Raw genomic sequence first — 72,089 nt, 5'->3', positions numbered from 1 at the left:
CACAGCAACGCGGCCTGGCAGATGAAACATGTCCTCTCTAGGTACACAATGATAAATAAAGCACTGTGAGCCACAGCATTCTATTGCTGCAGGGTTGAGGAGTCGAAATAAAAAAAAGAGATGGAGCAAAATCAGAAGGGCAAACAAAGGTAGAGGGAGAGAAGTAAACAAAATGCAGATGTTACAGATGCAGCTTTTTCTGCTGGAATATGCGTAGGTGGGAACATAAAGGGCAATATTGAAATAATTCACCCACTCACACATTAAGGTGATAATTCATTATTATGCATAGCAGTGGAGCAGACTCCTTTGTAACATGATGTGTGCTCCGGTGCAGTGTCAAGTCTCATTCCAAGATGTCTTTGATGGTGTGGCACAGAGTGAAGCTGCAATATTTATTGTTTCCATGACAGCCTTGATGTTGTCTGATCCATTTTGTCGGCGTTGTCTTGAAGTGTACTGGGTGGTTTAAAACAAAGAAGAACAAAAGGCTAATTTTCACCTTTGCATGTGGCTACATCTGAAGAGCTAAAACAATGCACAGAAGCTCAATCTCATATTGCCAGATGGCTTGAGTATGCTCTGGCTGCACGAGTTAACATTCTGGTATAGGAGGAAAAAACACTCTTGGCTGTTTGTATTTCTTAAAACAAATCACATCTCGTCTTGGGCGGAGCTAAGCCCCGAATGCAGCGACTGTGCCCTTGCCAAACAGATAGCAGCTGTGTCGCACAGGATGTGAAGTGTTATACCCGCTCTGTACATCCAATAAGCCACACCGTTTTTGTCAGCAGTCTTTTAAAATAATCTTGGTTCAGCTTCACCCTACTTCTAAGTTTGCCAAAATGAATCATGTCAAAATGATCTTCAAACAAAACAAATATTTTCTTGTTTGCTTCCATAGGTTCTACTCTTCGCCATACAGCATCTCCACCAATCGGATGATTGCACAGACGTCAATCACACCCTTCATCGCTGCCTCTCCCGTCTCTACATATCAGGTGTGGACCCTCTCTGAAGTTAACTGTGTGATACCTGTAAGGGATCCCTGGAATTGATAAAGGCATCTTAAAGTTGTGTTAAGATTATAAACTCTGGTTTCGTTGTGTCCAAATTTCAGGGTACTTAAGCTAACTGTTAAGTGTTGTCTTAGCCACTACTACAAAGCACAAGTTCAAGCTTCAGGCATACATTTTGACTTTGCTATAAGCTTTCTGGCCAGCCAACAGATTAAAAAAAGCAACTCATGTTTAAAGTCAGACACGGCTCAACTATGGCATCCCACGGGCATATAATGAATCCTGATAGCAATGGCAAAGTGAAGTTCACAACTCTGTAGAGATAGATGGGAGTGGAGCTTTATTTTTGTAAAGAATAAATTGTTCTAAATGCTTTCCATTGTCAACAAATCCCATGAAAAGACTTTTAATAAATATATCCGACAAGTATTGTCTGTGTAGATAAAGCCTGGTACAGCGTATTTGCTCTGTGCCATGGAGCTCTACTGACAAATCACACATGTCCGCTGTCTTTATGTAGTGGCCACAGTGTCTCCATTTATGCCATTTGCACTGAACATGGACTCATGAGACCCAGTGGTGAAGGACAGCATGGCTTTCTTATCCTTGAAGATTTCCCTGCTGTAGCGCTTCTCTGACGGACAGGCAAACCCCAGTGTGAGCAGCAGGTCGGTTCATGATGCAGGAACAGTGAACCAGTATATGTGGAACGATGATGAGGTCTGCCTCAGTTGAGTTGTTCTTCAGTGTCAAAAAACTATAAAGGAGCCATACTGCATCTTTGCTTCCTTCATTACCATGAACATGCTAACTGTACAGTTTATTTTAAGTCAATCCCACATACACCATCCTGCTGCCATAATCCCTCACTAGCATAGTTATTCTCAAAGAGGGGTCTGTGGCACTCTGCTAGGGGGTCTGTGAAAAGTTTTTCACCCTGTTTCCCCTTTATTTTTTCATGATCTGATGAAAAAAAGTTGTTTTTTACATATAACTTGTCACATTCTGCCATTCCGTCAGGACCCTTTGGCATGTCTTGTCAATGCCCTGGGTAGCCCTGCACGTAACATGCATGACACTAACGTCTGCTGAAGATAATCCCAGCCAAATGCAGTATTTTCTCCTTTTTAAGTGGTGTTTGCAAAAAACTACAGTGCCCAGCTTTAGTTAAGTTAATATCAAGTTAATATTTGTGACCTGTTTAAAGCTTTCTGTCTTCCGTAGGAATGAATGGGGCTTTGTATTGAATGAAAGGAACAAAGGAAGTGTGAAAGTATTGAGAAATGGACACATTGCTGGTTTTGGTCTTTTCATGGAATCTGTTGGCATAAAAATTTTTTTTAGAATAAGAGCTGTCTCATATTCAGTAGAGTTAACAACTAACATGAGACCAGCGGTTTTGCAATATGCGGTGAATTTTGTCAGTTGATCTCGTCCACAGCAATCCTAGTCTCTAGTTTCAAAATGAATTTGTTGACATTTGTTGAAATTTACCAATTTTTTTAGGCCTTGTACTTAAAGTACAGGTCATGCAAGTAGAGCTCACTTTAACACAGAGATTAAGTTATCAGCTCTCTCGATTTAAGAACATTTTTAGTAAAGCAATGATAAAACACAGGCACTCCTCCCATTGATCTTTCATTCTTCAGCACAAATCCCCCTTTTGTCTCTCTCTTCTTTTCCTATGTGTTTGCATCCTCTCTCCTCCACACGTACAAACCATACCAATTCATGTCGAAGCTGGCTGCCGATGTAGCTGCGGTTCTTTGAGAGATTGACTCAGCACTTGAGCCTTAGTTTGTCAAACACGTAGCCTTTAAAACAAACACCAGTCTTTCCCCGCAGGTTTTCTCTATAACAAACACTGCTGTAAACCAAAAAGACAAATGCAAAGACACACCTTTGGCAGTGCAGATTTACACAAAGAGGCACGGTCACATCCTGCTTTATGAAGAAAACACAATAAGGAATTAACCTACCTTGCATTGTGTTTACTCCCCATAGACTATCACAGGTACAGTAAGTGAACATACACATGCTCTCATATAATTACTAAATATATGCATGCCCTATTTTACATGTGACAAAGGGGCCTTCTGGGGCTTGTTCGTCTGCATGTTAGGGTTGGGCAGTGGGAGATGAAAGTGGTGATTTGTGGCCAAGACAGGCTTTGATGATGAAACCGCCACTGTGAAATAGTAATTATTAGACTGTATTGCTCTCTGTGGTCTTCATATCCTCTTATAATTACAACATAACATACTGTATAGTGGACCCTCAGTTACTGCTGTAATATTCTTTAAGACACAGTGCCGCAGGGACTGAGGCTCTGAAATGGGCTTGTAAAGACTTGAGCTAATGATTAATTTTCTCTCTTCTCCTCTTTGGTTTTCTCATTTTCGCCCCACTTCCTGTCATTCTGTCTTCCAATTGTCCTTCTTTATGTTCTCTCCTCCTCAATTCTTTACCCACTTATAACAATCATCTTTTTGATCTTCCCTCTCCTCTCATCTCTTCCTGACCTCCCTTCTGCATCCTCCTACTCGTGCCATCCCCTCCTTCATTAATGACTTTATTTTTACTTTTTTTTCTACTCTCCATCTGTCTTCTTTCTATTTCCTTTGTCACGTCTGATCTTATTTCCGTCACCTCTACCTTTGCTGCACCTTTTGATCTCCTCTCTTCGCCTCTCCTACTTTCTTCTCCATAGGTCCAGAGTACATCTTGGATGCCACATCAACAGTATGTTATGCAACCTACAGTAAGTTTTTGAACCAGTCTCTCCTTTATTTGTATGTATTATAAAATACTCACTATAATTGTTTCTAAAAGTTTTGTAACAGGATTTAATTCCATATTTCAATGCAAATGATGGAGCAGGTCGCTGAAGATGTGCAATAAGTCATATAATACAAAATAAAATAAACACAATTTCCAACAAAAGCAACATGGGAGAGCCAAACCCAGGTCAGACCAGGACAAAAACCTTGTCCCCTGCATGAGTCTTAGGAATCAGCCTGTGCTAACCTCCTAACAGCTGCTCACAGAGCTTAGCAGAGCAGAGTCTGTAATCCTTAATAAAAGGTTGCTCCCTGCTGGTTTGAAATGAAACTGCAGGTAGAAAGCGGCCTTCCACAAGTGTACTGGTAAACATAATACTGATATTTAAGTCAATGTTAACCTGTAACCCCTGATCATATTTGTACTGTGATACACCCCCACATACGGTATATATTTGCATATAGTCACTTATTTTGCCTGTGAGTGGAGGCGTACACTGCAAATCTAATCTCACTTGCAGGTTATCTTTCTTTTTCTCTTAAAAAGCCTCAGCTGTCTGTCTGACATAACAGTAACTACACTCTCACACAGTATGCCATCTCCACACTTTCATCCAGATGCAGAACAGTTCATACACAAACACATTTAATTGTCAGAAGAAGTGAGGTGAAAGACCTCAGCCGTTCAGCCTCACTCACTATTTGATCATTTCTCAGCACAGCAAGTTTACTGGAAAGGAGAATGATAGATTCATGTTGGAACCACACAATAACCTTGAAAGTACTTTAGATGAACAATAAACCTTAATCACCTCTTCAACAGTTATTCATCGGTAGTTCACAGTTCCACTGGTGCTCATCTGCAGTGTACATTGGTAATTTTCTATTAAGTAGATTTTTTTTTTTAAACTGGCCTGTAAAACATGCATTTAATTTTCATAATCATGGGTTTTAATTGCACACTTGTCCTGAAAAAGGGTTCATATAAAGGGGAAAGAAATGAATGTCATGTCATTGAGTAGGTGAAGGAGTCAATCATAAGACAAGTGCACAATCCTCTGAGGATTTCAGTGATCATGGCCGTGATGGCTGGCAAAAGCCTTCAAATGTGGAGAGCCATAACATCCCATGATGACACTGTCTTTTTTCATTAGAGGAATAAGGTTCCTTCCCTATATTCTAGAAAAGAAAGTTGGCTTTTCTATAGACAATAGTCAAGAGCAGCTTTTTAGAGACGATTGTCAAGACAGATTTTTATCTAACCATAAGTGTTAGTAAGTGGTTTTCTTGCAAGCCTTTGCATACTTTTTTATACCTGCAAAATGCAGTTATGTGCCATTGAAATTGTCAGCTGTAGTGGGGTGGAAGATAGAAAGCAGCACAGATATGGTGTATCAACCATGCACTGAGGAATTCCAGCAATACTGTCACAACACAATAGCAAAATTAGTTCCAAATTCTGTACCACTTCTGTATAATTCTTTCTTTTTATCCGTCTTCCTCTTTGTGACGAACTGCCGACTCCTAAAAACATTCTGTTGTCATGTCTGATTAGAATTATATCTGTGAGAGAGGATAATATCCTTCTGTAAATGTGTTTTCAAACAAATGTCTCGTCTAATTATTTGGCAGGCCTCTTGATATAACTGCATATGACTTGGGAGAAGACAGAGGGAGATAGAAGAGAGGAGAGAATAAGGGATAGGAGTAATAAATAGGAAAAATAAATAAGAGGACTGTGCGCATTTGACAGGACAGCAGAGAGAGGCAGGCGCAGGAAAGAAGGGATTACAAAGAACACATTGAGAACAAAGAAAAGAAAACAACTGCTGCAAAAGCATGTCTGGGCTGTGCTTGTTCCCCAGCCTTGTCTCAGCATAGTCAAAATCCTTGTTAGACAACAAAGGCGAAGGCTATTCATTGTATTTCCTGGATACAGAAGAGCTTGGCAAATTAAAGCTGCGTCAGGGAGGGAGACCAAGAGAGACACAGCAGCTTAATTCTGTTCCTATGGCAGCAGAGGCTTCCTCAGTGCTGTGCCTTGGTTAATGACTGGTAACACTGGATTCATGGTGTGCTCTCAGTGACACATGTAGGTTAAGATAAAACTTTATTGTCCACTCATATGGAAATTTTCCTTGCATCACATGTTCCAACAATTGACACAAAACAACATAAACAATGTCTGCTTATCAACCCAACAGTCCATCATACAGTCAGAGATTCTTGGATGGTTAGGATGGTTGGTTGGTCCATCAATGACAAATGCACAATGTTACAAAGATACAAGCTGTAGACACACAGTTGCTAAAGAAATTAATGACTCTAATTAAAAGGTTAGAATGAGAGAAATGAAAAAAAAAGTGCCAGCTCCCCAGGAATAAAGGTTCACAAACATGCGCTCACAAACTATATTTGCACGCACAGACACAAGCATAGGTATGCACGCTCAAATTAATTCATATACACACACATACAAGTACACCTATACACACAGTGAAGTGCCTTAAGGACTGTGTGTTTCAGAGACTTGGTGCAATGCCCAGATTACTTGAACTCCCTGTCTTTACATCTTAATTAGTGAGAGGATGTCTTTGTTCATAATTACTCACAAATCCCCCTACAGGAAATGAATGCATTACTCTAACCATGCATAGCAAGAAAGAGAAGGAAGCGGATTATTGGGGACTGCTGTAATGAGACATCCAAAGAATAGGGATTTCAGATCTTCATGAGTTAAATTGCTATGTTTAACCTGTTTGAGCAGAATGAATGTGTCGGAAGATCAGTATATATCTGGGCCTCTGAATAGTGCACAATAGTTGGTTTGTTTCCTGTTTTAAAGCTTGTATCCTTTGTGTGCATGTGTGCCTAAACCCATGCATGCATGTGGGGGCATGCCTAGAGTATACAACCCAGAAAATCCTGACTTTTTTCTTTACTAAAATCTCGCGTTCTGTACCATGTAAAGAAATACCACACCACTTGAGAGACCAATGAACACCAGATTAAAAATAAACAAATAATGCCGGTTCACATTATTTGCACGCTCGCACACACACATAGAGCTCGCACACATATAGAGCTCCTGTCATACCAGCAGCAGTCCATGGTTTCTCAATTAACATGTCATTATCAATAATACTGAATATTTGATGCCGCACGGTGCCTGCAGCCTTCTGCTAGTAAGCTTCACTTGTCTGCTGGAAAAATGACAGCAAAACAAAGGGAGGAGAGGAAGAGAGGAGGGAGTGAGCGAGGAAGAGCGAGTTCAAAGTTAAAGCAGATCTTGTACTTTTCTCTCCCTTGTCCTCAGGGGGAAAGATAATTGTCTGTCTTGCATACTCATACACACACACTCTACCACACAGAACTACACACTCATCACAGACCAACTAATGCATACTGTCTGCATACAGGCACACACAGAGATAGCGAGTTTAACACTTGTACAGCTGTAAATCAGGCAGACAATTAATCATTGTGGCTTTCCTTTTTGCTTTATGCAGCTTTTTCTCTGCATTTCTGCGTGGAAGCCTGCTGCGAGATTGGATGAAGTGAGAGAAATAGCAAGGGAGGATGAGAAATCATTAAATGAGAGAACGTATTATATAGATGGATGAAAAGCTTGGGTATTAATTAAGTAGATTCTGGCGGCTAAATCTACCTGCCCAAGCCAGGTTTGTGGGTAAATCTGTTGATGCATCTGTGTGTGTGTGTGTGTGTGTATGTGTGTTTGTGTGTGTGTGTGTGTGCGTGTGTGTGTGTGTGTGTGTGTGTGTGTGCGTGCGTGCGTGCGTGCGTGCGTGCGTGCGTGTGTGTGAGTGAGAAGAACAAGTGCCACTCATTCACTTGTTGAGGACAGTGTTGACAGAGCATGTCTGTTAGCCAGGCAGCTGTGTTCTTCAAACAGATCTCTCTATGAAGACAGCAGTCAGGAGGAAGAGTGCTCACTACTGTTAACAGCTCTGACAATCCTTGTCTGTACTATGTGTGAGTGTGTGTGCCTATGAAGCTTGCAGACATTAGGATCTTCACCATTGACTGTGCCTTTGAGTGGAACGATCCACACAGCTTGAACTTTCATTACTGTGTGTGTTTACCTAAGTGCGCTTACGTTGTAGCAAGCCTTCCTATGAAACCCTACAGATACAGAGCTGTTGTTAACTGCCATACAGCTGGGCCAGCCCCAAAATACCTACATTTAATACCTGTGTTCTTCTGATATCCTGTCTTAACATGCAGCTACAGAAGCGCTGACTGCTCTCTGGAGCGATGCTGACACATGTCCACTGATGCCGTCTGTGCTCATGGGAAGTGCAGTTAAACAGCTTTCACAAGTGAACAGTGTTTACCTCTGCAGGGATGTTGCCAGGCATCTCAGCACCCAGTGAGAGAAGTCTCCTATTAAATACAAAGCTGTGGAGTCTGTAGTTGAGCTGGACTGAAAAGTAGAGCTCAGCGCATCAAGGTGTTAGCAGGCATCAAAGCCCTTCACATTGAAGAGATTTACAGTAAAAGCCTTTCTGCTCCATTCAAACGCATGCTCTGTCAAGCCTGCCTGGCAAGATGGCTGACTGCCTCTATTGCCGTCAAACGACTTTCACTCATGAAACCTAACTGGGTTGGAAGTCTTTCTTAAACTAACCTATTTCTAGTACTGCTGCTGCATGTCTTTTAAAGTTCTTATTTAGCTGTACAGCAAAAACAACCTTTTTTTCCTCCATATGTGGTAAACACATCAAGTGACACATTTTGCTGCAATAATTTATGTGCTGTGTTTTTTTGTCTAACTTCTCCATTTGAGTGTTGCTTTTGACCTAATTTAAAGGAATACCTCTTCCTTCTCTGCATACCTGTCCCTGTGTGTACAAAAATATGCATATTAGCTTTTTGCTATTCTTCCATTCATATAACACCTCCTGTGATTGGTTTAAATATTTTAGTTCAGCCAAACATTATGAATAGTGCATTGTTTGTTTTATGTATTGTTTGTCATATCATGCTTGATGACTGGATATATAGCAGTTTATTCACGTTGCACTACCATGTCGGTAACACTGCATTCATGGTAAATTATAATGTATTCATAATGCTTCATGACTGTACTCGCATATAAACACGCATATAGCTTTCTGCTGCATTATATCAACAGTCATAAAACATTAGAGATATGTCTTATAATGATGTATAAGTTCAAGTGTCTTACGGATGCTCTTGACTAGTTATAAACTAGATATAATAATACATTTTGACTACCTATACACACCTCAACAATCAACTGTAGTAAGAACTCTGTCATAAATTGTCATTGTTTCAAGTACAGTGAAGAACATAGTGATGCATTTCTAATGATGCATGCTTCTGCATGATGTTTCATTGTTGGTGGTACATTTTTAATTTAAAAGAATCTATGCTGTATCAAAAGTGATTAAGATGAAAGACATCAAGATGCAGAGAATCACAAGTACAGCATTAATGCATTAAAGCTCTCTATGAGTCCTTACTACGGATGATTGTTGAGGTGTGTATAGGTAGCCATAATGTATTATACGCCTCACTAGTCAGCCTCTATAATACTTGAACTTATAATACTAATTATTATAAGTCACATCTATAATGTTCTATGACTCTTATGATGCATCAGAAAGCATTATGTGTGCAGTCATGAAGCATTATGAATACATTACAATTCACTATGAATGTCATCATAATGTACTTAAGATTTTTTTTACAGAAAGAGATCACTTTAGTCATCACAGAAAGTGTTACCAGAATGTCTATAAACCGTATTTTCATGTGCCCTTCCTTCCTGCCTCAGGGTGCTGTGATCACCCCAGCAACAGCTATAGAGCCCAGTTTGTCTCTTCACCCCTCCAGTGTAATGGCTCCTCTCACCCAGCAGATGAACCACCTGTCTCTGGGCACCACAGGCACCGTGAGTCTCAGCTTGTACCTCATCCAAACCACCTTGCTCTGCATGCATGTGTGTTTGAGTTGTGCCCTCATAAAAAGAATGAGTCAGTAGAGATTTCCATGATCAGCTGTAATTGAAATGATCTCAGTTGAAGTCACAAACATTAAAATTTCCTACTTCTGTTCTGGTGAAATGTGCGATGACCCTGGGATGAAGCCAAACTGTTACATAATGTAAATTTAACAAAAGCACCTGTCCCAGTGGGAATGTCAGAGAGTACTTTTAATCCTGAGATTCCTTGTGGATGTATTGTCTGTTTCCCTCCTTCTCTCTGCAGTACATGCCGGCTGCAGCGGCTGCTCCTATGCAAGGAACCTACATTCCCCAGTACACTGCAGTGCCTGCCTCTGCCATCACTGTTGAAGTAAGGATAAAAAAGTTGTTTATGGACTTTATTGTTGTTACTACTTATATCAACACCATACAACAGCCTATATTGGTGAATACTGAAAATTATATAAACTACTTATTCACAAATGATTTTCTCATTTTCTCCTTGTGCCTCTCAGATAAATTACATGCTAGGAGATGCAGCTGATATTTATAATGGTCATGCTGGCATGAAATAATAATACAAATAAAAAAGGTTTCATATATTCCGAGAGACCTCATTGTCAGTAACTTATTTATTGCCACAGAGGGAACTTGTGCCTGGATAATATCATAATTAGATTGTGGTTCTTTAAGATTCAGGGTGAGACATACATTGCCACTAATTATACTAAATTCTCAAAGGTCAGAGGAACTGTTATCTTATTGTTGAAATGAGCACCATAAATCAAATTGACGCCTTCATTCATGATGTTCTCAGTAAACTTATTTTTCAGTGCTGTGTGGAACAAAGAGTTCTTAGTTCAGCTCCCTTATCTGCCGTTGAAATTAAGTATTGTAACAGTAAGATAACTTTATATTTGACTTGCTTCTGGTTTCAGGGCGTGGGGACAGACCCATCTCCACAGACAGCTGCCCCATCCTCCCAGGATGCCAGCGGGCAGCAGCCTTTATCAGTGGAGAACACAGCAGATCATGCCACAGTCTACTCTTACCAGCAGTCTAAGTGAGTGCTGTCTTTGCAGGTGTTGTGTTTTTCTCTCCAGTGTTTTAAATTGATGAAAACAGTGGTAGCAGTTCTGATGAAAGTGGATGCCAATGTGGGATTCTGATAGAATGCAGCACTTAATGTGATAACTTAATTAAAGTGATGCTTTGCCAATCTGTGTCACGGCAGCATGTGCACGATGCCCTTTGGTAGCAACGAACAGAGCTCTGAGGTCTGCCAACAGTCCGCCAAACGACACAGGTGTCTGATGCTCTGCTCTGATGGGATATCCGCCATGGAGGAAACACCATCATCTGCACACACTGCTGTGACACAGAGCTGGTTTAAAATCGGCAAAGTGTCAGTTTAACTAAGATATGATGTAAATATTTTTACTGGTGGATTTATCAGGACAAACACACAGCCACTTCATTCAAAACACAGCTTCAATTGACATTTTTTAGTTCTAGAAATACGTTATTGTTTTTCCATTATGTAAATTAGCTCTAATAGATTCATTTATACTGTACATGGCTCATGTAGGGCACTGACTTATGCGGAGGGGGGGTTATTCCTACGTGTACACACACACACGTAGGAATAACATTAATAAGCATTTGTCTCCACCACTCATATCTACTTTTATCCTTAGAGACCCACCACAGATGCAACTTTGTTTTTTATTGGGTGGGGCGGGATGCTGGTCAACAGCATAATGCCACAGAGATCTGAAAGGGGGGAAGCTGAAGATTAGATGATGCAGCTCAGCACTGTGCGTCAAGTTTTTCTTGTCATAAATCTGTAATAAACTTTGTGTTTTGGTTACGCCAAGATGCCTATTCAAGTGTTTGTTACAGATTAGGTGCAACATTTAACCTTTATTTTTACCACTCGATAACTGATAAAAATGCTTAAAAATCCTTTCAAAATACCGCATAAGGACACAAAGACCTTGAGAAAAATACCATAGAAAAATCCATGAGGTGATTTGGTATCCAAAAATTTTTTTTAATTTGGAGATTTTTATTGAATGGTGAGGACTTCTGTTTTGGAAACTGCTCAGAGACCCGCTTATTGACAATATACCTAGGGAAGCCATCCATCCTCCGAATACCCTAGGTCATAGTTTGTGGTCGTAAAGTTTCACGAGGTTGAAGAAAGAGTCTTAGCTCTCCAATAAGCCAAAAAAAACCACATTATTACTGCATGCAACAAACTGCGTGACATGGTTAGTACCAACTGATTTCTTAGATCGTCTACTTTCATATGTTCACATGTATGATATGTAGGTTTAACACCGAGCTTGCTACATCCTCTTAAAGACAATAATGTCGGCCAAGATCATTCTGGGTGGTCTCTTACTGCGGTGACACCTGGGTTGGCCAATTAAACTCCAGGGGTCTGGGGGATTGCATTTACATTTATCTGATCATTTTCCACATCTTGGGGTAAAGTTAATTCAGGAATGTCTCAAATTTTCATTTTTCAGATTAAAGCTTTAAGAATCCTATAATCAACATAGCTAAATTTCTGATCTAGAGGCCTAAAGTACCTGTACGGGTAAATCCTTTACTTAGTATCTTAAGGCAATGGAATAATTGGGGACTGGAAGCAGTGGGGAAACAGCACCCATAGGAATACACCTGCACATATACCCCCCATAGAGTCGCAAATTGTTATTTTTAGACTTTGTTTTTGGACAGATTAAACAACAACAGTAAATCATGTTGAACAGTTTGTATAGCTACAGAAGACTACAGTTTATAGACAAAATCTTAAGCCAACGGCTGTGTTGTGTTGGTCACAGAATCATGTCAACCTTTGCTTGTAAAACACATTTTTATCTATCTCCTGCTGGTTATTTGTCTTGTTTTTCCGCCTCCTAGATAACCTGCTGGTGATTTCTTTTACACACAGCGGTTGGACAAAGAATGTTATGCCAAGAAACTGTAACATTGTCCACAGTTTCCTCGGTTACCCTTTTTTCACTGACTTGTTTTTCTGTGTCCTTTTAGATAACAAGATTGGTAGGAGTCATTGCTGCATTGCCTTTAGAAGGACTGCACTGAGGCACTGGAGACACAGAGCGAATCCAAATGAAATGGGGACAAAAAAAAAGGTGACAACACCGAGGGGAGAATGCTTCCACTGTGCACAGGCACCACATAAAAGACAAAATGAAAAAAAAAATCAATTATATTTCTTACCAGGTTGAACCAAGAAAATACAGAGGAAAAAAAGAAATGGTGGTTTACTGAACTTGAGGACAATGAAATCAAATGCAGTCTGCAACTTTGAGTTTATCAGTCCTCACTGTGACACTGGACTTTGCCTCAGAAGGAAAAAGAGAAGACATAGACTGAAACACTAAACTCAACCAACGAGCTGTACAGAAAAAAATGAACATTTGAATGTGCAGGTAGATTTTCAGACTTTTTTTACAGAAAAAAAAACGAAGGAAGCAAAGTCTAGAAAAAAAAACAGGTTGTCTTCCTTTGATATTAAGCTACGTTATTTTCTTTCTTTTGATTGAGTAGTTTTCTAGAATATCAATGTTTTCGTAAATCTTTATTGCCTTAATTTTCTCAAACTTTGGGAAAGAAAATGTTTCCATAGTGATGAATTATTAAAACAAAAAGAGTGATTGAATGATTTGAGAGCTTCTTGGACAGTTCCGAGAGCCACCGAGATGAAATCTACAAAGCTATTTGTACAGGCTTAAAAAAAAGAGGTTGTAATTGTATGAAGATGATTTTAAATTATGTTGTGCGGTGCAGCTGATGTTGGTTTGTTGGGGATAAAATCTTCTTTAATGCGACTTGTGGGAAGGGTCAATCCACTGCTTCCTGGGAAATGCAGTAAAGTTTAATCATGGGAAAAAGGTTTTGTTCCTCCATCATGTTTGTATTTTTTTTGTTTTTGATTGCTGTCTTTTTACCTTCAAATAATGTTTGGTTTGCCTGCTTTGCTTGTCTCACTGCAAAAAGAAAAGTAAAAAAAGGAACATTTCTGACTTTGACAAAAAGCAGGAAAAAAAAACGCTAGCGTTTTTAAATGTGCAAAAAGCAATAGTTTTAGTAAAACTGTTGAGAGTTTCTTGAGTCTTTCTTAACCATTGAACAAAAGCAGCCAACAGGTGGCATATTTTATACCAAAGATGAAGAAACTAGTGAAGAGATCTTCCTAATGTTGCTTTTTCTTTATTTTTTCACCTCTGAAAGTGAGAATTTTCTCGCTTGTCATGGTGTTGGTGTGTGAGATGGTTTTATCAGTGACAGAGAACATGCAGTAGGTTTTTAACACAACTGCCTCAACCAGAAGAGTGTGCTCCGAGATGTTTTGTTTGTCATGTGATCAAACGTGGTGATGATCTATAACATCTGTCGAGAGACCAGACATCCTGTGGTATGGAGGAAGTGGAAGAGGTAGGTATATTATTGGGAAGTTGGTACACTGATGATAAAGAGGCTAATAACGCATTATACCTGTGGAATACTGGTGTTCACATTTTAAACCTGTGTATACACCAGACCATGCCCTCCTCAGGCTCCATTTACAAATCTCAAATCCTTATTATAAAGGCTAGTTTAAAAAGCTCTAGATTTAATTGTTTTGAAATATAGTCTATCCATAAGACAAACTGTCTAATGCCCCTGTCTTGCCAAACACAAGCAATTTCAAATGTGAGCAGAGCGATTACCTCTGTAAGAACAAAAGCGCATTACTGCTGGAAAAAATCATGTCAGCTTATGTATATTCTTAAAGGAGAGATTTTTTGTTTTCCTTTTTTTTAATTGCATTTTTTTTGTCATTTTTCCAGAATTGACTATGATGTTTGAGCTGCTAAACACCTTTTAATTATTGGGGATTGAGGCAGTCTTGAAGTCTGTGACTTGACCATGTAAAAAGCATCCCACAAGTCTTTTGCCTCTTTTTCAAGCAAAAGAAGAGACATATTCCTGGTTGTAGCTCTCGGAAACCCAAAACAAATATGAGAATACCATTCTCTTCTTAGAAAAGTAACATCTGGCAACCTGAATCTACATTATGTGTGAGTAAGAGGGCATCTGTGGAGAACAAACAAACTATGGATTTCAACTGGCTGACACTGGCTCTGAGGTCGCACAACACCTAGCTGACCCTCCACCAATGAAAAAGAAGCTAATGAAGATGCAGGAGCAGATGGACATACACAAAAAAGGATGGTTCAACCAAAATTAAGCAGATACAAACCTCTGTGGGAAAATAAATTATTAAAAGCAAAGAGAAAGTAGAGAAAGCAAGAACAAAAGTAATATTTATGAGATCTTTTTTTGTACAGGTGTGTAAAAGAAGATGCAACAGAAATAACTTTGATGATGCTATTTTTTTATTTGCTTGGTCACATGCCTCCCATGTCTTTGAAATTGTGATTCTGAGAGTGTCTGTAGAACCAGTGGATATTGCTGTAGTTTCAAATGTCTCTTTTCTTTTTGTTTTCTTTTTAGACAAAATCTTTCAATAAAAAATGTTTCAAACAGTCAATAATGTCAATAATATTCTGCAGGTACAAGGCAGTGCCACTAGAGTGCACTGTAGTACACAGTATGATATAGGGAGATGAGTTGCATGTGTGTATATGATTTTAACAAGTCACCAGGGAATTTACAGTTGCTCAGTTGACACAGATAAAACAGAGTCATTTAGATTTAAACAGGCATAGTTGTGCTTTAATATACCTTCTGTTAATCAGGTTTATTATATACTGAATAGACAGATCATAAATCAAAACCGCACCAATACAGTAAGTGCATTACATAAGAATTGTGCAAAATTATCTCCAGTGAAAAAACAACACAAGAGTAAAATGCATACAAATTGTCAAAAGACGTGCACGCACATACACACAAACACACACACACACACACCCCACACCCTCTTTGAAAATATGTAAACAACACAGAGTTGCACTGAAAACTGGAAATGTGTAGATTGTCAGTGTAAAAAAAGGATTTATTCTTAACACTATATTTCATTTTCTGGTGTAGTAGTGTAGACAATATGCCAGTGACTTATCTTCTATATAGAGATATCTATTTTTATCCAACAACACTCTGTTCTTTAAATACAGAATGAAAACCTTCCCAGGGATGGAACAACACAAGGTTTGTATATGACAAGAAATAAGTTAAATAATAAATAAATAAAGACAGAAATAAATAATACAGTGCATTTATTCCCTCTTACGTTTAAAGAAATGACGAATGAGGCTGAAATAAGTGCTAAAATATATCTTATGAAAGGTGCTTTCACTGCTATCTCCAAAAATTAGACCCTGTGAATATGAGAGAGCTATATGTCTGTTAAACCGTCTTCAATACCATAGTAGGTCCTTGACGTCGTGTCAAATTGACATACCTTGGCTTTTACTGAAACAACACTCCTGGCTTTGATGCCCCTACCCTGGCCTTGTTTCGAGTTTGGAACATCAAATGAGGACGCAGTGGCCAAAGCAGTATTTTCTGCCCTAATGTACGCCTATTAAATTCCTTCATTTCATTTATTTATCCTGAATATCATTTAATTCACTAGTGAGCCTTCTGACTGTTACTATGGCAATAATTAACACAAAATCTCATAGCTTACCTCAAAACAATACAATTGACAGGTAAGATACTAAAAATGAGAGAATTGGAGCTTAGACCCCTGCTGATTTCAGTATGTGATGATAACAGACCCAACCGTTATCTTGAACATTTACTGAAATCTACTCGTCATAAAACTTAATATTATAAGTAAACCTAACAAAAGCAATTCATTAACATAGTACAGATTTATGATTAGCTGTGCTTTATGTGACTTTCACCATCTGGAAGATAAACTAAAAAAAGATGAAATGTGACAGCTGTACCTCAGTAGCGTTACCTCTTCTTCCAACAGCTGCCCTCCTCCTTTACAGTACCAGTCAAACGTCTGGACACAATTTCCCATTGATGTCCAAACTTTTGACTGGTATCTGTGTCTGTACATCATTTTTGCCTAAATATTTCCCTGAAGACTGCTGGTTTTGTAATTTTGGCATTTCAAATCTGATGCCTGCAGTATACCATAGAAGTATGTTTGCCCCCCACTGTAAGCCTTATGCTTCCCTTAGATATTTGGTGCAACAGAGCTATCACCGCCACAGATTGTGGTCACTGTTGTGTAGTAATACAGAATTTCTACTATTGAGAAATTGAATGCAGTGGCAAAGGAAAGGTTTAAGCAGTGAAAATAATTTACTCATAGCTTGAACTTACACTGAAATAGATCATCTTAGTTGAGCCTTTTTTAGGAGGCTAAAATACATTTTAGCTGCTGCCCCTTCCACAGCAGTACATTTCTTAGCTTCTGTGTTGGTACTCCTGTCTTCTTTTTTAAACTGGGGGTGCGCTGACTGCCATCTACTAAAAGTAATACACTAACTATCGATAACTGTCCTACCTCATACAACCCCACTTCAATATACCCAAAATATCCCTTAAGTGTAATGTTTCCTTCCCAAGAACATTTTGATCATCATTTACGTGACATTTGTTGTTGAGATTGCTTCATAACCGGTTAATACTCCTGTTGTCGTTTCAAATAGCAGCGAAGCTGAGGTATGTTGCTGGAGGTAACATTGTTAGTATAAGTTAGTACAGCAAACTTGCACAATTTGAGTCACAGAATGGCGCTGTTCCTGCAGGATATCCGTTTATGCTTGTTGACTCCAGGGGCGTGAAGAAGAGTTCAGTTGTTAGTTAGTATAGCCAGCATCCACAATCAGAAACATACTGTACACACAGTAAAATATAGTTAGCAGAAGTATTCAATTACAAATACGTGTATTGAATCGCTTGCTTTAAAACGTTTTAAATAATCTGTAAACTGCTGCTCATGTCATGTTTGAGTCAATCCCCACTGAGCACTGAACCCCCAACCGCCAACTTCCTGCCCCCACTCAACATATTCAAAGTTTATTACTATTGAATGTGTTGCGTGTACATATTTCACCAAATTTACGTCCTTGAATGGTAAATGGACTTGTACTTATATAGCGCCTTTCTAGTCATCTGACTACTCAAGGCGCTTCACAATGTCTGTCACATTCACCCATTCACACAGACATTCACACTGATGGCAGTGGACATCTATATACCATCTAATCTGATCTAACCATTCACACCACATTTACACACAGCAATTTGGGGTTCAGTGTCTTGCCCAAGGACACTTCGACATGTAAACCAGGGGGAGATGGGGATCGAACCACCAATCTCTCGAACAGAGGACGACCCACTCTTCCACCAAGCCACAGCCGCCCCAGCAGCCCAGCAATACATCTGTAAAGTGTATAGTCAATTGTATGAACTTCTCATATGCTAGGAAAACACAGATAAACAAACCACTCTGTTTGTAGAAGTAGGATAGGATGTTTTTAATTAATTTGCCTTCAGTAAAGTGTGTATATTTATATATAGATAGAGAGAAAACACTACAATAAAACCATGGCAAAGTGCTACCATTTTGTGTGTCAAGTGGATTCATTCAGTACAATACAGGGAAATAATCAGAAGTGAAAAGGCCATGCTTTTGCCTGAGGATTTATGTCTAGCTATAGAACATAATAGATGGACTCTTATTTTAGATTACACAATGTGCAACAACAACAACAACAACAACAAAAGCACATGGACGTTTCAGGGTGAGCTTTCATCAACAGGCTGTTTCTCCTGTTTTTTACGGTAAAACAACATTATTTTCCTTAAGTGGAGCTTGAAAAAGTAAATATAAAAAGGTGTCGTTACTTGAATCTGAATGAGTTTCCCTGAGGTTAGAATTGTTTTTTACAGTCTTACTTGTGAAGCTCATTTAAAGAACTCAAAGTCACTAGCAGGATACACGGTGAGAGGTTTTGATTTTGTGGCTCTTAAGTTTTCATTCACTTTTCATAACTTTCAGTGCAAGTGCCTTGGCAGTATGCTGATGTAGTGCTGTACCACTACTTACTGGGTAATAGTAGCCCCCAAGGCTTACAATGTCAGATCATTCCCTTTGTAACATACACTCTCAGTAGCAGGTGCGAATGAGGATGATGAAAACGAAGACAACAGATATAATGGTTAAGGCTGAAAATAGAAAAACAAGGCCTGCAAAGAGGGGGTCCGTCAGAGGGGGGGTTTCTTTTACTTCAGACGGGATCATATTGGACATACTCAGCATGTAGCCCAAACTCCAACCTATGCTGGTTTTCTTGACCTGAAAAGAAAAGACAAGAAGAGAAGTGACTTCTCACTATCATTTTGCAGTAGTAAATTCAGTTAGTAAATCACATGTCTAGAGAATGATATGAGACAGTAGGCCTAATGTTGCATAATTACAGCTTTAGGGCAAAACATGAGTCACAACACCCAAAGAGTATTCATAGCTTCCTATCCAAAACAACCTACCCATCCACCAGACTCCCAGACACCCTAGAGGCACGAAATGGCACACAGAGCACACTAACTGTCTTGTTGAGATTTGAAATCTGGAGCATTGCCAGCTGTTGAGGAACGTTTTTGTGATCAAGTCTAAAGGGTAACCACCATACAATTTGGAAACTGCAGCCATAGGGTATTTCTTTATGACTCATGACTGATAGACTGAGTGTCACACACCAGGAATCCCTTTCTGTTGAGGGACTTCCATTGTAAAAGACGTTTCGTGTCCTCATGGTGTCCTGGGGCGATATATTGCCTGTCTTTCACTCTGGTATGTCAGCCATCCATCTTTAATCCCCATGGGTGGCCACATTCACACTTGTGTATGTTAAACACTGTTAATTGCCTGTGACTGAGCATGAGGGGCTGTTGGCACATAAAGCTTGCCTATTAAAAAGCCCCTAGACATATTCCGATGATTTTGTCTCTTTTATATAATATATACTACTTTTTGCAAGAATCAGTGAACAGTTACCATGTAAGTACATTGCAATGGCCTTCTGAACCTACAAGAAGGTGTTTTGTGCCCATTCTAACCCATATACAGCATATGAGGCTGATAACCAATGATCACATTTGAACCGGGAGATATTTATTGGCTTCATAGCTGTGTAGAGGACAGCAGTGGGAGTGTCGTTGTTAAAATAGTTGTTTTTCTACTCAACCAACCTCTTTTTGGAAGTTAATGTTTGTCCATGTCTCTTTGTCAAACTTGTATCCATCTGCCAGCAAGGTGAACACATAGTGTGCTGCAAAACAGTAAGTCCTAAGATATCTTTCAGAGATCCATTTCTTTTCTGCCACCAGCTGAAAGGAAAAGAATCAGAGATCAGTGTGTGGCCTATGATTAGTAAGATTGATAGAAATAGCAAAATATCAAGTCAAGACTGAGACAAAACAGCATGTGATCAAGACTGATTTCAAGTCACAGTTAAGATACAATCAAATAAAACTACATTCTTCCAGAAGGATTGTTTTAACAGTGACAGAGATGCTGATGGCTTTTCTCTCATGTTTTCAGAAATGTTCTTTAAGTGTTTGAAGTATCCAAATAACTGAGCTGATCATCCTAAAACAACCCTTCCGGAGAGGATGATGATCTAAGTATAATGCATTAAGTTATTTTCCCTTTCAGCTCCCCTTACCATTCCAATGGATTCAGGAATATCTAGGATGTCTAGTTATGAGATTATTCTGTCTTCTCCAAAATGCACAAACTTATTTAAATGGGTGTATATTAGTCAATTAGTGTTTTACATCATCAAAAGGTGAACTGCAGTAGAGCCACACCCCCTATTCAGCAAAAATGGCCAACCATGAGGCAAGGAGAAAGAGTAGGGTACATTTTAATCTACAGATTATTTTAAATTACAAAATTTGTTTAGGCTCTCTTTAATTAACATATTAGATGTCATATTACTTATACATGTCAAAATATCATATGAAAGATTTTAAGCCTTAACTCAGGATTTGGTTGTAAAACTCCATCCAATGAAACGGTCACAGGATCTAAATATCACCATTAAGGAAATACTGTTTTAATGTATCCTGACTGTTCTGATCATTAAACTGGACATGCAGCATACCGTATAATACATCATATTGATTATGTAGTTACACAGAATATTCAACGCAGTACTAACCCCTTGTGTTTTCATCAATAATTTCATTAAAATCTAATCAAATATATGTCATTTGTTTTAAAGCATCACTTTATTCATCAAAAATAATGAATAAAATAAACATGTTTTTGAAGCCCATTGAGTAGTCAGATGACTAGAAAGGCGCTATATAAGTACAAGTCCATTTACCATTACCATTTACCATATACCTCAGTCGGTAATCAGTCAAGATCAGAGCAGGTATTTTGCCTCAGGAAAAAATGCTCTCTTGCTCTGTTCTTGATGAGTAAAACAACTGTGAAATGTGATTGGCTGTATGGATCATGAAACCACCAGATTTTGTCTTTCGAGCGCCAGCCGCTGTTAACAGTTTGATTAGCAGTCTGATATGTGAGAATGGAGTTAAGAGACAGTGTCTCTATAAACATATATTTGTTTATAAATGCATTATATCATAAGAAAAAGCTAATGAAAAGCTGGGTTCCAAGATTGTATTTCGGCTGATGCATTCTGCCTCTTTTGCTCTCCACAAGAGCTGTTTGAATGCAACCAAAGCCCGCTCTAATGTGATTGGTCAATACTACTTGGGCTACAAACGGAAATCATAATGCTTCTGCTACCCAAATCTTGTCCCGTTGCCTTTTGTGCAATCCCATGCAGAATCTGTTTATAAACCTTAAAGTCGCAGTCGGCGACATTTGTTTGATCATATTCACTGAAGCCGACACTATGCTCCAATAGCAAAACATAAATCGATCAGTTTTAGAAAAAAGAACACACATTTACGTGCACCTATAGCTTGTTGTTTGTTTTGCAAAAATCCACCGAGTGCGTATCATCCTGTCCACTCAGCGCAGTTCACAGTCTGTGCACATGCCACAGATCCCACCTCCCCCTTTGCACAATATCAAAGGGGCACGCCTCAAGCTAGGCGTATGCTAAATAACGTTAGCAGTTGCTATCTATGAGTAAATTGGCCAGCCTCTGTGTAGCATACCCCATGCTGTTTATAAGTTTAGAAGACAGGGGCACGTTTGGTGGTAGTGGGGGATGGGCGTGAGAGTTGTAAACGTTCAAAATCAACTTGATCTGCCACACTTGCTGACTGCAGCTTTAAGGTTGATTAATTATTTTTCAATTTTTTTCGCCAATATTTTGCTGATCCCAACATTCATCTTGTTTCTACATTTTCCTCAATTGTCTTTTTTACTTCTCACACTTCTGTTCACATTTTCTCATCCTCTTATAACTAGCTTTAACTACCAATTGGCAGAACTTACCACTGTCCAAGGTGTGTGGCAGAATTTTGTAATTGAGGCGTTGAATTGATCAAGATCTGATGTTCCCTCTATCCCAAGCGCCCTGGCAATGTAGAAGTATCCTGCATATGCCTGGCAGGAACAGTAGAGACATCATAAGTTTTGTTTCATCTCTCTTCTTGCACATGTTCTATTTGTACTGCATGTTACCATAAAATCTCCAGTGACAGGCGGCTGCTCAACCCCATTGAAGGAACACTGAGATGAGGAACACGTCTTGAAATCAAATATGGACTTCACTATGCTGCCGCACTTGTCTGTGTTGGCGGTTCCCACCAAGAAGAGTTGTTGATCTGGGTTGTAGCCCTTTGGCTTCTCTGTGCACTCTGTGTCATAAATGTGTGAGGCGTTAAAGGTGGTGTTGTAACCTTCAGGGTAGCAGGGGTTCATAATGTAGGTTGGGTTAGATGATTCCTGGAATTCCAGTAAAAGAAAGAAGAAAATGTCAAAAGAGGGAAATTAGAAGGAAATAAGACTATAAGAAAGTGAGGGACAGGAAGAGACATGGGGGGATGAGATAAGAGGTTTGGACAGTATTACTTATGCACTTACAGACACTGTCTGTTTATACACAAACCATGACTAACTGACTCAAATTACACACTGTCACATACAGTTTCTGATATGATTTTAGTTAACATTTTATACCAGGACCCTACTGCAAATGTAAAGCCATAACAAATCCTCACTACATAGCATATTTTTTTCAGTTACAATTACGATTAGTTTAAAAAATTAAGCTATAAGCTGCCAGAAATAATGCATCTCTCGCAGACTAGCATGACAATATTCACAGCCGGATCAATACTTGTAATGACATAATGCATTCTTGACTCCCTTTGCCTATTAGCAAACAGCAGTGTTCAGTAATCAGCTCTTAACTGGGCGTTAATGGATTTTGCTGGTTCAAACATACAGTACATTCCTATTGCCATGTACACAACACACACAAGCACTTAAACAATGCATTGAAACACATACTATACATTAGGAGAAGAAAATATAACCATCAACATTAGCTAGAAGATATGACCATTAATGATAGAATTTCTTTTGAAAACACATGAAAAAGAAAAGCTGTGTACCTGAACTACTTTGGCCAGAACCCTCTTGTCAGCCTCATTTTTGCCATAGCAGAGGAAACTGTGTGTGTAGACAGTGTAAGGGTAACCATACAGTTGGACTTGCAGGAAGTCAGGCCCTCTGAGATCATCCTGGACAGCAAAGGCGATCTGTGTTGATGCTCCTCCGAGGTCCATGGACCCCACAGTCTTTTCCCCTTCTGGGCGTACATAGGTGTTCCAAATGTTTCTCTGCCAATATAATGGGAAAGGTTAGCACAAGGTGAACCATGTGATGGCCCTTTATCACATTTACAGACATACGTACACTTTGACCTACATAGATCAGATAGATCAATGACGGTCTCCTACCTCTAGGAAGTTGCCCATGAGGTAGTTGACAGTGATCCATCCATACAGCCCTTCTTCTTGACCAGTTATGATGGAAGCATTGTGGAAGGTGAAAGGCAGAGACATCAGGTATTCTCTAAGACTTGCCAGGATTTCATTGGACCTTTCTTCATCCATCTCACTTATTGCAAAGCAGAAAAGGGACAGATACAGATATTATTGGAAATAGGAGTAGTCAGTAGCAGTAGAATATGGAATCAGTTTCATTAAAGGAATAAAAAATACATGTTTTAATTCTCTTGCTGAGTTTTAGATTGATACTATTCTCACGTCTGTACACTACATATATAGAAGCTAGATCTGACCAGGAGACAGCTAGTTTAGCTCAACATAAAGTCTGAAAAGCAGAGGAAATAGTTAGCCTGGCTCTGTTCAAAGGTTCTTGGAGTATTGTCACTGTGAGGGGACGTCAACTCAACTTAACTGTCTTTATGCTAAGCTAAGCTAAGCTAAACAGACATCGCAAATCTGTGCAGTATTTTTGAACTAGCATAAGTAGTGACCACAGCATTGTAGCTTAGTTAGCGTCTAATTTAACAGTCCACTGCTGTGAGAAGATCCCATATTTGGACTTAACAGCATAAGTGATACACATGTCCTATACATGTTTACTAAAGGGGCTTCCTGGTGATGGCTTTTGGGGAAACCATTTAGTGCATGATTTGAGTTGAGAGTCTCATCCTTCGAGCCTCTTTCCAATACACTGCAAGAGAGCAAATACACTAAAGCTAACTCTTACTGTAGCAGTCTCATTCCAGCAGTAGCTCCCAGAAACAGAGGTGTGGATTTATGTTTTTCAGCAGGAATGGCTTTGGTGATGTTGTTCATGCATTCTTTGAATCCCCTCCATGATGTGGCATCTTTCTCTGCATCAACTTTCATCTCTGAGATACCAGCACCTGTGGGCACAAGGCCAAGCTAAGATCATATTCTTAAGCACAAAAACAAAGTCAAATGCCTGTGTATCAATAACACATCAGTGACACATTTGTGACTTGGCCAGTTAAACAAAGGTTGATGGACTTTTTAAAATAGTCAGTAAACTTTCTCTTAATTTACCCCCCATACTTCTATTTACTTTACTCCTAAATAATCATTTAGCATTTTATGTAACCAAACTCAGGAACATTTTAGAACTTTTAAATTTAAAAGCTGCAACCGTTGCAGAGACAATGACTCACCAGCAACTCTACAGTTCAGTGTCTCAGTCACCACTCCTGTTTCATTCTGCTTCTCTCCTGGCCACTCGTACAGGTACACATTGGAACGTGATGAACCTGAGTCTATCACTATGCCATACTGAAAAAAAGAAGAAAGGAAAAAAATTATATTACAGGGCCACAATTTTAATTTGGTCTATTTGGTCTTGTTGTAATATAACTAAGAGCTGAGACTACAAAGACTGATTTTAACAACATAGGGGCCGCTAACCTCAGTCCATCAGCATCACCGTCCTTCACTAATCCTGACATCTGGATAATGTCTGGCACCGCATTCACAACTGAGAGTGGGTGGGAGCTGAAGTATTTGTATTCTCTCTCTCTCTCTCTCTCTCTCTCTCTCTCTCTCTCTCTCTCTCTCTCTCTCTCTCTCTCTCTCTCCTCTCTCTCTCTCTCTCTCTCTCTCCCCTCTCTCTCCCTCTCTCTCTCTCTCTCTCTCTCTCTCTCTCTCTCTCTCTGCTCTGTATGTGTTGTGAGAACTGTTTACTTTGTTAAAGTGAAGAAGATCTACAGCCAAATAGTTCCAACACACTTATGTTTGCTTCCATGATGTGTGTCTACATGTATATGTTTACCTCTAAGCTGTACTCTTTGGACCCCCAGGTGTCCTGGATGACGGCAACGGCAACAAGGGCAGCAATACTGGCCAACAGCAGAAGCAGCACTCCTGCTATGCGACACTTGTAGCCAATTTGACGTTTGGAAGCCATTTCCTGTTGGCGAGAAATCGGTGATTCTCACTAAAAGCATTTTAGTGCACAAAGTGATGACATTGGGAGGTTTGAAAATGATGATGAGCAATAATGGTTTATTTTATTTACTGTAAGCTGGAAGAAAACATGGCATCATTAAAAGTATTGATGGAATAAGTGATATCACTAGGTGTAACAAACTAAAAAGGAGGGAAAATGCGGTTCATGATTGGCTGTCTGACTTGTTGTTTTCCAGTTTAATCACTTTCACATATTGAGATACTTACATACATTTGACCTATTTAATTATTGGAGATTTACATAGAATTGTAATTTAAAGAATTACAATTAATTGAAATGGGAGTTTGTTGTGTTTCTTTCAGGATCTGCAAAGGAGAAAACAAGTTTCTCTTAGTTTAAGATTCTTTGTAGGAAGTGAACTGAGGATTTCAGGTGTAATTTAATAGAATTTGGAGGTCAACTCCTACCAAAGTTTAAAGGTTAACAGCTGTTAACGGCTTGCCAGTCAGCAAGAAGAAGTGCAGTTATTCAACAGCCAGCAAGCAAATTTACTGCTGTGTCATGAAAGTCTAGCCTATTTAACCTCAAAATCACAAAGGTTTCGGGTGTGTTTTGATGTAGAGCTAAATTCCATCCGGTATCCATCCAACACAAGATTGCCACCACATTCCAGCGTTGCACAAACCCCCTGGACAGGGAAACCTGCCATTGAAGATCATTCAGTGTTTTTTGCGGGTCAACTCTTTCTTATGGCTTTGAAGAAACCGCCAGACATTCACATCACATTTTGATTAGGCAAATTCTGGTGTTGTTCACAAACACGGTGTGCAAGAAACAGTTCTGTTTGAGTGTGTATAGTGTATAGTGTATAGTCAATGACAGAAAACAGTGCTTCATGCCAGATCCACCATGTGTTCTTTGATGGAAACTGGGTTAAAGGATGCAAGGTTTCAACCAGAATCATACATGCATTTCTTATGTAGTCAATATGGCTGCAATTACAGGTCGCACAAGCTCTGTAACATGAAACGCAGCTCTAAACATGCATGCACTCCCAAGCACACACACACACACACACACACACACGCGCACACACATGCACGCGCACACACATGAACCCACTACATTTTTTCATTTTAATTCTCTGTTTTTTGGGGGGTGGGGGGTTTGCATGCTATTCAAGCCTTAGTTCTTCAGCTGTGCATGTTTTTATTGGTATGCGCTGTATGTGAGTATAATCAATATTTAAAATTACAACTGAGCCTAGTAGTGCCGTTTTATGTAATAGCAAAGTCTATATACCATTTTAAATAGCATGTTTTTATAGAAAGTCATGAAACAAAATAATGAATATAAATAATGACACAGCAGCAGATATGATTCAACTATCTTTTGCTTAAACTTCTGCAGCATAGTAATTACAACCTTGTGTCAGTCTAATAGCAGCCTTATCCTAGGTTAGCCCCACCAGAATTTTCCATCTCCCTCTATACCCCTGCCTTTTTTCTTACTTAAGCTTTTTTTTAAGCTGAGCAATCCCAAAAATAAATATTTGACTCCTCCGACTGTAACAAATTCACAATGACAATATTTGCTATTGTCTCAGACTATAGAGTTACCTTGGAAACTTCAGTTGAAAACATACAGGTAAATGCTGCTAGACAGGGACACAATGTGTGATTATGTTATGTCAACATGCATGTCTTATGTGTCTGACAGATGTTGCTTAAGTGGGCTTAACACCTCACTATCATGTGTTTGACGCAGTTGATATTCCAGGTTTATAAATTTGGGTTATTTCTCTGTATAGCTATGCTCGGATATTTCCGTGTTTTCCAAGGCTTGTGAAAGAGCTACAGGATCTCTGTGGGATAATGTCCATTTTTGTTAAGTTTCTGCCAGCATTGTATGAGAGGTCGCCTATATCTGTCTATTCGTGAGACTTATGTAACATGCAAATGAAGGTATATGCCTCTATTGAAGGAGAGCCTCTGAGTTGCTGCATGTCTCAGAACAAATTCCCAACCATATATATATTATATATATATTACAAATATACTTTGCTTAAAGTGTATGAAATAAAATGTATAGCTACATCTAACCTAATCACAACCTTGCACCTATTGAAGAAAGAAATTAGTGCATAGTATGAGCTCATTGCTCTTTTGCTTTACTGGCCAGCCGCTGTTAAGTCTAGTCTTTCACATCAGTATCCTGTTGGGTCCAGGTTACTTTAACAATGTCAGTGACTTTAAGCAGTTGTAAATAATAACAGTTCAAATCTACACACTAGTAGCCAAATATGTCAAATTACAACTCTTAGGGAGTGTTATTAAGTTTATTGCTAACGTGTGCTTTACTACAACTACAGCGCTCTCACTGTTTTTTTTTTATTCTGGGATTCAACAGTGACAACACCCACATTATCCCTACAAGCATATCTGCACATTTTGTTAGCTCTGCTTGTAGAGACTGGTCCTCCTGAGGGTGAAGGAGTGAAATAAGATTGAACAATAACACGTGCAAATTATATTACACAGTAGATCAGCTCACACAATGAAACAAACTATGTCAATAAACCATTTGAGATTCCGTTGTTATTTATTTGTTTGTTTTTTTAACGGGTAAATAAATGCATGTTTGAGAGAGATGTGTATGTTTCTCACCTGAAGAGCTGGTTTGTAGATCCTGTTTGGAGGGGGGAGTGAGATGGCTTTGAAGGAGAGAGGAAGAAACACAGCAGGAAACAGGGGAGCACCAAAGGAAGGGGGAGAGAGAGAGAGTGAGCAAGGGAGTGTACTGTGAGTGGGAGAGATCTAAAGAGTGATTGGACCACAGGAGCAGGAGCTGTTGTACCCCAACAAAACAGCAAATGAGGGACAGAGGGAACATGGGAGGAGTACAAGTTTTCACCACTCCCACCACACCAGTGCAACCAGCCCATGTGCACAGAGAGTGAGTGATGCAGGCTTGTTCCTTGCTCATTGTCTGCGTGTAACGATTCAGTGTAGAATAGAGGTTTTTGTGTGTATACATGAAATAATGTGAGAAGAGAGAGTGGGAGCGGTGGTAAAGTTAATTGATGTAATCAATAAGATAAAGTGCATTGTGGCTGAGTATCTGCTGCACGGGTTATTACGAAGTCAGCTCTTACTGTATAGGCACGAATCAAAGGACAATGAAAAGCAAAGGATCAAGCACTGTACCAGCAACCAAGGATGTGTTTGTACCTGCAGGATCCCTCTGCCATGTTAAACTCAAGTTCTTACAGTGAAAACTATGAGTCATAACATTGTGCTTTAATCCAGGATGTTTCAGAAGCAGACAGTAAAGCGTCAATAGCGTTTGTGTGTGTGTGTGTGTGTGTGTGTGATGTGTGTGTGTGTGTATGCGTGTGTGTGTGTGTGTGTGTGTGTGTGTGTGTGTGTGTGTGTGTGTGTGTGTGTGCCCGCATACATGTATACCAAAACACACCCATTCATTTATTCTTTTATTCTTTTACTTTGATACGTTTATGCATTACTTATTCACCAACAGTGTCTTTTAACTTTTATTTTTACAGGTAACAATTCCAATTCCAATGTAAGAAGTAAAGTGACATTCCTATATGGCCATACAAATCCATGGTTTAAACCAAGACCACTTAATTCTCCTATAGTCCTGACCTTATAGAGGTACTCTGTCAATGTTATCTGTCAAAGTCAATTTGCTCAGGGGGATGTTCATCCTCTGAAAACAGTTATATAATGTCTTCAGTGGCTCTGGAGGAACTCTGAACATTCTGAGGAAATTACTCAAGTGAGTCAGCTGAGTATGTCAGCTTTGGCTTGGAGACCATACATAAAAAAGTGTTACAAGCTGGGGCATGAAGTATTTGGAGCTTGACCAGAGACTGAACGGACTAAAAGACAGGATATATCAGCCTCTGCTCTAGATTTCTTTTTCAAAGTCGGTCTCTTGTGAGTCCACTAACTTTATGTACTAAATAGCTGGAGTGCACCTTTAACCGAGTAATTGCTGTAAGCTTCCTCCTTCCTTCCTTTACAGTAATTAACATGGTTTAGTTACAACCCATCCACATCGGGTGGATGATACATTTCAGAATATGTTCAGTAGGCAGTTCAATTGAATTAAATTTTATTTACAGTGCCAAATCATAACAAATGTTGTCTCAGGACACTTGACAGAGTAGTTATAGACCACACTCTACAGTATGACTTACAGTATTTATGATTTACATAGACCCAACAATTCCCCCTTGATTACACAGTGCCAACGAAAACCTTCCCTATTACAGGCAGGAACGTCAGACAGACCCAGCTCTATAGAGGACGGACATCTGTCTGCACCGGTTGGGGAGGAAGAAAAGGACAGAGAAAGAGAGAAAAGACGGACAGATGGACAGAGAGAGACAAAGACAGAAACAAAGACAGTGAGAGTTGAACATTGTAAGTTAATATATTTCAGATATGTTTAATATGATTTGTAAAGGTTTCTAAAAAGAATGCGTTTTGTTAATGCAGAACAGTTATAAATAAATGTCATTCTAGGTGTAATACTGTTGCATCTGCACACTCAGTCTCCAGTTCCACAGGGATCTAAATTAAATTCTCAAACTAAGCCTTGGACTAACTGCAGTGAACAATGTGACCCACTTAACCTGAAGTAACTCAGCCTTATGCTTACGACTCCTTTGAGCCAAGTTAACTAAGAATGTTGACAACACTCTAGGGTGTGAGGATCTTGCAGCTGGTCTTACTATCTCCCCTCCATTCAGCACTTGGCTTCATGTCTAATTTTTGATTTGTCATATATGTCTACACTTTGACTATAAAGTTACTGCAGTGCTTCCCTTCGCTATGGCTGCTTTATAAAGCCAGTGGATTCCTTAACATTTCAACATGCGTGTTGTCTTCTGGTATCTAGACTGTCTACAAAGAAGACACAGATGGGCCCAGTCAAAGTGGATTACATGTCTGATTCAGTGCTCACTGAATGAAGATAAAGTATTTTTAGTTGCCTTAAAGTGAGACCTGAAACCCACTAGTCTGAATGAACCGGACAGCCCGGACGCTGAAAATTAGATTAGCACCGCGAGAGGAAATAGAAGAAAGGCAGAGAGCTCCTACTTAACTTTATGCGTTTCAAGCCTTTTGGAGACAGATAACATACCTTACCCACAGTACTACTATAAATAACCTGTTACAAACTGAGGTGTACGTTCCAATGTTGCTATAATCATATTTTGGGTACCCGATGTTTGCCTGGTTGCAGTAATTTTCAGCTTCTTCTTCCTCACATTTTGCCTGAGCAACCTGTCATTTAAACAGCAAATTGTGTGGCCTGCATTATAATTTTCATGCACTGAATATAAACAAAATGGGACACACTCTAATAAACATTCCAAAATGGCAGTGGCACTAGTGGTCACTAGAAGGCCTTCTTCTAAATCTGATAATCTACAACAGCAAATGTAAAAGAAACATGGGTAACACTTCCTCTCTTCAATATCCACATGTGGCAACTAAAGCACATATTTGTGGAATTTGTTAAATATTAGGAATAGTATTGCCTATTTAGAATATAGAATAGAATATTTGACTCAAGGGCCGTCCACAAGAACGCAGGGATTATTGTAACCGTGTGTTTCTCTGCATGGTTTGGCCTTTCATCCACACGGAACTGCAGTTGTGGGCTCCTGAAACTGGAGTTTATTGTATCCGGAGTCCAGGGTGAACAGAAAGGAAATTCCAGTTTCAGCAGTCATGTGGGAACAGATAAACCGACATTGTTTGACATCACACTACGGTAAACAGTAGGGCTGCCCCCAAATAGTCGACCAAAAAAATCATTAGCAGACCAAAATTTCATTGGTCGACTGGTCACAGAAAAAAAAAAAAACATTTGGAGAAGTTTCTTGTCAAAATTAAGTGAAAATCTATCTGACTGGTGGCTGGTATTGGGCCTAAAGGCTGGAGGGCTAAGATACAGGAATTTGTGACACTCACTCAATGTCAGTGTTTGCTTTTTTAACATGGAAGAAAAAATAATGGTTATCAATTATGTTGATTGTCATTCAGTCTGTTGTGAGGGCGGGGGGGAGGGGGGTATATACAAAGTATATAAACTGAAGTTTTCATTAGATGGAAGATGGTTGTACCTGAACTGCACTGCATCTACTTTCACTGGCATATAAGTGACCCAAATCAAACACACCTCTGACTGAAAGTGGACAACCTGAGAAGTTGAACCTAGGGCAGATTGAGTAAGACTCTGTTTTGCACCAGACACACAGAATGACTTTCAAACAGGTGAGTAGAACAAACTTACTGTCATGGTTGTAACGTTAACATTGCTAGGCAAAATAGCGTTGTGGCACCTGTGTCTGCACTAAAAAAAAAACTGCAGCTTTCCTTTTACTTGAAACACCTTAACATGTTTGTTGCAGCAGCTTCTGTGGAGTTTCTATTGTTTATACATGACTGTGCCCTTGCCTTGGTGACGTTTTATTCTGCTGTTGATTCTATAAGAAGTAGCTTTTTATCTCATTTGTGTAACAAAATATTGCTTGCATTGGTGTCCATACAGTAGCTCTTTTTATTTATAGCCACAACTGTTTCATGGGACATCACCACTCTATGGCATGTCTGCAAAAGGTAGTAACTCACCCATTTCATTCATTTTTCAAAACCAATTTATTGTGGCAATAAATTGGCCAATGCTACCAAAATCAAAAGTTGTTTTGTCATTGTGGGAGCCGGACTGGTCAAAATATTTTAATGTTTTTACACCGTGGAACCCTGGAAACGTCTCATATACAAATCTCTGTGTTTATTTCTACTCTTTTTATTGACACTGACTGCTTATCTAAGTGCTTTTGCGTACTGCACTGAGCCTTTTAGATTCAGAATTCAACTGCAGGTAAACGTTTAATGGGAATAGTCAATACTGTAGTACATAGCAAAAGGAAATGCACATTTGTATGCATAAAGTCCATGTATGTGTGTAGCAATGTATTAGACGTACCGTAAACACTAAATTCAACTTTGATCTCTCATGTAAAGTCATATACAGATATTAGAAATGTGTCACATGGGCACCCATGCCAAAAGACTAGGACAAAAAAGCAACAATGAAAAACCCGCAGTAGCTCAATAAAAAAAATGAAAAAACAAAACATTGACAATTGTAAACAAACAATTTTACCTCACATTGTTGAATAGACATGTCTATCATTCTAATAGAATGAGTCATGTTGCATGCGATGGCTCAAACAATGAATGAATGTTTGGAGTCTGACAAGTTTACTTAAAATCAACTCATCTGTTGCAATCCATGTGCATGTAGTTATTGTGCAAATTATTGGCAATTGCACTCACTCTTTTCAACAATTTAGCCAAAACACATGAAATTTGCTTGAAAGAATGATAAATCCAAATGTGTTATAAACAACAAAGTTTTACTTCAGAGAATTAAACTTATTGTTTAAAAAAAAAGATCAATTCAAGAATTGAGCCAGAGCGAATTAGAACACCTGTTATAGATACAGTTAAGCTACAGTATATGCATTGCAGAGTTTAACAATATCTTGCATAACAAAACAACATTTTGTAATATTTATTACTTACTGTAAGAAAGACATTTTGGAAATACAAAAAAAGAATATTCAATAGTTCAGACTTCACAGCATTCTTTTTTTAAAGACTAAGCGTGTGGTGTTAGCACTCTTAACAGTCGAGTGCAGTTCCATCAGTCTCCAAACTATACATTAAGGCTGTTGCTAGTCCGCTGAGATTTGGAAAGCTGCCCAGAGAGGTTCTTTCTAATTGCCTGTGTCTGATTCAGTGCTTTCAAAATACAGTAAACACCCACATGAATCTCTGCCACAGCCTAGGGAGGAAATGTTGTGGCCAGATCAATTAGAGGACAGAGGCACTTCAAATCCGCAGAAAGACTCTTGCTGACAGTCTTTGCTATTTAAATATTTCAATTTGAGCAATGGTTGATAATGGGGTTTGTTCTGGGTTCTCCCATCTCTTGCTCTTAATTGATTTCTTGCTCTTTTCTTGTTTGCATTTCTACTTTCTTTCTTACTCATGCTCAACATTTGTCTAACCCCTTTACTGTACAAGTCTTTTCTCACTTACAGTACACCCTCACCCTCTAAACCACAATGTTAATGCATACAATGTCATTTGTTTGATGTATGCCATAATCATATTATTATTAGTATTATTTAACAGCATATGGAAATGTATCTAGTCTGCGACCATAAGACTGAAAGATGGATAGATAGATAGATAGATAGATAGATAGATAGATAGATAGATAGATAGATAGATAGATAGATAGATAGATAGATAGATAGATAGATAGATAAATTTAATCAGAGAAAACCGCCTGAGAGCACTCTCTTTCACAATGGTGCCCTGCAGATACATAATCAAAATAAAAAAGAAATACAGACCAATACACAGTAACACGGGTACATTTTAACAGTGGTGGAATTATTGTGAAGTATTTACTGTAATATCTTAAGGATACCCTCAAACGTGTCGCAATGTTATCAAAATGAATATAGTTGCTCACAGTTTAGTAGCAAAACAGTCTGTATCCTGTCTGACTAATGAGGTTATCTCAGTTTTTAAGGTCTTAGTGTGTTCTCAGAAAATGAGATAGAATACACATATGTACAAGCACATCTTACATACTGAAGATTCCTGCTCTGCCATATTAATAGAAATTAATCCATCAAGTTTCTAATGTGTTAGGTCTGTAATGTGTGGGCACTGATGCAGTTTAAACCTAGACCCTCACTTCGCCCTCAACTCAGAATACTGTCTCTATGTTAATAACATAGCCTCTACATAATAAAGGAAAAATTTTTGTCCGCCACTGATATTACAGAGAGATATCCTCAGGAAAGATGTAACACAACCCCATATCTCTTGCATACTAAAGCTGTGAAATAACAACCATCACACTCCTATTGAATTATCAAAAAGGAAACACTTATCGTAATATAATTGTAAGTATTACTGTTAACAGCAATCAGTGCACAGTTCAACACAAGGCATTAAATGCTGGCCATGTAACATGATCTCTAAGGTCTCAAATGTAGTTGTGACTTCAGATACAGTTATGTGCTGATGGCTGCTGGATTGTAATGTTTTCCCATCTGATGCCTCCCAAGTGAAAACGTGCCTGTGGCAGCCAATAACCTCAAATGATAATTGTTTAAAAGCTGCTAGCCTAGTGTGTGGAAAACAGTGGAGATGACATCATGTGTTGGACTGGTCTATAACACTGGGACTCCGAAAACACCTTGTGCATCATCTGGGCTCAATGGGACCTTTCAGCACCTGATAGTGTTATGTCAGAATCGCTTTTTGTCCAATATAGATGTGAACAGTTCCAAATGTTAAGGTTTGAACCATAATGTTAGTGCTATTTCTTAACCATGATGGTGTCTTTGTTCAAGAAAGTACTTCTCAGTGGTTACACAGCACTGAAGGTTTAGCTGCCTTCGGCTGTTTTGTTGGGCAAAGGCAGCACTATATACTATAGACAGTGAGGTCTACACTCAAGACACATTTAGTAACAGTGCCTTTACATAGTACACAGCAGTATGTTTGACCCAAAGATATATTGGATATGCAAAGGGCAGTTTATGTTTTACTGTGTATCCGTTGGTGTCAGTATCAACAGCATATTTATAGATGTGGGTCATCCAATGACAACTGTCAAACTGTTAGTTGATGGAAGTTATGACAGCCTCTCGTGGCAGCATGTGTAATGGCGCCATCTTGTGGTCAAACCAAGCTGCAACTCTAGAGACAAATCGTCTCTGCAAACAGATTTGTCATCAAATAGCCAAGATCCTTCCATCTATCCATCTTCAACCATTTGTCCCTATCACGGCAGGGCTAGAGCCAATCCCAGCTGACATCGGGCGCCAGGCGGGGTACACCCTAGACAGGAGCATGGGGAGCAATTTGGGGTTCAGTGTCTTGAGCAGGGGATCGACGCACCGATCTCTAGTATGGAGGAGAGCTAAAATCATAAGGCAATGGTAAGTTCATACACAGTATGTGAATCGAAATAACAACCACTTGGGCAGTCTAATAAAAACTTGTTCATTCTTCTGTACCCACTTGACTTGCACCAGCCTGCTGACGGGTCCTGCCCACTTTTTGTCTTTGGATGCTGTAGCAGGCTCAGTTTTAGAGATAGTGTGAAGATATTGGTATCACATGAAACAAGACGATCTAAGGAATCCATTGGTACCACGACATGCTAGCTTGTTTTGGCAAGGGAAAACTATCATGGCCGTAGTCCTCTGCTGTCAAGGTATCTGAATGAAAATGAAAATGGTTCTATGAGTTCCCACAAATCTCCCCTTTACAGATATGCCCACAGTTTGATAATCCAGAGAGTTTGGGCAGTAACCAGTTTTTCTCATGCAGTACACATGATTTTTGTTTATTCTAAAATGGTGTATTTGAATATTTATGCATACTGAGTTCCTTAAACAGTCCTGAAATTGCATACATTGGGTCTGACTGGAAAGCTGAGACACTTGTGGATGCAATGAGATCCATTGCATTCATATGGGATGATGTTAGTTCCCATTGTAGCCATTTCATTGTTGCAAGACCGTTTATTGAAACTTGAGCTCACTGTAAAAAAAATAGCTGTTGTGACCTCTAGGATAATGACAGCTAACTTTAACTTTACTCTCCTAGGTATATTGAAAATAAGGGGAGTTCTGAGCAGTTTACACAACACAATTATTGCAAAATTGTAAAAGTTTTTAATTCTCTATTCTCTGTTCTTCAAGGTCTGGGTTTCTTAATTATTATTTGTAAGGGATTTTTGACAATTTTGATCAATTCTCAGGTAGGAAATTATTCCAATCTGTGTGTCTATGGCAACATTCCCTCGCTAGATGTAAATAAGCCATCATGCTGCTGACAGCGGCTGGTCTGCTGGCCCAGATCGTCACAGGTATGTTGCATTCATTTGTAATCGGAAATCTGGAACTTCTAACTTCTGAGTCAGGCTTGTAGTAAGGGCAGAAGAAATAGGTGTGTGTGTGTGTGTGTGTGTGTGTGTGTGTGTGTGTGTGTGTGTGTGCGTGTGTGTGTGTGTGCGTGTGTGTGTGTGTGTGTGTGTGTGTGTGTGTGTGTGTGTGTGTGTGTGTGTGTGTGTGTGTGTGTGTGTGTGTGTGTGTGAGAAGATGAAATGACACATTACTATTAGTATTATAGTAAATAGTTTCATCTTTCTGGCTGGTGTGGTGGTTAGCATGGTCACCTGACAGCTAGAGGGTTTCTGGGTCGAATCCCGACTGGGGCCCATTTGCGTGGGTTCTCTCTGTGTTCTCCGGCTTCTTTCCAAAGACATGTACGTGATAGGTTAATTGATGATGAATTGCCCGTCGGTGTGAGTGTGTATGGTTGTTTGTCTCTATGTGCCTTGCGATAGACTGGCATCCTGTCCAGGGAGTACCCTGCCGCACGCCCGATGTCCGCTCCATTTCCCTTTTAAATGTTGATCTAAAGATCTTGTCAAAGATCCTAGCCCAACGTCTACAGCAGGTCCTATCAAGTATAATATCAACTGATCAAACGGGTTTCAGATTTGAAAGGCACTTATTTCATAACACAAGGAGGCTCCGAAGTATCATTTGTGCTCCTAGTTCGAACATCCCAGAAGTTATGATCTCACTAGATGCAGAGAAGGCTTTCAACACGGTGTAGTGAGTGTTGCTTCCTTTTTTGTTTTGCAGAAATTCGGTTTCAATCCAGGATTTATATCTTGGATCAAATTGCTATATGCCAGCCCAGTCGTATCATTCCACACAAACGGACTCTAGTCTGACACATTTCCCCTCTATCGGGGAGCCAATCCCCCCTCTTATTTGGAATAGCTATTGAGCCTCTAGCCATTTGGCTGCATCAGGGTTTAAGGGCCAGAGCCGAGAAAGTTCAAAAATGATCTTTGTATGCCGACAACCTTCTTTTATACATGTCCAGTCCGGCTACGACTCTCCCTGTGGTTCTAAGTATCTTCGACACATTTGGGTCCTACTCGGGCTACAAACCAATCCTCCACAATGGCAAACTTCTTTTCATCAATTTTCTTGCCAAAAATGTACCCCTATATTTTTTCCCTTTAAAATATACAAATGACCGATTTAGATATTTGGGGGTGCATATAACAAATTCAACTCAAATTCCCTCCTCTCCTTGAGAGGTGTAAATTAGACTTTGACAGATGATCTGGTTTCCCACTATCCCCAGTAGGTTGTTAGTTAAAATGGTTTCTATATCTTTTCTGGCATATCCCTGTTTTTTTTAATTTCTCAATCAATTTATAAGTTCTCTTAATAAATAAAGGTTCTTGGTTGCTTAGCGTTGCCCAACTTGAGGGATGTGTGGAGTGGCATGAGAACAATCATCGGGTTCCAGAAGACTGGTAACACAGGGTTTGAGGTCCGTGTGGACCAGGCCAATGAACTGAACCTATTGAAAAATAGGTTGCTGGCTGCCCTTCAACTACTGCCACTTTACCTCTCCCACTCCTCCTCCCTACAGACCCCTTGACTGCCCCTCACCACCTCATTTCACACCTACCTATTCCACCCCTCCACCCTGCTCTACATCATGTCCTTCACAACCTGATGATCTCAGCCCTCCCCCAACGGACACTCTACAGTGTCCTTCATGCCTGACCTGGTGAGAAGACAGCTGACAAGACTCCACTCTGGAGCTGCAGGCCCCAATGGTGTTTTTCCCAGGGTGCTTAAAGCCTGTGCCCCCCAGCTGTGTGGAGTACTGAGTCAAGTCTTCAGCCTGAGCCTGCACCTCCAGAGGGTCCCTGTGCTGCCTCATGCCTTTGCTGAAGACGCCGTGTCCCAGTGGCTCTCAGGACTACAGACCGGTGGCCTTGATGTCCCACATCATGACACCATGGAGAGACTCGTCCTGGAGCAGCTAAGGCCTATGGTCAGGCCCTTCACTGATCCACTACAGTTTGCTTACCAGCCACGCCTGGGAGTTGAGGGCTGCATCACCTACCTGCTGAACAGAGTCTACAATGATCTGGGCAAGCCTGCGAGCACTTTAAGAGTCATATTCTTTGACTTCTCCAGTGCATTCAACACCATCTGTCTGGCTTTACTGGATGAGAAGCTGGCTGCGATGCAGGTGGAGGCCCCCATAATGTCCTGGATTGTGGATTACCTGATGGGCAGACCACAGTATGTACGCCTACAGAACTGTATGTCTGACAGGGTGGTCAGCAACACTGGGGTCCCACAGGGGCCCCACAGGGCACTGTCCTCTCTCCCTTCCTTTTCACCCTCTTCACCTCAGACTTGTGTCCTGCCATCTTCAGAAGTTTTCTGATGACTCAGCAATAGTTTGCTGCATTGAAAAGTGGGATGAAAAGGAATACAGGACTGTTGTGGGCAACTTTGTCACTTGGAGTGAGCTGAATCATTTGCAGCTCGCCCTGACTAAAACAGAGGAGCTCAAAGTAGATCTGAGGAGGGTAAAAACATCTCTGACCCCTGTCTCCATCCAGGGGGTCCCTTTGGACACTGTATAGGAGAATAAGTACCTGGGGGTGTACTTCAATAATAAGTGGACTTTTCTTCCTGAGGAGGCTGAGGTCCTTTAACATCTGTCGGACGATGCTGAGGATGTTTTATGAGTCTGTTTCCAGTGCGATCTTCTTCGCTGTCACATGGTGGGGCAGTGGCCTGAAGGTCGCAGACACCGACAGACTGAACAAACTGAACGGGGGGGCGGTGATGTTGTGGGGGAGGAGCTGGACACCCTGATGACCGTGGCAGAGAGGAGGATGCTGTCCAGGCTCCGGTCTATCCTGGACAATGTCTCCCACCCTCTCTACGACATCTAGGAGAACCTTCAACAGAAGATTCCTTGCACCCAGATGCACCACAGGAAATCTTTCCTGCCTGTGGTCATTAAACTATACAACGCATCCCTTGGAGAGTCTGTCACCCCCTCTCTGTAATTCAGACTCAACCACAGACCATCTGTTCTTGCATTTTTACACTGCTTACGCTACAAATATATAGTTTATTGTATGTATATATTGTTGTTGTTAGTATGTTGTTTGCATAGCTGGAGATGGCAACGAAAATAATTTCCTCCCGGGATATTAAAGTATTTCTGATTCTGATTTCTAACACTATTACTGGTCCTGTAATAAATATAAACCTTTATACTGGATTACAAACACAACAGACGAAGAGCGCCTTGCATGGGTGGATATGGAATTACAGTACATCCTCCTTTAACTGCCTCTAACTTTACCTCTGTTAAAATCTGGATTCAAATAAGGAAACGCATAGGCCTCTATAGGGCCTGAGACCTATCCCCCATTGTAAACAATTACCCATTTCTGCCCTCTTGCACTAATCTGACCTTTCGGACTTGGTTGACAAAGGGATAACTAAATTTAAGGACCTTTACAACCAAATAACTTTTTTGTCCTTTTCTGAGCGCTCAAACAAATTCGATTTGCCTAAATTCCGTCTGTTTTTTTTTTTTTTTTCAGATTTTAGGTATTTCATTCAGAAACCAGAACCCCAAATTCCCCAATCGTTCCCCGGAAACTCTGGTTGGCTCTAGATCCTGAGCAAAACCAACTTATTTCTAGCATTTACAGCCCTTATCAATTCTACTACTGAGACCTTAGTTTAAGGTCCCAAAGATTCTTGGGAGCAAGAGCCTGGAACTACACTGCCTGATGATTATTGGCAAGTTTTAAGGTTGGTTCACTCCTCTTCAATCTGTGCACGGCACAGCTAAAAGCTTTCAAAGCTTTGGCTACAAATGATAACCATGATAAACAATAAATTAATTGTTTCTTTGATTATGAAATAGGAATGACCAAAGATTAATTTGCAAAATTAAGTCCCTTTACTTTGCATCTATCCCTCTCCGTACCATTTTTTATAAAGTCTGTGCTCTATACATTTAATAACTGACATTTCACTCAATATCCCAAGTGAACAAAGTGTCTTGCACATATTTTTTTCATACAGTCAAGTGCACAATTGCATGCACTTGAACTAGCACCTCGTCCCATATGTCCCATCATCCTACTTTACAGTTTTGTTTGAACACACAATATATGTCTTGTCTCTTGACATGTTTTCAAACAGCTGGATTAGTGTAGATATTTTACAGATCAAAGTAATTATAATAGAAAAGTCTACAACTATTCCTGTATCATAAAGTTGCCTGCAGAATGATAAAATTGTAAATTTAATGTAATTTAACTTTTGAAGAAAGTGAATGAGCAGGCCAACACTGTTGAACAGTAATCTGGAGCTAAGAATGAACCTCTAATACTAAAGCCTCATCTGTATTTATAGAACACTGGCCTTTGTCCTCAGGGATTAGGTTGCTCAGGGAAGGCTAAGTGGCACAGCATGGTGTGTGTGTGTGTGTGTGTGTGTGTGTGTGTGTGTGTGTGTATGTGTATGTGTGTGTGTGTGTGTGTGTGTGTGTGTGTGTGTGTGTGTGTGTGTGTGTGTGTGTGCGCGTCTGTGCATGTGTGTGTGTGTGTGTGTGTGTGTGTGTGCGTGTGTGTGTCTGTGTGTCTGTGTGTCTGTGTGTCTGTGTGTGTGTCTATGCCTGTCATCTTTAATTGAGTACACTGCAGTAGATGGACAGCAGGACAATATCAGGCTACATTTTCACTACTCTTTCAGTGTTATTGTGTTGGAAAGATAACCACTGACTGTATCCAATCGTTTGTGGTGGTGTTGTTGTGTTATTAATATGTTATCATCTCTTTTTGAGCCAATGTTGCATTAAGATGTTACAACAAGAGGTATTGCCACAGAGCTGTTTCATAGTTTATTTAGCCCAGTAGTTTACTTTTTGGACCATGGCTTTTTCTTATTTTTTTTGTCATGACCCTGATTAATTCTTTTAATGAAGATTTGAAATACTGAAACCAGAGATCAAATGTCATGCAGACTACTGTAGACTTTATTTAGATAGACCACTTAATGGAGCAAACAGCCAAGCCAGAGATACAACACCTTGATCAGCAACAGCAGCATACTTTGACACAAACACATGAATTAATAATAGTTGGTTAAACAAATGCAAGGGATCATTGATCCTGAAAATATGTTTAACTAACTAAAAGGTCAGTAATGAAACAAATAGTGGTCCTGTGTACCCCCAAAATAGCATACTTTCATGATTATCATGTTTACAGTGATTGTCTTTTGCTCCAGTTTTGAAATACTGGCCATCTATGCATAAGACACTGTATGAATTAAAAGCAATCAGGTAAAAAATAAAAAAAGAAAGGCCCTGGCCAGCCATTATGTATTAACAACTTTGGCTAATGAGGTATTGAATAAATGAATGCTCTTTAAAAAGGGGTTTACCTGATGACATGTTTTAACTCCGCAGGCTTTATGAAACCCTCCATAAAATATAATTTTTTATAACTAAAATAAATTTGTATCCTTTCTTATTTATTTTTTAAAAGTAACCTTTCTTACACTATTCAACAACTCATTCAATTCTAATCTTTCATTTAAACCGTATCACTTAACATCGACACAAAAAGCTTTTTCTGTATGAGCACCCACAGACACACACACACACATACACACACGCACAATTCCTATACATGCACAATGTGCAATACATTCATTGCAGAACTCAAAAAAGCACCCAAAACCAAACACTTTTTTTACACAGAAGACACAGAAGCAGCATAGACAACGGAAAAAGACGGGTCCGCAGTGGAATGATTGCATTATGATGACGATCATTAAACAGTGAGAGAAAAAAGCAAATTCAGTGGTGTAAGAAGTTGCAGATAGAAAATGTAATATCAGCGTACTTTCCTTTTATACAAATTTGTTTTGTTTTTTATAGATGTGAAATTATTTTCACATACATTAATTTCCAAAATATGCTAAATAATGACCACTGCTTACTAGTCTGGATATTTGTCTGCACACAGAAACATATCTGACTGCTAAGTGAGCTGTGAAATCATTGTTTGGCCCTTTTGTGACATTTTACATCTGCAACATGAAGCTCAAATTTTTTTTGTCATAACTTTGGTCCTAATTGCGGCATCAGAGTGGACAGCCCCTTTCCAGCCTTTTGGTCAATGATTGGGCTCCTGCAAAATCTCAAAGGTCAGCTGCGTGATGTGCCGCCATGCTTGTTGGATGTGACTTGAGTCTGTACTGCGTGCGCAGATGGCAAAGCGCAGGACAAAGCGGCCAGAAAGCTGGCAAGGCACCAGGTGGATCTCTCTGCTCTTGGTGATCCTTTTCAGCAAGAGCTGGTTCAACCCATTGGAGCCCTGAGAGGAAGGGGCAAGGAAGAAATAAAGCTCACATTTAGATTTTTACATTTTAACAGCCACAACTTTTATCTTGCCTAGACACATGGATTAAGCTATTGATAATGTTGTCTTTTAAAATGTTTTCTAACTGGGAGCTCTATATTTAATCAGAATTGCTGTTGCCTATATGCAAGCAAGGAGCTGATTATTAGATGATAATGATGCCATGGCTTTTAAGATAATGGCAAAATGAGGGGAGATGACTCACACTATTCACTTTCCTTCATATATCACATCAGATGCAAAACAAGCTCAAATGTAATCACCTGTTGCTTCCTAACTTACCCGCAGCTGATTTTCACATGTCTATTTATCCATGTGAAGGGTAATGTGTGTAAAAAAAGACTGGGCCAGTATAATATAGTCTTCTGATACACCATATTCAACATTATTGATACAACTGATAGTCTTCAGCTTTCCTCTGCCAATGAAAACAACAAGTTTTTACAAATAACTTCTGTTGTGGCAGCTGAACCTCCTTTTTCAGATCTCTGTGTAAATTTCTACTGTGACCTATCTACAGTGGGTATGTGAGTTTTTTTTTACAGGGTTATACATTTTGTAAAGGACCACACTGGATACCTTGAGCCTGAAGCAGACCAGTCCCATGATGACCTCTGCACAGATCTCAAACCTCTTGTCTGCTCGCACCAGACTCTCAAACTCTTTCGCCAGGGCCACTTGCTGTAAAGAGAAGGTATAGATTATATTGTGCTATGATGACTCATCATGAACCCAATGATATACTGTGCATGTAGATGTATACACTTGCTCTTGATCTCAACATTTCAATTATTCTGCAGGTATCTGAGAATTTCTAATGTTCAGAAAATGTAACGAGTAAGTAAAAGGGCCTATTATTATAGTAGGTCACATAACTTGACAGAGCATTTGAAAAAAGTAAATTTCTGTGGCTTGACCTTTGTCATATAACATCTGCAATAAAGTAACTAGCGAGCAAAGCTACTCAAGGCTGCAATTTATATGATTCTCACTAGATGGCAGTGCTGTATTATTACATCGCCATTATATGGCAGTGCTTTTAGCCACACAGATCAGAGGACTTTTCTCCCTGATTCAGTCTACCTCAACCTTTAATGAGCGTTAACTGAACGCTTTTGACTAAAAGAACATGCTGAGAGATCGCACACATACAGATGGAAAGCACTGCCTCGGAGGCTCTGTTCAAACAAGTTCAAAATGAGGATTTAGTTACCATGAAATAGTCTGTATCAAAATCTGCCCCAGGAAAAGTCATTGCACTCCTTTAAATTAATTTTAAAACGATCAAACATACTCCTGCAACCTCATATATCCATTTGTGATTATAGAGATGGAGAAACTCTAAACCTGCATCACAGCATCAGATCACAATTATATTAACACTTTTCTTGCCTTTCCAAAGCCGTACACTTGCCTAAATGACCAACTGGTTGAATACCGCCTTCCCTCATTCCCAGCCAGTAATTCACCATCACTCAGAGACATTTACAAGCCAATATACTACAATGAGGTGTGTTTGGATAATTACTGTATGCTAGTTTAGACTCATATTCTGCCTGCCTTTGTCATTAAAATGCTTAATTTACAACTTATTTTTCTCATGGGAGGAAGATTAGCGTTTATAAAGAAAAATGACAAAGTAGAATTGATATTTGTTTTCCTCCACTGGGAAACTCACAGTTCATCACACATGCTGTATTTCCATTTGTCTGACAAGATTTAGCTGCAAAGGGTCAAAACACAGCTCAAACTGTTGAATCTAATCCAGAAGACGGATGTACAGCAGAGTAGTCTGTCATGGGTTATAGCTGCAGGGATCACCGCTGCTTCTGCCGCTTCATTTAAAATGGAAAATAAACAAGAAACAGGCTCATTTGATTGACAAAGAGGACTTGACAGAGGAAGAGAGATATGAGGGGGAGAGACAGACATGCAGGGGTGAAACATGGAGAAAGAAACAGCAAGGATAGGAAGAGAAATGTAGGAAAATGTTGTTATGAAAAAGAAGATGCAGACCAGACATATATGACTGACAGGATATGCTGATGGGGGAAGAGATGGGGCAGTGAAGGGACTTTAGTGGTAAGGAGGATTAGGTGGGGTAAGGCGTGGGAGGGAGGAAGAGGATGGCATTTAGACCAGGCATATGTGATCATCTGATGTGTGTGTTTTCTTTTCTTCAGGAGTAGGAATGAGACTCGGAGATGAAGAAAGGGGGAGTCGGACTGCTCACCACTCTCAACGCTTTGCTAATCTTTTAGTCATTCATAACGAAGTCAGGATTAGGTTAATAACACTACATGATTACTGCACTGACACTGATAATAGTAAGTGGTTGTTTTTTTGAATTGTTCACATACGTTTGTGGAATAATTCTCCATTTTTCCCAACATGCAAACAACAAAAAGCAACATCTCACTCTACTCTGGACAAATGTCAGACATTTAGCACAACATGAAACACTATACTACTATAAACATTTTACTTTGTCTAGTAATGCGTCAATAAAACCATTACCTGCTTACATACACCGCCGAATACCATTAAGCACTGGTTAGAGAAATAGATATTGTAAAAGACATGAATCAACACTACCTTTAAACTGAATTTATTTAACTGTATCAGAGAGAAATGACCATCATTTTAAATAGGAATTTAAGGGCAAAGATACATGATGGATCATTCAGTTGATCTCCTACCTTGCGTATATGAGCCTGCAGACCTTGGAGCCCATACATACGGAAGACAAACCACATCTTTAGTGAGCGAAATCTTCTTCCGAGTGGAATCTGCCAATGCTGCAGGACAGAGGAGGAAAAGAGCAGGGTAGTAGTTATAGCTTGAACCGCTGCAAGTTTGACACTAACCAGGATGATTTCATTTCTTGGAAATTGTAGAAACTGAATTAATAATGACTCATTTTACCCTATAATCTGTGACCAGCCCTGTTGAAAGAAAAGTAAAACAGTTCAGGAATCAGTTAAAATGTAACATCACATACGAATGGTCTACATTGTTATTTTAGGGTTAGTGTGCCTTCTTGTCATTAGATTCTAATACAATAAAATAGAAAATTAGGAGTAATTTCTCCAAACTGTAAAACGAAAGACTTAGAGAGAACAACAACTTGCACTGATAAAGTTGAATCAGCAAGGCTCTGACACAGAACATTATTAGCTTTAGAAAGTATCTATTGTAAAGCTGTTGCATTTGTGTTGCTGTCATTGCCCCCACCCCCTTTATCTCCCTGATCACAGCACTGTCAGTCGACACAGACCATTGGCTACAGATTGCTCATCTCTACAGAATGGAGGCCTGTGTTAGCTGGTGCTAATAACCACTAATTAGATTGAAGAGTCCAGATTGTGTGAGCGAAAGGCTTTTGTAAGGTGCCTTAGTGTGGTGGGAGGTGGCTGTTTGTCTTTCTCTCTGTCGGCTTGTCTGTCAGACAAATTATAGTGCAGCTCTGAGTAGGATCGTGTACACCTGCACACACAGTATCAGCAGACACACGCTGAATCATTTTTCTGATTCACTTTCATGATTTAACTGATGTTGATTTTTATAATGTTAACTGGGTGTATTAATTAAATTAGGTCACACATACAGTAAATCAGCTTAACGTCCTTCCTTTTTTCCTCTTTTGCACTAACCCTGACCTTTTTTGAGAGAGAAAACACTCAAAAATGTCCCTCCTCTTAAGGTTTAAAATCATAGATCAGTCCTCTTAAACATGGATGCACAAAAGCATTCACACATACACACACACACACACACACACACACACACACACACACACACACACACACACACACACACACACACACACACACACACACACACACACACACACACACACACACAAGTCTGGTTGTCACACAGCCATCTTAATGCTTGTATGGACTATGCCCATTAATATTTACGGCTACACCACAGCAGTTATTGTTGGATCAGCATGGCTCCAATGGGCATACTAATGACCTTCCTCATAATGGTCACGACCGTTCATTGTTAATATGTTATGCAGTAGACCGCAGGTTTATCTGATCTAAGATGTGATCATTGATTCAAATACTTGATTCTACCTGACTCTTGGTTTTCGTGTTTCAAGTAGAGTGGTTCCATCTTGAAGGCTCCAATGATATCCTCTCTCTTCTTCACCCTGTTTTAAGGTAAGATTAGTTAGTAAGTACAAGTTCTGAGACAACAAAATGCAGCGATAGGTGATCGGAAGGTCAGAAAAAAATCTTTACACCAAATATCATGGACCATTTACTAATGCAGGAACATCTTTTAGAATCACACTTTGTAAAGTGTATGATGTCAAAACTATGGTGTTTTGATGATTATGGTCATATATTGATTTGACACAATATAATATAATACTGTATGTTTAGTGCCTTCCACGTTTTATGTTTGATATACTGTTACGGGGCGGCAAGGTGGTGTGGTGGTAGGCACTGTTGCTTCAAAGCAACAGGGTTCCGGGTTTAAATCCCGACTGGAGCCCTTCCGTGTGAAGTTTGCAGGTTTTCCCCGTGTCCGTCTTCTTGACGATGGATAGATGGCGATACTGTTATACAACATATTATTAGTATGTTATATTAGACTACACCGTATACCATATTATCAGTACTGCATTTAATCTCTATGAAAAGGTTTCATACGTGTGTTGAACTATATATAAATTCTAACCATTAATTGTGATCTATGTCACAATGCTTGTTTGGATAAATTAACAACTCACAGTAATAGTTAAGGACGTTTGAAAAAACTAAAGCAGAAAGAAATCTCAAAGGCAACAGATCTCATGTCAGTAATGACAGATTGAGCCAGAGTTGATGGAAAAAGGGTTTAAGAACCGTTTCCCTTCACCACATGTCCAGTTTGAAACACCTCTGTTTCCATCTTGTGCAGAGCATGTCTCGTTTTGTTTGCTGCTGACAGAAGGAGCAGATGGGAGGCGTAGTTCTATTTTTATTGTGCAAATGACTGAGGTGTAGATGGATAGCAGTTTTAAATGGACTATACTCATTGTTACTTTAAGGGAACATGAGTCACTCAGAGTTAAATTGGTAAATATGCTGACTAAATTACAAAGGACAGAATGTACTAGATGCTAAAAAAAAACCTTGATACCTTTTGTTAAACAGGCTTTTGTGTCACACAGTATGTTAACAATAACATACATAACTCACCACATTGCAGAGCAGTCAAAGTTGATTAAAAGCCATTTGTGTGGGTTGAAGTTGAAAGAGTCTGCAAACTTTAAAAGAAACAATCAACAGTAATGAAGCCACATTGTTTGAAATCTCTCTAAGATGACAGGTATGAAATGATTAAATAACAGCACTTATTGTAAGTTGTTTCGGAGCATTCAGCTAAATGAACCTAATGAAATATAAAATAATATATTTTTGGGAAGCGCTAAGAAGTTGCCCAGAGGAAAATTAAATGTAATAATTGGTCATGAACGTTTAACATTTTTCATGAAAAATGTGTGTCTGCCAAAAGCATACAGCATTTTTATTTATCATTACTGACGCAGAGACAACCTTTTCACCAACAGCATTAGCTGGACTAAAGCAGGCAAAATTTATTTGAAATGCAAAAGAGGAACATCCTGCAGACAGCTCACTGAGTGAAAGGAAAATAACCCTTTCCTGGCAGGCTTTATTCAAAGAGAGACAAACCTTTCCTAATCTGCCCTCATCTGTATGTGGGCTATCTTTTGTAATATCCTTTTCTCTACATTGGCAAATGCAATAACACAGCATAGAGAGACAATGTGAGACAGACTCCTGGCTGACTGATTCGAAGGGGGTTGGTTGCCTGCTCGTCCATCAATCATATCCTAGCAACCAACTCATCCTAAAAGACTGAGTTCCTTCGTAACGTTACCTTTATTGATCTTATAATGTTATAACCCATAAAGTTATAACTACAGTATATGAATTCTACTAAACATAACTGCTTGTGGTTTAAATAAATCTGTGGAACTACCCACATACTAGAAAATGTAAAATTGTAAGAGGGAAATGTGTAAATGTACATATCTAATAGCTAATTTTAGATAGAACAACACATGGTCCTCTTACAGTTTGCCTTTGCTGTCTCACCACCATTATTGTTTGAACTTGTGTGTCTAATAAACAGTGATATATAAAGGTCTAACGCTGCCTCAGGAAATTACTCTGTCCTTATCTCTGCGTCTCTGCACAGCTCGGGGAGCAACAGCAGCCTCGGCAGCCTCAAAAGGTAGATTGATGCTCCTGCTCTGATGCCAATTGTTCAGCGTCTTACTCACTCTCTCATGCTTTCTCCTTGACATTAACGTTATGCCATTTTCAAACATAAATAAAGCAGCTGGATATAATCAGTATGCAGTTAGTGTTTCCTTTCATAGATGCTTTGAGAGATATTTCACAACCAACTGAACAGAAATTGGTTGTCTTGTCATTCAGCAGCAATGTGTATCTATGCAGGTGGATGCACACTGGCTTGATCAAGGTTAAATTTCCTCCATGACAGATTTTTACCAAAATTACTAAGTGTGTTAATTGTGTTAATTATGTTCTTGCATTGTATGAACATATGGATGTGAATGCCTGCATTTTTTTCACACACCTCGATGCCATTCAACAAAGGCCTAAATTCAGGACAGATGAATGCACTCCCTGCATATGCTGCATCAATGTGCATCCACATATTTTCTTCATTACCTAGAATAGACAGGAAAAAGAAAGGTTTTTAACAATTGTAAAATTAGCTTTTGTAGATCAAGATGTAATAACCTCAGGGAGGAGACTATGATGCATACATTTCTACAAACATATACTATAGATTCATAAATTGTAAGTTGTTGAGTTTTTTTTAATTTTCAGACAAATTAACGCATTCATGAATCTATTAATTTAAGTTATTCATTTTTAGCTGAAGGTCATTAATAACAATTACTGAAGGAAGCTCATACTAACTAATGTGTTTCTCAATCACACACTCAAGTAGTGGTTGCAGAATCTTAATCTGGATTTTCCTTTCAGACATCCTGGTCCTTCTTAAATCAAAGTGGGTGTTGAAAAGCTAATAAAAACAAAAAGGGTTTTGTAATCCTTTTCCTGTTGACTCACATATGGGCCCCAGCTCGGTGATGTGATCAAAAGCACATGATGGCGTGGTGCCAAGGGTCGCGCAGAACTGAAAGACACAAACATACGTATCATAAACCCCCTGAACCGTTTGTGACCTGTGCCATTTTCGATTTTTTTTCTGTCACAGCATGGACAGTTTAGATCTCAATATTTTTGTATAACAAAGTACAACTGTAACATATTTACGTTTATACAACCAAAGATATCAATTCTTTGGTCAAATTTAGATCTAAATATCACTTTCAATACACAGATGGCTCAGAGCTGCTGAATTATTGTTCAGTGATGGTGATTTGTGGGTCTAGCTGAGACTGGATTATTGTCCTTAACCAGATAGACATACATTAGGTTCAACACAAACAATGTTATCCTTGAGCATGAGGTCTCAGGTTGTGCACAGCAGCATTACATTAGTGTAGCTGTTTACTCAGAAAGCAGTTGTGTAGGTGGTTGTAAGATTTAAAAGTGTAGTAAAAGCAGGCCAATGAGAGATGTGTGTAACTCAATGAAAAAATGTCTAATTTTGGAGATGTATTTGTCTTTCTTTGTGCATTAGTTGCTCTGTGATAGTTGGATGGATGCCGATTTTTGTCTTTTTTTACATAGAAAGGGATGAGTCCAGCTGCTTTGTCCTTCTCCAGCATTTTCTTAAGCATGTTCCCTTCGACAGCATAGCTGTTGTCTGTGGGAACCTTCTTCATCGTCACTCCTGCAATCAGAGAAGCACGTTCCACTGAGGAATGAGCCTAAGGAGGAAATATATGCAACATTTGTGAGAAATGCAATGTAAGCAAGTGTTTAGATCACAGTGTTGATCTTCTTACCAAAAGACACCAAACAGCTAATGTTATGTTCATGAAAACTGAAGGATTTTATAAGGTAAAATGATTTGTTAAAATTTGTTAGGTGTATGGAAGCCAATTTCTGCCAATGTGATTGGAATTATTAAATCATTATTTTGAGATATTAAAACATTATTTTGACAAAGTTTCTCATTATTATGATTACAGGATCTTTTTTTCATCATGTTGGCTTCAAAAGCATAGTTTTCATGACAAACCACAATATGTAAGTATTTAAAGTAAACAAATAAATATTGTAAGGGCTTTTAGCCATTCCTTATCCTGCAAAAATAAATACATACATACATACTTTAGACATGTACGACCAGATATTAGAATGGTGTTCTTCAGTAGAAACACAACAAACTGCTCTCCCTGTAAAGGTCTGTGTGGCCCTCAGGCAACTCCCTAACCCAATCACAGAGTCAGCCTAGTATTAAACCTGATCAGAGCTACTGCCTGACTGTCTGACTGTCTCACTCAATTACAGTGTCACTGCTACTGAGGTAACATTTAACGATCTGAGTTCGCATAGACAACTTGTTGGGTTAGACCATTTACAGAATTGTTCAAAGTGAACTTTATGTTCAGTAAACCTTGGCGAGCAGTAAGGTTAAAGAAAAACATATTTTTTTTAAATATTCAAATAATTTACTCACATCTGAAAATAGTGAATAGAGTCAGAAATGTTGGTCAAATTCAAGGAATCAGCTTAGCCTCTGCATTAAACAGGACATTTTGTAAAAATTGTTTTGTGCTTACTTGCTCAGAGGTGTACGCCACCAGTTTGGAGAGGATTTCAGCCTCTGATTTTTCAGGATTGAAGGCCTGAGCCTTTCGGATCGCTTTACAGCGAGCAGCGAGCATGGACATCAGGGTTGCCTCACTGGCTGTGCTCTGTTGGAGAATTAGAGGGAACTTGTAAAGCAATGCATTTCCACTGTTGTGAATTTAAAGGTGAATCAAGATCCAGATTCAGCCACTGTCTGGTCTAAACTCATCTTTGTGGAAAGTTAAGGTTGATTTGTATGTTTACAGAAATACTGCTGCGGTTGTCCAGCTTTATGATGTGAATCGCACTTTCTACCATGGTGTATTAAAATACAAACAATCGCAGTAGGAAGGGTCAGTGTTGATTTTTCAGCAGAGAAGTACTTCAATCCTATTTAAGTACTGTTGCTACTGACTTTCTTGTGGAATAGTGTACAAGACATACATCATAATCAGGATGCTGGACTTATCTCGCCTTAACCAAATAGGATATGCATATTGGTATGTTACCATGCGTATCAACAACAATGTGTGATCGTAATAGACGGATACACTGTTAACATATGGAACATTAATCTATTGACTTTTCTTTTTTTGCTTTCTCTAATAAAGTTGGATGCTAGCCTGTAAAGTGCATGTTCCTATAGAATGAATAACTGTGGAGTCGACGAAACAACGAATCACTTCCATGTCAAAAATTCATAGTTAATTTGCATTGGTGGAGATATGTTGACAAACTTGTTCATTTCTGTTGTCATTTTCAACCTTAACTGTAACATTTACACATATACATTTATTTATTTACAACAGTCAACGGCTGTCTGACGTAGCTGACATTTCTTCTTTGCTTATTTAATGAAATGTATTGTTTTTCTAGCATCTTTGATTAAATCTAGCATATAACTAACTGCTAACTGTTGGTATTGGTTGGTTTCACTTTCTTTAACCTGTGGCCAAATGTGCCTTATGTAGATACATTAGGTCTGAGACCTCATGTTAGTAAAGGTGTTGTTATTAAAAAGATATAAAAGCCTCAAACATGCATTTTAGATGTCTATGAGATGAGAGTATATCTAGTTGGGACGCAGCGTTTTTTCTACGTGGTAGTTATTGTAAATAAAATTTGTGATGTATATAAAGTATGCAAACACACACAAACACAAAGCTGGACATTAGTCAACATTTTGTGCTGTTGGGTACTGATTTGAACGCAGTGACACCTTAATGTGCTCTTTAGAGAAAAAAAATCACTGTATTTAGAAACTGTCATGAGTCATCGCCCAGCCAACCTGACGCAGTGAGAATTGTTTGAGAATAATGAATTGTTTGAGAATAATGAAGGGAAGCATGGCTTCTGAGGTATCTTGGGGCATTACCACAAGAAAGTCAATGAAATGTTCAAATCATTCAATCAATAAGCACAAATCACTCATGAGACAAGCAGGCTAATATAGACTGAGAGAAAGGCAGAGTAAAATTAAGCAGATCTTTAAAAGGTTAGGTACCCATGGAACCAATTAATCAACCTATCCATCAAATCACTGCTTTTACCATGGAACTAGCTCAAAGGAACTGAGCTAAAAAAAATAAAAATAATAATTTGAAACTGACAAAACAAGCAAACCTCAAGCTTCCAAACGTACCCAAGTGTACTTCCTGTTCCTGCTTACAAAGCACACGAAGAGCTGTAGTCCATAGCTCTGAACCTGTTGGCCTATATAAAAGACTACAAGCTCTTATCCATCCTCCTACCTACCTTTATTAGGGAAGTATAGGCTGTTTTGTTTCAAATGTAACTCAGCAGATTTCCTTAATTTTGGAAATTTGTACCACCATAAGCCTTGGAACCTGTTGCAAATGTTCCCTTTACCAGATGAAAAGACAAACTGCACAATTGCTCTTAAGGATAAGGGATGATCCAACATTTTTATGTAGAAGTGACTGTAGAATAATTACACACTATCATTTTTCTCTGATGTTTCAGTCAATTAGACACACTAGAAGGGTTTTTTGATTTCCCTTTTGTGTTGGTATAAGGTTTATAATAATAGGCTGGAAATGTGCTGTCACAACACTCATTAGCTGTGCTGCAGCGAGAAGAGCCCTATTCGTTGCCATAGTGAGCTGGTAAGCTGCACTCGAAAAGGAGAGTGGCAAGACAGAAACAAAAACACGATGAGCCAGATGAGCACACACACACACACACACACACACACACACACACACACACACACACACACACACGTCATTCTCTGCTGCTGCTACTGCGTTACTATCAATGGAACACTAAACTAATGCTTAGTCTTTGCAACACGTAACAATCCCAGCACCGTCATCTCTGCCTGCCTGTGGATGACACATTAAAAGGCAATTTCCTGCCAATTTTCTGCTGGTGTGAACCCAGGAGAGAAAAACACAACAAATCAATAGTAGACAAATTGCTGATAAATATGATCCAGAGGCACTCAGTTTTGAGTCACAGTTCCTATAAATCTATAAAATTAGAGCCACAGACTTGGCTTTACACATGTTGGTTTGACTCCATGGACTGCCTGGGAACCTTTGTGTAAAAAAATGCAATAAAAACACTCACCTGGATTACACCTCCTCCATGGCCTTGAGTCCCAGCTATAAATTGCTCAGGCAGGTTCAGCATCTTCCCCAGCCAATCTAACATCACTGTCTCCAGCTCTGTGCAGACTGGGCTGGCAGCCTAAAAGCACACCCACAACATAAACAAATCTTTCAAATGTTCTTTGTTTGCATGTCATTATTAACTGAAGATTAAAATAAGAAATATAGAGTTAGATACAGATAAACTGGAAAGTTACCCAGGAAAATCCAATACAGCCAATGGCTCCACACAGCATGTCGGCCAACATGGCAGGGTAAGAGCTAGCAGCTGGAAAGTAGGCAAAAAAGTAGGGACTGTGCCAGTGGGTGACCTGGAAAAAGATAAAACATGCAAATATTTATTTAATTTGAAAACAAGATCAACACTAGTTTGTCAGGTTTGTCCTATGGAAAAAGTGGTTACAGACATTATTTTTTACTATATAACAGTTTTAGTAAAAATGCTCCTTACTCTTAGCAGAAGTGAAATACAAGGGAGGGGAGTGTGTGACTATTCTAGCTATCTGGTGTGGAGATCCAGGTATTTACCCACACCAGATAGTTGGACCAGTTCCAGCCTGGTAGGTGCATACATGAACTGATGAAGCTTCTTGGATGAGAGGTGAAACGTCTTCCTAGACAAATAACCAAGTCCAGTTGCTTTTGACTGAAATTGCTTTGGGGATAACGATGACTTGGACAAATGAGAACATTCACAGGCCTAAGAGTTAATAGGGGTTCCCTCTCAATACAAGAGTGTACATAACGCACTTATGATAAATAGCCTTTGTCCTGAAGAGCTTGCACATGACGCTGCACTGTCTTGGGTTCTCAGCAACACCTGTAAGTGTTAAGTTTATCGGATGAATGGTTGTCAAGAAAATCAAATAACAGACCTACAGACATAGACTCCATTCCATAGTTAGATAAACCACATTTATTTAATTTGTTTAACTTATACACTGGTAGAATAAGGCAGGTTAAAAGCTCAAAAATAACATATGTGTCATATCAATTTCAATATCAATGACAGTATGTGGAAGACCATACAGTATATTTGTTGTTTAAAGCAACAGTATGTAACTATTTTAGTATTTTTTCATTTCTCTACACTGAAACAAATGATGGGGAGAATGGGGACTGTGGCATTCTAGCTTCACGCCCCAAAATGCCTGTTCTTGCCATGTACTTTTGGTAAGTCACACACCACTACTGAATTTGACGAAACTGTATCATACGATAATGTGCATCAAAAAGAAAAACCAAACTATAAACTCACCCCTGGCATTATGACCCTCTCTACATCTTTAATAATATCATCATAATTCTCAGGCTCCAGTGGGGCCTCAGTGGGGATCAAGGACCGAAGATACCCCGGTTCCACATCTGAGTAGACCGGTCGCTGTTCAATGTTCTCCAGGTAGTCAGCCACATAGTCCACCATCTCCCGCCCTCTGCGCCGAAACTCTTCTGCGTCCATGGTACTACAGGAATACAGCACAGAAGCACTTCATTTCTATGATATTTTAATTGGTTGGATGTTCTTAATTATTTCTTTCAGATTCAAATAGTTAAATAAGTTTTATGACACCAAGTAAGGTAACTTGGAACTTGAGCCATCCCTTGGGAATGGGTCGATTGCTTGGCCTTTAGTTTTGCTGCTTGCAGCTTGAGAATTGCAACTTCACACTCAGTACTGCTGGGTCCTGGCCAATACACCTGTCACAACATTGTTGTGTCCCTTAGCAATGCTGGGGTATTTGTGTCGTTTGCTAACAGCTAACTATTTGGGCTACAAAAAGTTCATTCGGAAAGTTGCATTGCTAGGGCATGAAACATTTTAGTGTGCTACAATGTAACTTCTTCTGTCTCTCTATCTTCATCTTTTCTTGAATGCACTGTAGCCAGGAACTGAGAACAAGCTGTATCCAGCATGTGATTTGGTGGTGTAACAGTTAATAGGGCTCCCCTCTCAAGTGTGTACATAACACACTTGGAATAAAAATGTCCAGTACATCTCAACAGCTGGCACTAAACATTACACTTCCTTAAGTGAAGTAGATTAGATACGGTTGAATAGGTATCAAGAAAGTAGAAGGACAGACAGACTTTAGCAAGTAGTTGTGTGATAAGCGGAATAATATTGTAGAGCGATTAATTTATGAATGAATGAATTCCATTCTTAATAATGACAGGCTCGCACTACATCCTCCCTTACTTAATAGGGCTAGAGATTCATTTTTTTCTGAAAGTTGCCGTCCATTTCAATGTCCTCCTGAGACCCAGCCCATTGACTTGCGTCCTCTGTACTAGACATTAGTTTCACATGTGTCTCCTTTTAGTCTTTTGAGCTACTCTACTAAGTCCTTCTGTACTGCAAAGAGGACATCCTGGGCTTTCCAGTGATATCTCATGTGATAGGCTTGGTTACTGGGAACCTACTTTTTCTTTTCATCCAAATGCACGGCATAGCAGCAAGTGCATTTTATGGAAAGAGGAGAGGTAAGTCAAATGCTGTTTATCTATTGTTCTTTTTACTAAGATTACATGTCTGGAATTATATGTTTAAGTCTGAAAGCAGTTAAATTATTTTTGTTTTGAAATAATTACCCTTTTATGAATGTCCATTATAGTGGACACTAAGACTATCTTCATGCACTAAATGACAACATTGTTGACAGAAGACAGAACTGAAGCAGAGAGGATTCTTTATCGGATAGTAGAGGGAGATTCAAATTTGGAGCTGTCAGATGATGAGAGAGATAAGGATGAGTTTAAACCTGAGCTAGAAGATAATGAAGAGGAAGACGATGTTGGAAGTTCAGATGAGATGACAGATACAGACACAGAGACAAACAGGAACGAGCAGGAAAGACGTCATCCTCTCTGGGCCAGGAGCACCACGTAGGTTTTATTTAGCTCCAGGATAACAGGATAATATTAAGCAGTGATCCTTGAGGTTTAGGGTTTCCAAAGAGGTGTCATGAAATATATGCAAAATTCCTCGAGAATACAAAGTCTGTGCTTATTAGTATGATCAATAAAATATATTGCATCAATTACACCGGAATTTTCCCAATTATGCACTACTCCCTGACTGCATTTAATCCAAATAGTGTTTAATTATTACTCCTGTTATTAACTTTCATTTATTTGTGTCTTTTCCATCATAATAGATTCACACCTGTGCTACCCGGGCTTCCTAGATTTTAGATTCCAAGATTACCCTACAAGATGTGGCTGCATTCACACATCAAAGAAAGCTGCAAACAAGAGTGTCTCTGAATACTACTCCACAACAAAATTAAGATCTTCCTTGCCATATCAGTCCACATGGCGTGCCTTGGCTTTCCCAGAATAAAAATGTTTTGTGCCAAAAAAAAAAAAAAAAGTGCAAGTTATAAGCAGCAAAATGGTAATGGATAGGATAGCTCACTATAGACTGTCGATGACCTGGCGGTAACAGAGGAAAGAAAGGAGGCAGAGATTCTTTGGAGAGTCAGGCCATTATTTGATCGTGTAAGGCAAGGCTGTGTCAGCCTTCCAAAGTCTCAGAAGGTTTGAATTGATGAGCAAATCATCCCTTTCACAGGCCGTTGTCCAGTCAGGCAATATGTTCCAGGCAAGCCAAACCCTACCAGCCTTAAGGTTTTTGTCCTTGCTTCTCCGAATGGTCTGATGCTGGATTTTAAAGTGCACCAAGGGAAGAAATAATTCAGGGGCCAAAGATTGGGCATTGGAGCAGCAGCAGTCCTACGTATGGTTAAAACTGTTCCCCCAGGAAGTCACCTATTCTTAGACCGATAATTCACAACATTCGATCTCATGGATGCATTGCTGGCAAAGGGCTTCCAGCAACTAGGACCTTAATGAAGAACGAAGTCCCAAGGGTGTGCCAGCTGCCAGGAGACAAACAGTTGCAAAAAGAGGGGAGAGGAGCATCAGTGTCAGTGGTCAGAACACTATTTTGACCTCTTTCTTTCTACTTTTTTACTATTCTTGTGAAGAGATTGTGTGTTTTATATATATCCTATGGATATTTCTAACTTTAAAATGCAACAAAGAGCCAGTTTTCTCAAATACTCAAGAGAGGAACTGCTGGCTCTTCGCACAAAGGGACGAGCAGGGATACAACACCCCGTCCCAGCGGACCTGAGGAGGAGACCCAGGGGCTGCAAGGCCGGGGCGAAGCTAAAGGCTGAGCGAGCTGAAAATCAGAGGCGCTACAAGCCATCGATTCCCTTGTAATCATGGGGAATGTGAACTCGCTGTCGAACAAGATCGATGAGCTGTCAGTGCTGAACAATACAGCAAATCTACCGTGAGAGCAGCTTGTTCATCTTTACGGAGACATGGCTAAACCACCTCGTACCGGATGCTTACGTGGACCTGCCGGGATTCACTGCCGTGAGTGTCGACAGAGACACGGAAGCGAGCGGAAAAAGCAAAGGTGGGGGACATATCTCCGTAAAGAAAGTCTCATGTTGCCGGGACCTCGAGCTGCTAGCTGTTAGCCTGCGGCCATATTATCTGCCGAGGGAGTTCAGTCATGTGATCACCGAGCGGACGCAGCTACTGCCCGTGACAAGTTGCAATCAGTCACTGCAAGGCTGCAGACACAGCACCCTGAGGCATTTATGGGGACTTTAATCATGCAACTTTGGGTTCTACTTTGTCTGTTTTTCACCAGGTTGTAGAATGTCCCACCAGAAACAACAGGACAATTGATCTCCTGTATTTTAATGTAAGGGATGCATACAGAGCGACTCCCCTCCCCCCACTGGGGAAGTCTGATCTCAACATGGTTCAACAACAGCCACTGTATACCCCCCTGGTCCAAAAACAGCCGGTGACACCTCACACCATCAGGAGGTGGTCCCCGGAGATGTAAAGTGCCCTGAGAGACTGTTACAATACCACAGTCTGGGATGTGCCGATCGACCCGCACGGCGAGGACATAGAGGACACATTGTCTGACGGAATACCTGAACTTCTGTCAAGACTGTTAAGAATGTCCGCTGTTACCCTAATAACAAGCCATGTGTAACACGGAAAGTTAAGGCTGCCCTCAACAAGAAGAAGGCTTCCTTCAGGAGCAGGGACATGGAAGCCATGAAAGTAGCACAGCAGGAGATGAAACACTGTGTGAGGTAAGCTAAAGAGAGCTACAGGAGAAAGGTGGAGCACAAACTGAGGGAGAACAACATGAGGGAGGGCTGGGAAGGTGTGAGGACCACCACAGGTCACAACACAAAGACCAGAGCTACAGGGGGGACAATGGAGAGGGCGAACAAGCTGAATGACGTCTTCAACAAGTTAAACCCGCCCTTGTCCCCCTCACCCCCACCCTCACTTCAGCCATATCTCCTACTTCCCTCTACACACCTCTCCCCTGACACCACAACAACACCGCCCTCCTCCTCCACCTCAACACAATCCTACTACTGAAGACCTGCGCTGCAGAACTGGGGTAACCAATACATCGAATCTTCAACCATAGCCTGTGGATAGGGAGAGTGCCTATCCTCTGGAAGACGTCCTGCATCGTTCTGGTTCCCAAGAAAAGCACGCCCAGTGTGCTGAATGACTTCCGACCGGTGGCTTTAAAGCGGCTCTTCCTCAGCCTCCTCAGACCCCAGGTACAGGCACGCCCAGGACCGCCTGCAGTTTGCATACCAGCCAGATGTTGGTGTGGAGGATGCCGTCCTCTATATGCTGCACCGAGTCCACTCAAATCTGGATAAGGGAAGTGGCACAGCGTCATCTTGGACTTCTCCAGTGCCTTTAATACCATCCAGCCCCCTATACTTCAGGACAAACTGAACAGGATGGGAGTGGACCCCTATCTGGTGGACTGGGTCAGAGACTACCTCACTCACAGGCCACAGTATGTCAGGCTGAAGGACACCACGTCTGACACTGTGGTCAGCAGCACTGGAGCCCCTCAGGGCACAGTGTAGGCCCCTCTTCTCTTCACCCTATACACCTCGGACTTCTGCTACAACTCAGAGCGGTGTCACATACAGAAGTACGCCGATGACACCATTGTGGGATGTATCAGGGGTGACAGAGAGGAGGAGCATCGGAATCTTGTTGGGGACTTTACTCTCTGGTGCCACAATAACCACCTACAGCTCAACACCTCCAAGACGAAGGAGCTGGTCATGGATTTTGGGAGGTCCAGACCAAGACCGTGACCAGTCCTGCAAGAGGGAGCTGAGGTGGAGGTTATGGACTCATACAAATACCTTTGGCTGTGGCTGGACAATAAACTGGATTGAACAACACACACCAGCCACCTGTACAGGCAGACACAAAGCAGGTTGGACTTCCTAAGGAGACTGCAGTCCTTCAACATCTACATATCCAAGAACAGAACCACTCACTGTGCAATTAATAATCTACTCTTACATACCTGGACACTTATTTTCTTCTTTTTTGTGTGATAACTTTATCCACCACTTAAGTGCAATAATTTAATCGTACTGCTCATTTCTGTCATATACAGTGGTACATATTTTATCTTATACATTTCCTCTACATTTAACTCATATGATTTAACTTTCTGTGAATTGTATTTCACCTGTATTCTTGCATCTACCTTATACTGTATATTTGAATAAGAGTTTATTGCTTAGTGTTTATTGATTTTTATACTTTCTGTATTTATTTAGCTAAGAGTTTATTGGTTATCCTATACTGTATTTTTTATACCTCCCTTGTGTTTTTGTAAGCTGCTGGAAACTCAATTTCCTTGCGGGATTCATCCCAAAAGATCATAAGTCTGAGTCTAAGAAAGAGTTCTGAGCTGGCAATCACAAAATGGTTCGAAAACAAACCAGTGCTAATGGCTTCCACTGTATATGGGTAAGATCCTGAAGATATCTGCACCAGATGGTCCAAAAAAGAAAGAAATGTACATCGCGTGTAATTACTCGCTTCTTTGATGTTGCCATCACAAACTCCTAGATCCTATACAATTCAGACAGCAAAGTGCTTAACCGACCAGTGAAGAACACCGAAAAGTACCTGGACTTCAAATTGCACCTGGCTGAAGAGCTGTTGGATAGTCCAGAGCTAGTTGACATCAGTAACGACACAACCAGAGCCATCTGTCCGCAGACTAGGAGCCACACAAATGCCAGAAATGGTGGATATCAAGCATGCAGAAAGATGCAGAAATAAGGGCTGCAAAAGCAAGATGTAAGTGAGGTGTACCAAATGCAAGATGTTTCTCTGCATTTCCAAAAAGAGAAAATGCTTCCAGGATTATCACCGCTAAAAATCAAACATGATGAATGAAGGACAAAATTTGTTGGGTTTGACAAATAACAGATAAATATATCTCTTCGACTTTAGTTCTACTGTTTACTGTTTAAATAAACACACTCAAAGGACTAAACAAGACCCATCAAACAGTATAGGCATATTAAGACAATATGTTCAGTTTTAATATAAAATAGAATACCATCTAACGAATAAAACCATCTGAAATGGGTATTTATCATTTTATATCACTCTACAGCCATCATTTTTCATCTTCTAAGTATGGCTTTCTTTTCCCACTAAAATTATCCCATGGACAGTGGACATGTATAATTTCCAATTTAAATACATTTTAAAAGGTCTAAATTGTAAGTTGTTTCTTTAACCCTAAATAGATTGGAATTCACAAAAAAAAGAAATTGGAAGACCCTGTTTTTCCCCGGTTCCCAGGAAGATATGGAAAAACTAAAGGGGAGAGGGGTCAGACATACATGTCAGAGCAAATGACACATGAGTTTGGCTGATTTGTCTGGTTTCCAGATTATGAAAAACTATCCTACAAATCCGGACGCACTGCTAGAAAATTGTAATTTGCCATGCAGGTGCCTCTGAGCACAAACCATTGTACTGAACCGTTGCAGAAAATCCAGAATCATCAGTAAAATTATAAAATCGGTTATGAGCGGGCGTAACCAGATGAAGACATTGCTGCACTGTTGAAGTCAGCTAGATTGGTCAACCTGTTCATTGGTCATAGTGCTATCCAATTGCGTGCAGTGGTATTTTGAAATTCATGAATTATTGCTGCCCCTTATGTTGGGAAGGTCTATCGCTCATTGCCAGACCCTTTCTAGATGTGGGTCTGGATTTCCAGGCTAATGGAAAAACCACATGCAGGGCTGCTATTTCAAAATGTTTATTTTATGTATATTATTTGATCTGACATTTTGACCACACATTTTGTACCTCATATAATTCCATTACAGGATAACTTATTTACAATGGCTGATTAGATCAGTGATTGTTTTTAAGAAAAGATTGAGTAACATCATTTAATTTTTATTTACAGAACAGCAGCAGTACAGACAAAAACAGCCTAAGCCATGCTCCTTGACACAGTTTGGTGGCACAATTTAAGTGAATGTATAAACCCTTGACCCTCTTACTAACATATTATGTAAGCCAGTCGGATCATAGGATGGTTACCTTTCACTGTATGGACTGATGTGAACAGAAAAGCTTGGTAGCACCAAGAGTATAGTCTATTGTGTAGACAGTTATAAACTCAGTCTCTCATAATGCAATAGGCCAAAGGGCAGTTTCATAAAACTGAATGAGCCTCATCAAGATGTCCTTGATCAAATTGACATACAACTTAATAAGAGGGTTTTTTTTCACTGCAAACCAGAAACATGCCATTTAGAAGAATTAACCTGTTGCAATCCTACAACGATACATTAATTATAACATAGCAAAAAGCTTTAAACGTATTCCTGTTGGAGAAACTGACATAGTGCCCATTCATGCAGCACAGCAACATATGAACATTGCCCACTGTTCTACACCAGTGCCTTGTCATTCAACAAGTGTTTTCCCTGCATGTCTCATTCCCCTGTTGAGAAGCAGAGCCCTTATCCTTATCCTTATCTCAAATAGGATTAGACATGTATGCATGTATGTGTGCGTGTGTTAATGTGCCTATACTTACATTTTCAAGCGAGAGCTTCTCCTCTTCTTTAGCGTCCACAAACAGACGGACAGACAGCCAGGCACGTGGTGTTTGTGTGTGTAACGAGAACAAGAGACATTTGCTCCTTTTATCTTGCCACTAACCACCCCCACCCCACCAACCTCCACTAGGCCAGCCAATGGGAACGGGGCTCATGGCCAATACAAGAATTGATTCATTCACAATGAGTTCCTGAAGCTGTGCTTCTACAAACACATACACACGCGCACACACGCGCACACACACACACACACACACACACACACACACACACACACACACACACACACACACACACACACACACACACACACACACACACACACACACACACACACACACACACACACACACACACACACACACACACACACACACACACACACACAAAGGTGTGTAAATCTAACATTTGCAGTACGTGTAAGATAGTAAAAGAAAGATAGTATTAAAATAATCCGACAATTCCAAGAAAAAAATACAAAAAAACAATAATCAAAGAGAACCCTTTTATTAGCAAGAAGTATAACAGACAGTATTAGTAAATATTGTATATACTGAATTTTGCTGGTCATACACAGGCTAATAACTCACTGGTAGAACCACTGTTATAATATATTAAATACGATATAGCTGTATTGGCTTTATGAATTCTGGTAAATAGAACATCATAATTAAAATGTATAACAATGAAGTCTTGTATTCTTCAGTTAATTTGGGGATTGGCCAAAATTAGATGTTTTTGTAAATTTCCCATTGCACAAATAAGGGACATACTGATAAACAAAAGCAAAAAGTGAAGTTCTATCTCACACAGGCTCTGCCCTTTACTGGACTCTATGGGTAACACTCCAAAATCAAGCATGCATTCACCCATTGAATTTTGCATAAATGTAGCTGGCCAATCAAGACCTAATACAAAAGTAATCCTTCTTCTGGATTTTAATTTTGCTTTTATTGATGTTTCCGTGTCAAGCAGGTGCTGTCCATCCGGTGGTACCAGTGGAGTACTGCACATGTGGAGCTTCTCGTTTGAATGCCAAAGTATTTAGGGTTCCAACACTGGTGCAAGGAAATACTAGTAGTGTTAGTCGTAGTAGTAGTGACAGCAGTAGCAGTATAGTAGTACAGTAGTAAGTAGGTGCCAGAAGAGTAGTGGTATTGTTAGTTTTAGTAGTCTCATATGTAAATTACCTTTCTCACACCAAAAAACACTTTTGACTCATGTGTAAATGAGAAATAAATATAAGACATACAAGAATACAATACAGAAAACAGATGAAAGAGAAGTAAATTATACAAGTTAAGGTAAAGTAGGGACTGTGTGTGCCAAGGTGTTATATACTGTACATTCATGAGTGATTGGTGAAGGTCAGCAACTTGACAGATGAATACGATAAGCTTTGTGCAAATGGAAATGTTGTCTTTAGCGCTGTGTTTGATTTTCGCAGGAATACCATGTATATGCACTTACTGTATGTGTTAATGGTGTGGTTGTTAGCACTGTCGCCCCAGAGGGTTCCCGGTTTGAATCGGGGCTGGGTCGTTTGCATGTTTTCCCCAGTGTCTCCGGCTTCCTCCCAAAGACATGCATGTTTAGGTTAATTTATTACTCTAAATTGCCCGTAGGTGGGATTGTGAGTGTGAATGGTTGTCTGTCTCTGTCTGTCTCTATGTGCCCGGTGATAGACTGGTGTACTGTCCAGGGCCTCACGCTCTATGTTACGGAATACGGGCAGTGAAAAAGATGATTACCCTGATGACAGTTGACAAAGTTACGTAACAGTACGAATACCCAGGATCTAGTGTTACGGATGTGTATCTTGCAAAACGTATTCAAATAATTCTAGAAATTAAAACCAAAAGTCACTCACTGTTATCTTTCTCTCTGTCAACACTGTCAGCTTCACACACCTATTAAACAAATGTCATACCTGGCTGCTATCCATAATGAACACGTATAGTTAATTCACCCCAACTTTAAATGTCACTGTGTATGATCTAAAGAAAAAGGGAAGGACTCTCTGTCTGTCTGTCTGTCCATCTGAATGTATTTATGTCCTTCGATTTTCTCAACAACCGTTCATCTGGTCGACTTCACATTTGGTCTGTGTATTGTGGAGGAATTATGTACAAACTGTGTAGTGTATTATGAGATTGTTTAACTGTTAGACCTCCAAAGGGCAGGATTTCTCTTCTTTGCGTACAACTGCCTTGAAAAACAAATAAAGAAGGAGAGGCACAAGATGTTACATTGTAGCGAAGAAGAAGTTTGCTCCTAAAAATAACCTGGTCCCAAATAGTTAGCTGTTAGCAAATGACAAGCATACCCGTTGCACTGCAGTGAGTGCACTGACATTCGTGCACTGTGTGCCCTCTGTACTGACACGTTCAGTACACTTTGTAAGTGCTTTCTCAAATCACACACTGCCGCCCCGCACTTACCGGAAATGACAATCATATTTCTTCTTATGTATGTTTTGCCAAAAGCTTTTCCATCAGCTCTTCAGCACACCTCCAAAAATCCTTGTGATCCTCTTTTTACATTTATAAAGTGAATCTAGTTGTTACCGCTCCATCCCACAGTTGTTCCGTTTTCCAGTTTGAATTTAGTCCCGCCTCTTCCTTTACGTAGACAAAACGGCGGCAATAGAGTGCGTTGAGCCGGATGGGGGGTGGGCAATTAGGGACACAGTAATAGTATATAGGGGGCTTTAGAAACAGCTAGCATCGACAGTTCACTAACAACATCAACGGCACCCTCATCCACCTCCACTATTTCCCAGTCATGTCCCACAAAATCCTCCTTCTCACCTACAAACCACTCCATGCACTCGCCCCCCATCAGACCTCCTACACCCCTACAACCCATTCTGTGGGGTTGTAGGGGTGAGACGTGTCTGCTCACCACTCCACACACACTCAATCGACCACAGAAACACCACAGCCTGCAGCCCAGAAAGTCTTTAAAGTTCAGTGCTAATCTCTTACACAGTGTCACAACAAATACAGAACATTCTAAACTTTATAAGGGTATTATTTATCCCAGAGCCAATGCACCAGATTGCTTTACATTATGCCATTTTCTTCATGTGTTTCTTGACAATCTAACCTTGTTTCATTATGTCTGTGTAAAAGGTTATGTAAAAGTTACTCTGGCAGCTGACTGCAAACCTTCAGAGATCTTAATCTTTAACCTTTGCCCACCTCAAAACTTTAAGCCTTGAAACCTCATCATTTTTGCATGACTGTTAATCCAAAGGGTGTGACACAACAGACCAGAGGTGGTGTCAAAGGGTCAATTCTCAATTTAATTAATGCAGTGTTCTTAGTGCGGGACTCAACATTGACCTGATTTGCATCAGCATTTATGCGTCACATAATGAATCATTTGCAGGATTTGATGGTATTTCTACTACAATGTTCCCCATGATAACTTGTGATGACTTTTTTATCAGCACTTTAATTTGTTGTGATGTTGCACCACCTAGTGGAAATACTAAGGGTTTCTCTTCCAGTGGAAATTAATATATTTGACCTTAATATAATTATTTGGCCCAGGATAGGAACCTTTGTTTTCTAGACAGCTGAATAACAATAGTTATGACAACCAATTCACATGTATATGGTTTGTATAACACAGTAAATATATTACACAATTCTAATACAGCAGTGTTTTATTCTTTAAAAAGTAAAGCCAAAAGTTTCAAATGAAGTTCCCCTCAACAAAGACAAAGACAGTTTAGGTATTTTTTTTATCAATGTATTAATGTTTTATTCTAATTACAATAAACAGAATATATCAGTCCCTTATTTGTACAAAAATACCTGAAAAGGTTACAATTAAGATTTATAAGCCATTCAACTATGTACAGATTGAAGCAAAGCACATTTTGAATACAGGAGCTCTCTCATGAAAAAGAGACAAGTTACTGTTTTCTTTTTTGCATTCCCTGAAATACATAATAGTTTATATTTTTATATATAGATATATTTTTACATTACTCATTTGTACAGCAACGGCATCTTGCTTTGTGACAACACTACGAAAATGCATGAGTCAAGATGACAAACGATGAATTCATCTTTGCAGGATCGGGGCCAATTCACTTTCAACTCCAAGAGTGAACTGAAAATACAAGCATTCATTCTCAATCACCTTTCGCCAGAATCATTCGGAGTGCCATATCCAAGTCTTAATAAAATTGAAAGGGTTTTGAGTGTGAACAGTCCCCTCTGAACGGTAGCGTTGTCCGATTTGGTCCACATGTTGTCTGGTTTGTGCAGAGAAAGAGAAGTCATCAGAGGCACCATCTGTGGTTACCTGGCTACCAAAACTGACACTGCCCTTTCCTGTCAGTTATTTTATCAACATGTTTGAGTGTCTATTTGTAATATTATGAAATTGATCAGATCAAGTAATCATTTTTTCTGATTTACTAGAATTGATGACAGGATATTGAGTGATGCTTAAGGGTGAATAGGTAACATGGTTAGAGATGGGCTTTTATATCAGCTCAGGTAGCCAGGCAAGTATATATTTTTAATAAACAGCTTAAACAATATAACGAATAACACTGTTAACTGTACTCTTTAAATAGTATTTCATCTACTCTATTTTGTTGCAAGGATATTTTTCAAGTAATCACAACTAGCAGATTGGGGCAGCACATAAAGGGGAAAAGTCTATCGTAACACCTCCAAGCTTGAAAAACTAAAATATTTATGAATTCATCATCACGTACATAAAAGTCAAAGAGAGCTGATGGACCAGTAGTTTTTAAACATGCTCCAAGTCACCCTGAGCATCCCAGTTACATTCATTTCTGTTAAGTGTAAAATTGTGGATATCCAAATCCCCTGATTTCTTTTTCATGGCTTCACTAATTGAATTAACTCTCTGCCTTTTGCATTTAAGTGGATTAGTAATTACAGTAAGTGGATATGAGAGTTTCTATGTAAATACCCACTCCACCTCCTTAAAGTCTACCTGTCCCTCACATCTGTTATCAGATGTCAACATATGAAAATATAGGGGGCTTTTGAAACAGCTAGCATCAACAGTTCAGTAATGTCTCAATAGCTTAGGATGACTTTCAAGCAACTACAAAATAATGTATGTATTTTTATAATCCAGATTCCTTTAAATATCCACATATTGAATATCAGTGACAGAATCTGTACAAAATAAACTCAAAATCCACATTCATGCAAAATAAACCTGACCTACTAAATGAAAGTCCTCCTTTCCGCTTAAAGGAGTTGAATACTGTTTACTACCTATCTAACAATCTCTGGTATGATTTGAATGACCTAAAATTGTTATATAAATGTTTAATGCCTATGTAAGAGTATGAAAAAATGTGACAATGCGTTACTGTGTCTGTATGAGTGTGTGGCGGGGGTAGCTGATATGCGTTTCTTCATCTAATCTAAGGATTTAAAGATTTTCATTAGTAACTTGAATGTAAAGGGCTTATTGCTACATCTAAATTTCAACAGTGCTTTCTTCAACGCAATATGATTAAACAGTGAATTATGAGAATGTTGAGGCCAACACGACCCAGTTTCCCAAAAACATTTGTGGCTTTATTACTTTAATTCATATCTGTTTTTGCTGGTTTAGGTCACCACAAAAAGTGATGACAGGAACACTTGAGGCTTTTTAACATAAAAGGGTCGGAATTCTTAACAGAATATATTTTTTTAATAGATCTGGGAGCATTGAAAACACTAATTAAAATGGTTAAAAAAAAAAAAAATAAAAAAAATAATCTCAGTGAGTAATGCTTTGGGAAACTCAGGTATTTTTTTGTTTTCAAGATTCCACTTGTCATCGATTGGAATGACAATGTTAACACTATGGATGCCAGTGTGCTTTAAAACATCACTTCATAACTAGCATTTATGATGACAAAAAATATTTCTAAACAAAAAAAAAAAATCAAAATAAAACAACAGGTGCTATGTCATTACAATAATTATAATATTAAATCACACTGGTCATCATCATTTCATAGTATTGACAATAGAAAACAGTACAGAACAGCGCTGAAGAAAAGAAATCTAAAAGGTTCAAGTAATCAGTCACATCCAGATAAATAAATACATTTTGCTGCAACAATACTTAAAAAATGATTGAGTCATTGCATCTTAGATAGATAATGGTGATCATGCACAAAGAGTCAAAATGGTGCGGCTATTCTGCATCATGACTGTTGATTGTTGGATCACAGGTAAGTACAAGTAGATCTAAATTGTCTGCTGACTGGTAACCTAACCACAACTACCACCAAAGCTTGGACTAAATAAAACTTTAAAATGTATGTTTTGGGGTAATTTCACTTATAGTCTTGGAATAACAAAACAAAACAAAAAACAGACCTTTGTGGTGCGTCATTTCAAAAAGGGTGATTATAAGCTTGGAGTGACAGATGAATGAATATCATTAGAAATACTTCCAATAACTTTGGGCATTTATCCACACTTCTTTCCAGAATTTGAGAAGGTAATGTTTTGCCATTCAATGTTCATCCATTTAGTTCTGATCTACCAGACATTAAAAACAGGTTAACCAGAGATACCTCGCTGAAATCTTCCTTTCAATATAGTTAATTACAGGAGTTCCATCGCCAAAACACGAATTGTTACCCATTCAAATTGTTTTGACTGACTGTGCGAAATTAGTAAAACTCTAGGAAGGACACTGTGTGGGAAAACATGTAGGTGTATCCAGTGCCCTCAAAGTAACTCAGTAAAAGTTCTACATACAGTACTCTGCTTAACATCTGATGCTTTTTGCAAACTCACTATTTTAAAATCAAGAGTCATGGGTTAAAGCAATCAAAGTGGGCCCTGAAGTACTTTTACAGTCAGAAGTCTGAGTCCTAACATTTCCAGTTTTACTCTGCTGCCACAGCCCTGACAGTGTATTTTCACAGCAGGCTAAATAAAGTGCAATGAGACCGGGTGAGACAGGCCGAGAGGAAGAAGAGATAAAGGGAGCTATCATTTCAATACACCTGTCTCTTTAAATATTATTCCCATACTGTAGCAACAGCTGACTTTTTGTAGACAGTTTGACTGAATTCGTAAAGAAGTTGTGTTCATTAGGCAGGACACGTATATGTGATACTGCACTTCCAGGCAGAAAAGGGCAGCATTATATGGAATGTAATGAACATAGTTTGCTATCGGTGTGGAGTCAGAGCACAGTAAACCATGCTCCTAGTTATTTATGCCTACCGTTACAGTAGGAAGCAATTTGTTGAACAATATGTGAAACATACTGTATGTGAAAAGAGGGTCCAGAACCAGGACATATGTTTTCCACAGGATCCACTCTCGGGGCTGATGTAATTTTATTTTGAAAAATATTGCAATTTCTCTTTACTTTGATTTGCTAAAAAACACCTGAAGGAAATGCTAGTGGTTATCCTTCCCTGTGCTGTGGTGAGAACTAAACAAAAGGTTCACACACCCATTGTCCAACTTACAGGTGTCACCATGCCTTTGCCTGCAGTGAACTACAGCATCTGCACTTACTAGTTTCCCCCAAATAGTTACCTGGTTTCACGTCTCAACTTTACAATCACCAAAACGGTCTAACTGGTTACAGAACTCCTCTCACTTTATTACTTTATTTCACCCTGAATGACACCATCGTTGGATTATTGCTGATTATTTTTGTGGAAGTTACAAACTTAAGGGGAATGGAGCATGCAGAATACGAGTACAGGATGACCTTGTTGTAGCATATGTGAATAGTGAAGAGCTGCAGATATCCAGAATGCAAAAGTTGGGCTTTAAAAATATATATTCTAAAAGAGTCTTTTGATAACAATACAAAACTGCAATGAATGTATCATTGAGAAAAGAAACCCTGTGTGGTGATAGATGAGCAAGTACATTACTGTACGGTGCATTTCAGATTTTGTAGCACCCACTACTAAAAAAATACTTCGTTTCAACAGTTCCAGATCTTTCCTTTAGCCACTTTGCTCCAGGCTAGTTTGAAGCGATAAACACATGTTTCCAAACGTCAAAAGGATTCAAAAGCAACACTGGGACCTCCAAATGTCCTGCGTGTTTACTTTTGACATGTCCTTGCATGGCTATGACACTAGAGGGCGGTGGCACCATCTCACAGTAAAGACAGCTGAAAAGTCATGCACCGTCAAAGGCCACTCCCAGTTCGATGAGTGCAAAACTAAGACAATCAACTCTCCATCTACAGTATTAAGTTTGAGGACGTGTGAAGAATGAGACTACAGTTTGCTCTCAGAGAGCAGAGTGGTTCACACGAAAGCTTGAACTGTTCTGCTGATTTGTCCAGTTGAAGGGAAACACAGTCTAAACTTGAGCTGCGTGAAAAAACCTTGAGGGTCACTGTGTCCAAGCTTATTGTTGACTATGGGTAGCAAGATTGTGGACGGTTTTGCAACAGCATTGACACAAACGGCAGTGTTCGTTTCCTTTATCTTCTCTCTTCTTGACTGAGGAACCTCAGGAGCAGGTTGTGCATCCGACTCCTCAAAAGGCGTCCAACAATTTAGCAGTCTTCGGCGAACTCACGGCAAGTTAAAACGACAACGAAACATCAGTCAATTCACCAGCTTCTTGTAAAGATAAAAACAAAAACAACTA

The 72,089-nt window shown here is 39.5% G+C and overlaps 4 protein-coding genes across 5 annotated transcripts in view; 1 reads left to right on the top strand and 3 right to left on the bottom strand.

Annotated features, from left to right (window-relative positions):
* LOC310950462 (RNA-binding motif, single-stranded-interacting protein 3-like) overlaps positions 1-15,272 on the top strand; it is a 131,562-nt gene extending 116,290 nt beyond the window's left edge. The window contains exons 9-14 of the mRNA XM_083918287.1: positions 905-1,001; positions 3,730-3,780; positions 9,621-9,737; positions 10,054-10,140; positions 10,709-10,833; positions 12,831-15,272. Of these exons, the coding sequence (XP_083774413.1) occupies positions 905-1,001; positions 3,730-3,780; positions 9,621-9,737; positions 10,054-10,140; positions 10,709-10,833; positions 12,831-12,834 (481 nt within the window). The 3' untranslated portion in view covers positions 12,835-15,272. The remainder of the gene's footprint in view (positions 1-904; positions 1,002-3,729; positions 3,781-9,620; positions 9,738-10,053; positions 10,141-10,708; positions 10,834-12,830) is intronic.
* A 2,961-nt stretch (positions 15,273-18,233) lies between these two features.
* Positions 18,234-28,434, bottom strand: entpd3 (ectonucleoside triphosphate diphosphohydrolase 3). Its single transcript, XM_083918631.1, has 10 exons — positions 28,311-28,434; positions 25,507-25,644; positions 24,893-25,010; positions 24,451-24,610; positions 23,673-23,832; positions 23,325-23,552; positions 22,390-22,653; positions 22,201-22,311; positions 19,968-20,105; positions 18,234-19,074 (listed from the first exon to the last, which is right to left on the bottom strand). The coding sequence occupies exons 2-10, from the start codon at positions 25,639-25,641 to the stop codon at positions 18,886-18,888; spliced, it is 1,503 nt and encodes a 500-aa protein (XP_083774757.1). The 5' UTR covers positions 25,642-25,644; positions 28,311-28,434; the 3' UTR covers positions 18,234-18,885.
* A 14,394-nt stretch (positions 28,435-42,828) lies between these two features.
* Positions 42,829-55,931, bottom strand: ddc (dopa decarboxylase; the record flags this gene model as incomplete). Its single annotated transcript, XM_083918554.1, has 13 exons — positions 42,829-43,029; positions 43,654-43,755; positions 45,774-45,872; positions 46,000-46,019; positions 47,160-47,236; positions 48,273-48,340; positions 49,702-49,796; positions 50,205-50,271; positions 50,828-50,971; positions 51,830-51,964; positions 54,432-54,551; positions 54,670-54,783; positions 55,731-55,931. The coding sequence occupies 13 exons, from the start codon at positions 55,929-55,931 to the stop codon at positions 42,829-42,831; spliced, it is 1,443 nt and encodes a 480-aa protein (XP_083774680.1).
* Positions 55,932-67,261: 11,330 nt separating this feature from the next.
* The window catches only part of grb10b (growth factor receptor-bound protein 10b), a 72,969-nt gene continuing 68,141 nt past the window's right edge, over positions 67,262-72,089 (bottom strand). For both annotated transcript variants that reach the window (XM_083918133.1, XM_083918134.1), the window contains exon 17: positions 67,262-72,089. This exon is cut by the window's right edge and continues 235 nt beyond it. The gene's annotated coding sequence lies outside the window, so the exon portion shown is untranslated.

This window comes from Echiichthys vipera, assembly GCF_963691815.1.
Source record: "Echiichthys vipera genome assembly, chromosome: 8".
Taxonomy (NCBI): Eukaryota; Metazoa; Chordata; class Actinopteri; order Perciformes; family Trachinidae; genus Echiichthys; species Echiichthys vipera.
This window is presented reverse-complemented; position numbering and strand designations above follow the sequence as displayed.

Coding starts and splice junctions, on each gene's coding strand:
- entpd3 (XM_083918631.1), bottom strand. CDS start 25,641: ATGGCTTCCAAACGTCAAATTGGCTACAAGTGTCGCATAGCAGGAGTG. Junction 24,611..24,892: donor ACTGAACTGTAGAGTTGCTG/GTGAGTCATTGT, acceptor TTGTGCCCACAG/GTGCTGGTATCTCAGAGATG. Junction 22,654..23,324: donor TTCTGGCCAAAGTAGTTCAG/GTACACAGCTTT, acceptor CTGGAATTCCAG/GAATCATCTAACCCAACCTA.